The 72089-nt window shown below is 38.6% G+C and overlaps 2 protein-coding genes, 1 non-coding gene and 1 pseudogene across 8 annotated transcripts in view; all 4 read left to right on the top strand.

The window, feature by feature from the left end:
• Positions 1-6870, top strand: part of Znf782 (zinc finger protein 782) — an 8685-nt gene extending 1815 nt beyond the window's left edge. Inside the window, 7 exon segments of the mRNA XM_074052217.1 lie at positions 229-330; positions 5093-5128; positions 5131-5305; positions 5307-5610; positions 5613-6021; positions 6024-6152; positions 6155-6870. Coding sequence (XP_073908318.1) covers positions 229-330; positions 5093-5128; positions 5131-5305; positions 5307-5610; positions 5613-6021; positions 6024-6152; positions 6155-6870 — 1871 coding nt within the window.
• Positions 6871-14799: 7929 nt separating this feature from the next.
• Znf510 (zinc finger protein 510) lies at positions 14800-28362 on the top strand. Of its 6 annotated transcripts, none has more exons than XM_074052529.1 (5): positions 14800-14853; positions 17701-17759; positions 21977-22103; positions 22376-22471; positions 24624-28362. In XM_074052529.1, exons 2-5 carry the CDS (start codon positions 17745-17747, stop codon positions 26321-26323), a joined length of 1938 nt encoding a protein of 645 aa, XP_073908630.1. In that variant the 5' UTR covers positions 14800-14853; positions 17701-17744; the 3' UTR covers positions 26324-28362. The 6 variants fall into 6 exon arrangements, with proteins under 6 accessions (XP_073908630.1, XP_020021552.2, XP_020021553.2 ...); XM_020165964.2 differs by lacking the exon at positions 14800-14853 and adding an exon at positions 14895-15259; XM_074052528.1 differs by lacking the exon at positions 14800-14853 and adding an exon at positions 14895-16769.
• Positions 16181-16287, top strand: LOC141415928 (U6 spliceosomal RNA). Its single transcript, XR_012440878.1, has one exon. It is a non-coding gene; the product is annotated as a U6 spliceosomal RNA (small nuclear RNA).
• A 12394-nt stretch (positions 28363-40756) lies between the features above and the next one.
• On the top strand, positions 40757-46785 carry LOC141415585 (mortality factor 4-like protein 1 pseudogene; annotated as a pseudogene).
• The last annotated feature ends 25304 nt before the right edge of the window (positions 46786-72089 follow it).

The following is a 72089-nucleotide window of genomic DNA, read 5'->3' as shown; positions in this document are numbered from 1 at the left end:
TGCCTAGTAAGTGTGAGGCCCTGAGTTCAAACCCCAGTGCTGCCATAAAATAAGTAAATTGATTAATTAATTTTTTAAAAGTAGGGGTTTTGTTCTTATTATCATTTCCCCCATAAAAGTACATTGAACATCTTCAGTGTGGCACTTCTGAAGTTGTACCTTCCTTCATGTTCAGGAACAATGGAAACTATGTACTAACTCAAGCTCTGAATTATTTCCTGTTTACAGGGTACTGCTTTATAAAACCAGAACTGATATTCACATTGGAACAAGGAGAAGATCCATGGTCATCAGATAAGGAGAAAGAATTCCTAAGCAGGAGTTATCCAGGTAAGTTATTAAATACTGGCAGATTCAGTGATTCAGTAGGAGGAGGTAAAGAACTCAGCATATAGTCACACTCATAGCTAAAATTTTACAGAAAGGACACAAGGCAAAATGAATGAAAAAAGGGCAGAATAGGGACTCAGATACAAGCTTCCAGGAGTTCACACAGGATACACTTGATTCCCTCAGCAATGAAGAGAGATAAACACACAGACTATATTGTCTACTCAGAAAGGACATTAGGGAGTAGGTGCCAAGATTTTTATTGTGGGATGTTCACATAGGCACCCTCCATGCAGCATGTAGTAAAGGTGCAGACTTTGAGATGGAAAGCAGGTGTTCATCATTAATTGTATTGTATGTGCAAAATAGCTTTGGCTCAGTGAGCCCCTCTTAGAAGTTCTGGGAATGCTTTTGAAACCTAGGTTTACCAGATTCCAGCCATGGGCTAACCTTGCAAGCAGACCTTTTTAGAGGTGGTGCCTCAGGCCTGTTGTTCAACTCTTGTCTACACAGGAGCTATGCAAACCACAGAATGATACAGAGTAAGACAGATGTGCTGCATCAAATATGTAAATAAACTTTTTTGTGTGTGTGTGGTACTGGGTTTGAACTTAGGGCCACTCCACCAAACCTTTTCTTGTGATGGGTTTTTTCAAGATGGGTTCTCTGAACTATTTGCCCGGGCTGGCTTTGAACCACCATCCTCTGCCTCCTGAGAATCACAGGCCTGAGCCCCTGGTGCCTGGATATAAATAACTTTTTTTTTCAATACTGGGGATTGACCTTGAGCCTAACACTTGCTAGGCAAGCACTCTACCATTTGAACTACGTCCCTAAGCCTTTTGCTTTTTAGGATTTTTTTCAGGTAGGGTTTTGCCCTTTTACCCAAGCTAGGGTTGGACTGCAATCCTCCTACCTCCACCTTCTGAATACCTGGGATTGATTACAGGCATGAATCACCACACTAAGTTTGTTTTTGACATGGTCTTGCTCACTTTTGCCTGTGCTGGCCTCAAACTGCTATTCTGTCTCCACTCCCATGTAGCTGGGATTACAGGTTTGCACAGCCATGCCCAGCCATAAATTTGCTTTTTAGAAGTAAATAATAGCAGGTTGTCTCAATGACATATACTTAAACAGTAATTTGGTAAGTTCAAAATATAGTTATGAATTGTTAAGGTACTAAACATAAAAATTCAGTATTACTTACCACACATGCTTCAGGTTCAATTCACATCAAAACATAGATAAGAAAAAGGGCATTTTATTAATGCTAAAGACATTTTTTAAAGAAAATATGAAATGTTAAGTATTTGTACACAAAATAAATTATCTCCATTTCATAAAAACTGCAAAAATTATAAGGAGATTATGAAAGTATTAGATAGTGTAGACCTTAACCTATCTCTCTGACTTCATAGCAAAGCCAGAGTTCACCAACTGAAACTCTGAAATAGGACTCTGCAAACTATGGCCCTGAGGTCACTCTGCCTGCTGCCTATCCTGATAAAAAAAATTGTTTATTGGAGCCCAGCCATGTATGTTTGTTCCTGAGCTCATTCTACAAGGCAGAGTTGGTCGTTGCCACAGAAACCACATGGCAAGTACAGCCAGCAGCATTTATTCTGCCCTTTTACTGAAAAGTTTTACTGACCTCTACTCTAGAACTTGTAAGTAACAATTTTACAAAATGAATTTAATGTGTTTTTCAAAACTGCTCTGAAACAAAGAATAAATCTTCTTAAAATGACTGGAGGATACTGATAAAATACAAAAGTATTTCAGGCAAATGTCAATAATTTCCACAAAGTGGATTTATTATTGTTCCCAGTAACTGTAGTTATAAACAGTATGAGAAAATTAGTCTATTGCTATCAATAATGAATTGTATTTTTAAAAACCATATTTAATCAAGGAGTAAATCAACTGTGCAATATCCAGAAGAAGTTAAAAAATGAAAACGTGCATATTAAAACCTTTGTACTGTAGATGAAGCGGCTCTTAAAGGAACATTTTTGGTCTCAAAGACTTATGTTAAAAAGCAAGAGAGTGCCAGGCATAGGGGTACACACCTGTGCCTGTGATACCAGAACCCATGAGGCCTCTGAGGCAGGAGCGTTATAAGTTCCAAGCCAGCATGGCTACATAGTGAGACACTGTCTCAAAAAAAACATTAATAAGGTAAATATATAATGCTATTAAAAAAAACACAAGGTAGTTCTCACAATTTACAAAATGAAAATAACTTCAGCTAGGAAAAGGAAAGGAAGCACTGAAACTCAATTCAGGATTTGACTCAGATCCGTATTTCTGTTGTATAATCTTAGAATATTTTAACCTGTAATTCATCTCTTCCTTTTGTAAACTCTCAGCTCACTTGATGGATGTGTCAAAAGAGTGTGAGATTCTGCCAGAGAGTATAGTTATTGAATGAGCTTCCATCCAGCTGTATTATAGTCCACACACACACACACAAATCCCTTTCTTTCTTCCACATGCTGGCATATGCCATAGGCATTTTTGATAATGTTGTAGATTAACTCTAGAGCCAGTTTGGAGAGGTATTTCATATCGATTTATCCAGAAAACACTCTCCGGTGCAAATGCCATGTCAAATTTCTTGATTTTTATTTGAGTCAAATTTTGACTTTAAAGTTCTTTAAATCTTTAAAATCAAAAAAAAAGTCAAAAGAAATGAAAGTTAAAGATTTTCACTTGTAAGCTTATTGTTTTCTAAATCCTCTCTCTCTGTTTTTTCTCTATTTTTTTAGCATTCTTATTAGCATCTATTGTACAGGGGGATTTCATTGTGACATTTACCTATATGCTTCCAATAAACCTTGATTAGATTCACTCCCACCATAATTCTCCTTCATCCCACCCCCAAAAGACAATTTCAACAGGTTTCATTGTTCTATTTTCATATAAGCATATAAAATACGTCAACCATATTCACCCTCCTTCACCCTCTCCGTCCCCCCTCCCCCTCAAGTATTGGCCTCCTATCAGGACCTGCTTTATATTCCTGTCTTTCAGTTTTTAGTGTAAACTCATTGTTCACAGGGGCTCACCATGGTATTTCACCCATGAAGTTATTATACTTTAATCAGGTTAGCCTCCTCTGTTACACTCCCTTACCTTTTACCCACTATTACTGAAAAGCTTTCAGTACATTTCGCTATGCCATCTTCCTACACAGATACAATGTATTTCATTATTATTCACTCTCTTTCATTCTCTTTTCCTGAAGTTTTCTTTTCTTTTTTTTTTTTTTTTTTTTGGCAGTACTGGGGTTTGAACTCAGGGCCTACACCTTGAGCCATTCCACCAGCCCTTTTTTGTGAAGTGTTTTTTCAAGATAGGGTCTCATGAACTATTTGCCAAGTCTGGCTTCAAACCATGATGCCCCTGATCTCTGCCTCCTGAGTAGCTATGATTACAAGCATGAGTCACTAGCACCCAGCATGAGACTTTTTTCTTTATGGCAGTACTGGTTTTGAACTTAGGGCCCCATTCTTGCTAGACAGGTGCTCTAACACTTGAGCCACACTGCCATCCCTTAGGGGATAGGTATTTTGACAAGTTGAGAGCAAAAAGTACAGTGGAGTAGTAGACTGGAAGCTAGAACACATAATGAACACACAGTTACCATAAAACTATCTGTTCTCGAATCACATCTCTTAGACCTTTTATGTGTGGGTACACAGGACAATACATTTAGTTCTTGGAGCACTTGCAACATAGCCCTGACATTTTTGGATAGAATATGTATAGCAGCAAGATACTTGCTCTCAAATATATATAAGAAATATATGAAAAATAGATGGCATATCTATAAAGTCTTCAGAGCCAGGTTGAAACATATGATCCTTAAGATTCTCACAGTCAATAAAAAATAGGTATGTGTAAAAAAGTAGATTGAAAGCAGAATTAAGGATTGGACAGGGACAAGACTCAGTTGGGGACAGTGAGTGAGAAAACTAAAAAAAAGGAAACTTAAATTTGACGATAAAGAAAGATTCATTATTAAACAACCCTGATACAACAAAGAAGGCACCAAAAGCAGAGCACAACAGTGAATGTAACCTAGGTGGGAAATTCCATCAATTTTACATTTCCAGATACACATTTGTGTTCCTCTAGTAACACTACAGACACAATTAGTTTGGCCTATAGGACTATTTCTTTCAACATGAGGAAATTGATGCCATTATATATTTATTTTGGTTTTGCTTCATAGAAGGGAAAAACAAGACCCCTACAAGATTTAGGCTAATGACAATTCTGTCATTGAATTCTGGCTTCAACTCAGTAAGAATCCAGACTCTGTATGCTAGAGTTTGTTATTATTGTTTTATCTACTTGGTGCTGTTTATCTTTGTTGAATTCATTACCGTTTGATTTTCCTGTTCTCAGGTTCCAACTCTCTTAAATAAACTCCATTCTCAATTGTTCATTTGTCTTTATATCCTTTTCTCTACTCAGTTTTGAAAACTGTATTTTAGGATGCCGTGTGTGTGTGTGTGTGTGTGTGTGTGTGTGTGTGTGTTTATATTCATTTCCTAGTTTCCTCTCATTTTCTACTATAAAAATTAAAAAAAAACAAAACATAAAAGAATGTACAGGGAATATATACACTGGAATTAATGTGTTGTTGGGAAACTAAGCCAGAAACCAAGGAATTAAATACATAATATAGCATATACATGTAAGTCCCCACGCATTAAGTGTCATAAAATATTTTTAACTTTCTCATTTTTAGAAGACTCCCAACCTGATAAACTCTCAGAGAAGAGCCCAGCAACCAAGGCAAACACTTATGGCAAGTTTTATTCACCAACAAATTATTGACTACAGAACAAGAAATTTCAGGAAAACCATGTAATCTGGACATAAATATTTTTCCTGCAAGAATGATACTATCAGGCCTGCTTACCTGAGTCTTGACCTGTTGACCTCAAACTTTTTCCCTTACTCAGGGAAAAAGCTTGTGAGAAATGGCTCTTCAGTATTAAGGATTAAGGAACTAATACTAGAGAGAAATCTTTTGTTCATAGTAAAAATAGGAAAGCCCTGAATCCTAAGGAGGAACTTACTCACCATCAAACAATTCAGAATTTGGGACAAGCTTTTAAATATCATGAAAGTGAAAAGGCTTTTCTTGGAAAGGCTTGCATCATTACATCACAGAGTACCCACCAAAAACTGAAATCTTATAAATTCAATACATCTGGGGAAAACCAGTGTGATAAGTCAACTTTTATTGTGTCTCAGAGCATTCATCAGAAGACAAGAGTCAATATGAGTTTAATGAAAGCAGGAATGGTTTCCATAGGACCACTCAAGAGAACAACACAGGTGGAACATCTTTTAGCCAAGCACCACACATTAGAGAACTGCAGAGAAACTGTATCAAGGTGAAGCTCTTTGAATATGGAAAAAGTTTCAACCCTAACTCAGCCTTCCTGGTACATCAGAGAACTCATGCGACAGATAAACCCTGTGATTCTCCCATGTGTCCTGAGACATTCAGCTTCCAGACAACTTGTAATGTGCATCACAGAACTCACGTAAAGGTGAAACCCCATGAGTGTAGTGAATGCAGAGAATCCCACTCTCTGAACTCATGCATGATTCAGCCTCAGAAAAGTCACACAAGGGAGAAACCTTGTGAATGTCATGAATGTGGGAACCTTTCAGCGAGAGGTGTCGTCTAAGGAAACATCAGAGAACTCCCGTGGGGGAGAAACCATAGAAATATGACAGATGTGAGAAAGCGTTCAGTGCAAAGTCAGGCTGAAGAATCCATCAGAGAGCTCACACAGGGGGAGGAAGCCTTTTGAGTGCAGTGAGTGTGGGAAAGCTTTCAGCCATTTGTCAGGCCTCAGGAATCATGGGAGAACTCACACAGGGGAAAGACCATAGAATCGTGATGAATGTGGGAAAGCATTTAAACTGAAATCAGGCCTAAGAAAACACCATAGAACACATACAGGAGAGAAGCCCTACAAATGTAATCAGTGTGGAAAAGCCTTTGGTCAGAAATCACAGCTTAGAGGACATCATAGAACTCACACAGGGGAGAAACCTTATAAATGTACTCACTGTAGGGAAGCATTCAGTCAGAAATCAAACCTCAGAGTGCATCACAGAACTCATACTAGGGGAAAACCCTATAAATGTGATGAATGTGGAAAATTGTTCAGGCAGAAATCAAATCTCAGAGGTGATCAGAGAACTCACACAGGGGAGAAGCCCTATGAGTGTAATGAGTGTGGAAAGGCTTTCAGTGAGAAGTCAGTCCTAAGAAAACATCAGCGAACTCACACCGGGGAGAAGCCTTATCACTGTAATCAGTGTGGGGAAGCTTTCAGTCAGAAATCCAACCTCAGAGTGCATCAAAGAACTCACGCTGGGGAGAAACCATACAAATGCGGTAAGTGCGGAAAAACTTTCAGTCAGAAATCAAGCCTTAGAGAACACCAGAAAGCTCACACGGGAGACAAATGCATGGATATAATGAGTATGGGAAAACTCTGAGCTGGAACTCAAACCTCACAATACATAAAAGAACACATGGGAAAGAACTCCTGTGAATATTAGTGAACATTAGGATTTCCTTCGCACAACATCAACCTTCACAAAACCTCTGAGAATTTACAACATATTGCCCACAGATAGTCTTTTAGCCAGAATGCAGGTCTCACTGAATATCAGAGAACTCACCCAGCAAAGAAACTGCACAGATAATGAGTACAGAGCATACACTGAACTGAACCCTCAAAAAGTCCTCTTGCAGAAAAGTTCCATAAAAGTGAAAATTTTATGCCGACTAATTCATCATCAGAGAAGTCACAATGACTAGAAAGTGAGAAATGTGCGATAACCTTCAGCCAAAGGTCAACATTCTCAGTGTAGCACAAGATGCACAGAGGACAGAGGCCTCACTGCTTACCTGAACAGATGAGTGACATTAATGGATGGAAAAAAGCCTCATATGTTGTATCACGACCATTAAAATAACCAATAACCATTTCCTTTTCTGTCCCATACAACTACACATAGCCCAAATCTCTCAACCACTCTGTCATCCAGATGCATGACACCCTCTGCTAATAGAATTTTTTTTTGTGGTACTGGGGTTTGAACTCAGGTCCTACACCTTGATCCATTCCACCAGCCCCTCTTTTTAAAATTTTATTCATATGTGCATACAATGTTTTGGTCATTTCTCTCCCCTTGCCCCCGCCCCCTTCCTTAGCCCCTCTAGCACCTCGCTACCATGCAGAAACTATTTTTCCCTTATCTCTAATTTTGTTGAAGAGAGAGTATAACCAGTAATAGGAAGGACCAAGGTTTTTTACTAGTTGAGATAAGGATAGCTATACAGGGAGTTGACTCGCATTGTTTTCCTGTACATATGTGTTACCTTCTAAGTTAATTCTTCTTGAACTAACCTTTTCTCTGGTTCCTGGTCCCCTTCTCCTATTGGCCTCAGTTGCTTTAAAGTATCTGCATTAGTTTCTCTGCATTGAGGGCAACAAATGCTCTCTACTTTTTTGGGTGTCTTACCTATCCTCACACCTCCCTTGTGTGCTCTCACTTTATCATGTGATCAAAGTCCAATCCCCTTGTTGTGTTTGCCCTCGGTCTAATGTCCACATATGAGGGAGAACATATGATTTTTGGTCTTTTGGGCCAGGCTAACCTCACTCAGAATAATGTTCTCCAGTTCCATCCATTTACCTGCAAATGATAACATTTTCTTCTTCTTCATGGCTGCATAAAATTCCATTGTGTATAAATACCACATTTTCTTAATGCATTCATCAGTAGTAGGGCATCTTGGCTGTTTCCCTAACTTGGCTATTATGAATAGTGCTGCAATAAACATGGGTGTGCAGGTGCCTCTGGAGTAACCTGAGTCACATTCTTTTGGGTATATCCCAAGTGTCACCAGCCCTTTCTTGTGATGGGTTTTTTCAAGGTAGGGTCTTGAGGAAGTATTTGCCCAGGGTGGCTTTGAACCATGATCCTCCTTATCTCTGCCTTCTGAGTAGCTAGCATGACAGGTGTGAGCCACTGGCACCTGGCCTGCAAGTAGAATTTGAGGGTCAGTTACAGACAAGTTTCATTAATACATCTCACATTGTCAGTATTTTCTCCTGTTCCTCATTAGACTAGAGTGGAGATTACTTCCAGGGAAACCTTGAAGTCCATTCACTGAGGGTGACAGAGCACAGGTTGGGCTTTTAGTGGCAATAAAATAAACTTGTTCTCTTCTAGCTTCTTTATGGGTAGGTGTACCCAATGTTGACATACACACACCAAACCTTCCTTAACATAATCTATGACTATTGTTCCTGTGGACACCTGAACTCACTGTGTACCAGAAAAGCCACACAACAGGAACTTCTGACAATGTCCTGAATGTACATAGCTTCTGTCCACAACCCTTCCTTCTCAACCAGGTAAATATTGGGGGAAGAAATCCCTTACCCAAAGAATGATATATCATTAAATATATGATAAGTTTGTTTTGAATGTGTGACTATTTTAATAAATCATCAAACTTTATTACCTCTAAGAAATACAAGGGGGGAATCTATCAATTTTAGGAAGGTAAGTAATAACCTGTCTAGAAATTTTATGTCAAAACTGGTTTCATTGTACTATGGAAGTGTAGTGAAATATATAATATTAGTTCATAGACTTTTACTAGAATAAAAAGCTTGAATTTCATAAACTGAACAACACCACTGCTGTTCAGTGAATGTTGTTCAGTTCACAATGTATGTGATCATTTTCTGAGTTGCCTTTTTAGCTGTGTAAGGAAATGTGCATGCCACTTACAGGTATTTATTTAACATATGAATTGTAGCTCAACATTATTATAATAGAATTATGTACCCCTTGCTTAATAACTAATTGACATCTGTTGCAATTTGCCACAAGTATATTGATAACAAATAAACCTTTTACAGGAACTGAGTTCGCAGTCATACCACACTCCCTTTGTCCTCCTGCCTTCTGACATATACCTACATTTAGAAAGAGAGTGGTTACTAAACTGCCTCTTTTCAAAGAAGCCAGTACTTTCTATATACTTTGATTTTATTTTGTGTATTTTGGTTTATAATTATATGTGCAAATGTTTATAACTGTTATATCATCTTGCTGTATTGAATGTCTTGTTAATATATAATGCCCTTTGTCTTAAACACTATTTTGTCTGGTAGTTAATAGCTGTCCCTGCTCTCTTTTGGTTACTTTTTGCATGGAACATCCTTTTCCATCGTGTATGTGTGTGGCTGGTGACCAAACCCAGGGCCTGTGCATGGTAAGCAAATGCTCTGTCACTGAGCTACATCCTCAGTTCCTCTCTGTCTTCCTATTCTCAACCAATTTGTGTCTTTGAATCTAAGTGAGTCTCTTTATAGACAGCAAAGAGTCAGATTATATTTTTTTGCATTATGCCAATCTCTTTTTTAACTGGAAAATTTAATGTGTTTGCATTTAAAGTACTGACAAAAAGGATTTCTGTCATTTTCCCACTTGTTACATCCTTATAGCGCCTTTGTCTTCCACGCTTCCTGCAGTAGTCTTCTTTTCTGCTTACTTAAAAAAATTCTCTTCTCGTTTCTTTTTGTGCATCTTGTATACCCACTTCCTTTGTGGTTACCAAGGGGGTTTCCTTTAACTTCTCAGAGCTCTACCCACTAACTTATACCAGCTTAACTTCAATAACATACTAAAATTCTGCTCCTATACACCTTTCTCCTCATTCCCTTTCAGTTATTGATATCACAAAATACATCCTTAAATATTGTGTCAAAAAATAATTTTTATGCATTAGTCTCATAATCCATGTACAATAGTTATAAGCTAAAGTTATCTTATTTGTGTTTCAAATTGTCCATATATTTCTCTTTATCAGAGATCTTTATTTCTGCAGATGGCTTTCATTACTCTTATGACTTTTCATTTTAGCCTTAAAGACTCTCATCAGCATTTCTGGAAGAGAGGTTAGATGTAATAAATTTTGAAGGCCTGTTCTTCCATGCTGTTTTTAAAAATTGCCTGTGGTGTGATACGTTTTGCAATGCTGGACAGCAGCAGGACTGGCAGTTCCTAGTCAAGCCCATAACCACAACTGGGAGGGTAAATAACCACACTCCACAGGAGCACTGTGTTGCCAGCACTTGTTTGGATAATATGTTATTAAATTTTTATATCCCAGCATGTCTTCAATAAATTAAATGAGATATTTGACATTTTATTGTATTAAATGATAACGTAAGTGTTCTGAGCATGTTTAATGTAGGGCAGGCTAAGCTATGCAATGTGTACTACATGTAATTTTGGGGGTTGGTACTGGGGCTTGAATTCAGGGCCTGGTACTTGCTAGGCAGTTCTCTACCACTTGAGCCACTCCACCAACCCTTGTATTAAACTTACAATTTTTCAGCTTATGATGAGTTTGTCAGGCTATAATCTATTGTCATCCCGGGGGACCCTAACCAGACACCAAATCTCAGGTACCTCCACATGAGGTTGGACTCCTCAGGCATCAGGACTATGAGAAATAAATTTCTGTTCTTTATAAATCACCCATTCTCAGGTATTCTGTTAACAGCAGCACACAGTGGGCTAAGACAGCAATGATCTGTCAGGATTCCTGTTCAACATCACCCTGCAAGTCTTAGCCTTAGAGTAAAGGAAGATATAAAAGTTAGACAGTCATACAAAAAGAAGCAAAGCAGTCTACAGACAAAATGGTTATGTATATGCAAAATTTCCAATCTAGAAGGGAAAAAAAACCTTTCAACTAATAAGTTTGTGTAGCAAATTAGCAGGAGGTCAGCATACAAAAGATAATTCTATATATCAAGAATGAACAATTGGATTTTGGAAGTTTAAAAAAATCTATAATAACAAAAAGGATAAGGGAAGGGAAGAAAAGGAAAAGAAAGGACAAAGAAAAGACCTATGTAGAAATCTTCCAAGATATGGTCAGAATATGTATACTGAAGATTACAAAAGAATGACATTGAAGAGCTACCTGAGTGATACTATTTTCATGATTTGAAATACTAAAATACTGTAAAGATGTCAAATGTCCCAAATTTCAGCCACTGTTTTATTAGATATTGGAATGTTAATTCTCAAGTTTATGGTTTTTTTTTTAATTGTGCTGGGTATGGGTACATTGTAGCATTTACAAAGATTCTTACAATGTATCAAATACATCAAACTTGAATTCCCCCTCTCCACTGCTCTCCCCCTTTCCCCCTCTAGATTATATGTAAAGGCAAAGGAATTAGAATATCAAAACAATTCTGAAAAAAGAGGAATAAAATTGGATTTACACTACCAGATTTCAAGTCTATAAAATTAGAGCAATCCAAACAACACATCTTTTAAAGAACAGACCATATAAAGAACAAATGAATTTTTTTTTGGCAGTACTGGAATTCAAACTCAAAGTCTCACACTTGGTAGGCAGGTGCTCTGTCACTCTGCCATCCCTTTTTTATGTTGGGTATTTTCAACATAGGGTCTCTAGAACTGTTTGCCAGGGCTGGCTTTGAACCTCGATCCTCCTGATCTCTGCCACCAGTGTAGCTAGGATTATAGTGTGAAGTCTTGTTTTTTTGAGACAGGGTCTCTCTGTAGCCCAGGCTGACTTTCAACTTGTGTTCAAGGATTCTGGGATTACAGGTGTGCACCACCAGACCCAGCTAAATTGATTTTTCAAGTGAATTGGACTTTTATTTTCACACGAACTCCCATATGTGAGTGTTACAACGCAGTGGCTTTCTTATAATTGTCAAAAATTGGAAGCCATACGCTATCCTTCAGTAGGATGAGCAAGCATTACTGTAACAAGTGGGTGACACTGGAAGAGAAACAGGGCTTTTTTATAGCCTGAAAATACCTTCCTGCAAGCATGTATTATTTAGCCTGGTGGTGCTGCACCTACACTGACAGCCCTTTACTGTCAGTAAGGGAGAGGGGACTTTGTGAGTGATGGACCAGGTTCATGGTGAGAGGAACATTTGATTGGACAAGAGGGGTTTTATCATTTAAAAATATTTACCTAAAGAGCTTAAGAAATTTATAAATTTAAAATTTTCACTATAAAGTATTTTAATTTCTTACAGCTTAAATTCCTGTGAAAATTATTTATGTAATGTTAGTGCCATGAGTTTGTCCTTACTTTATTTCAGTACTTTCCTGTTACTTTAAGGAAGTTAGGATCAGCTCTGATACATTCTGTTTCCTCATTTTTTTTTTGTTTTCTAGACTTGAGCTTTTGCTGTGACAGGATCAATATTTAAATACTCAGCAACAGCCTGGCGCTGGTGGGTCACACCTGTAATCTTGCTACTCTGGAGGCAGATATCAGGAGGATCATGGTTTGAAGTCAGCTCTGGGCAATTAGTTCAGTGAGGCCCTTCCTTGAAAAAACCCATCACAATAAAGTGCTGGCAAGATGGCTGGAGCAATAAGAGCAACTGCATAGCAAGCGTGAGACTTTGAGTTCAACCCCAGTACCTCAAATGAATACTCAACAGCAAATATAGATTCGTCTTCAATTCTATTCTACAAATTTTTATTCATTTGAAAGTTGGAATAGTTCCTTTAGATTAAGAAACAAAAGATAAGTCATAAAAGAAAAACAGCCAGGTGTCGGTGGCCCATGCCTGCAATCTTAGCTACTCAGGAGGAAGATCAGGAGGATTGAGGTTTGAAATTAGCCTCAGCAAATAGTTTGCAAGATGCTATCTCAACAAACCCAACACAGAAAAGGACTGGTGGAGTGACTCAACCTGTAGGGCCTGAGTTCAAACCCCAGTATCGCCTATATATACATATATATATGCATAGATACGTATGTATAAAGTATTCTCTCTATATATAAATTTTAAAATGCTGATTGGATTTTGTTATAGTCCTTTCATCTGATATTAGTATCAACCCTAAAATTGTATACCTTGATTTACATAAATTGCAAAAATAGTATAATCACCTTTTTTCTTACTAATCAAAACTATGGTTTTTGTCATTGCCTGTCATAAATTATGAACCAAGAAAAGTCTACATGTATATGCATGTGTATTAGTAAAAAGAATGTCATAAAATATGCGCAGAGGTTTCTAATATGGTTCTTAATTTCAGCAAGTTTATCTCTGAATATGTGTAATTTGCATAACTATTGCTTTCTTATTTGGAGTCGTGTACTTTCAGGTATGTTGTGACACTGAGCAGCTTAATTTTTTTTTCCGGAGATACACACTGACGAACACAGATACTTAGGTATTAGATAATCGACTATCTAATATTAGATATTCTAATATGGAAGTAATGGGCTCAGTTTTCTAGAACTTGTATTTTACAGCTTTATTCACAATAGCTGTTTACATATATCTTTTTTCCTCTTGGCAGTTGTGAGTTCAAAATCACACTTGTGAAATGACAGTTAAGATATTCCTTATATAGACTTTATATATTACTATTATTATTATTATTTTGCAGTACTGGGGTTTGAACTCAGGGCCTACACCCCGAGCCACTCCACCAGCCCTGTTTTGTGAAGGGTTTTTTGAGATAGGGTCTTCCGAACTATTTGCCTGGGCTGGCTTTGAAACGCGATCCTCCTGATCTCTGTCTCCTGAGCTGCTAGGATTAGAGGAATGAGCCACTGACACCCGGCCAATTTCGTATTAATTTCTTTCACACACGTAAAGTTGAGAAAATGAGCATACCCATATTGTGGACGGGTGTGTGTGCTTCCAAGATGGAGTCCAGGGCCTGACAGGCCTGCGAAGCATGCGCTGGGCCACGGACCTGCATCCCCAGAGTTAGAGGTAGAAATTTATATCTTAGCTTCTTTGCCTTTCCTAATCGTTATGTCAAAGGAAATCGTGAACGTGTAATTTGCGACATTTTAATATGCATCTCTAAACAACTGCCTTCAAAATCCCAACGTAATAAAATTTATTGAAGTCACGGTAACTTTCCTCAGCATTTTTAGTGTCCGTTCTATACACAAATTTCTCCACTTGATCCCAAATACATTCTGCAGCTCTTCTGTAACTAGGATCCTAAGGAGGAAAACCCATCGCGTGTGCTCTTACGTCACAAATTCCCACTAATAACCTGGGGGCTCTGCAAGAACTTGAGTTTCAGGTCTCAGGACAGATTATGTACAGCACTAACCGCTCCCTAAACTTTCCAAAAGAATAGAATCCTTGAGTTGGGGGGTGAGGGGATGGGGGAAGAAAACAGGCGAAGTGCATTCTGGGAGATGTGGCCTCGACGGTGTTGGACGATGGCCTGCGCCGTACATTCAGGGAGCTGTGTAGACAGGCTCAGCCGGTGGCGTGCGCTGTGCATTCTGGGATGTGTGTCTTGCGGGTGTTGGATGTGGCGCGGCCTTCACGGGCCGAGTGCCACGCCTCCTCTGCGCATGTGCAGAGCCACTTTCTGCTTCCTCCCTCCCTGGCGTCAGCGACTGCGGTGAGAGCGTGGCGGTTCGGGGCGCTGGGGGCGGGGGCGCGGACGGGGACGGGAGCTGGGTGGAGCCCACAGGGCCGGGCGGCCCCAGGGAAGGGCCGGGCGGCCCGCGCTCCTGGCCGGCAGATGTCAGCCTTCTCGGGTGGGGAGGCAGAGCGCGGGGTGCGGCGCGCGCCGTCGCGGGGCACACAGGCCTGGGAGCAAAAAGCTAGGTGAATTCTGCCTGGTCGCCTGCACCCCAGTCGGGTCTCTGCTCCGAAATGAGGCCGTTGGTAAACACGGGCGCGCGGCGCGGTTCCGAGAGGGGAGGGCCCTGCGAGGCGTGAAGATGAGGTCCTCCATTGGAGGGAAGACACCTTGCTGTCGTCAAGTGATGGCGCCTCGGCTTGTCGCCCCGCCCTATTCGTGGGTATGACTGTGTCCTACAAATAGAGCTGAGCCATAAATGATAGGCCCAGGGTCACAGAGTGAGGAGCCTCACCCCAAAATCAAGCATGTCCTGCAGTCCGCCCCACCTGCTAGCAGAGTGACTTGTCCCCAAGTCCCCAGGACTATGATGGTGGAGTCACTGTGTGGCAAGCGTGTTTTCTCTGGGTCACACTGGCTCCTAGCACCCTAAGCACCGTCCAAGCCGACTGTCTTCAGAAGGCAAGGCCTGGCCAGTGCAGTGGTTCACCCTGTAATCCCAGCTCCCTCGGGAGGATGAAAGTTTGAGGCCAGCTTGGGCAAAAAGTTAGCAAGACCTCATCTCAACAAAACAAGCTGGGTGTGGTGGCTCACGACTAATCCCAGCTATGCAAGAAGTATAGGAGGATCATGGTAGAGGCCAGCCCAAGCAAAAAGCATGAGACCCTACCTGAAAAATAACTAAAGCAAAAAGGGCTGGGGGCTCAGGTTTTAGAGCCAATGGTTATGCCCTGAGTCCCAATCCCAATGCCACAAAAAATTTAAAAGGCACAGTCTGATATTCTAGGCAATGCTATCCCATAGACAGTGTTTCACATAGGTAATTTTAAGTGTAGTAGCTACATGAAACTAAAAAGAAACACTAATTTTGAGAACATCCTGTGTTTTCTCAGTCTCTCCAAAATGTTATTTCAAGTGTGGCAGGAGCCACATCTCCAGTGCTTAGTGGTTGGATATGATTAGTGGCCACAGTGATGAGCAATAGTTCAAATACTGAATTCCAAGAGAGTCAGTTTGAACCACATCAGTGGTTCTCAATTAGGGTGACTTAGCTCCAAAAGGACTTTGAAAATGTGTAGACATGTTTTTGGTTTACACATCCATGAGCAAGGGAGCACAAGCATCTTGCTTAGAAATGATCCTAGTGCTTGTTTTGGCAGCACATATACTAAAATCAGAACAGTACTGAGAAAATAAGCATGGCCCCTGTGCAAGGATGACATGCAAATGTGTGAAGTGTTCCAGAAAGAAAAGAAGGAGGGAGGGAGGGAGGGAGAGAGAGAGAAAGAAAGGAAGGAAAAGAAAGGGAGGGAGGGAAGGAAAGAAAGAAAAATGATCCTAAATATCCCACAATGCACAGGAGAGTTACCCATGACAAGGAATTGTCCATTCCAAAACATTACTGCTAAGTGGAGAACACACTGTTGTCCATGAAAGTTTAAACTAAAAAAAATTTTTCCCAGGCCTGAATGCCAGCTTCTCTATAGCAGTGTAGCTGTTTGGGTAGCATAAGGAAGGAAAGAGCCCCAGAGGCAAGAGTCCCACCTAGTAAAAAAATCCTGACAGACACCTGTTCACCGAAGCATCAGAAAGGATGCAGAAGAACTCAAAAAGGAGCAGAGAAACCCAAAGAGGAGCAGTTCCTGACTTTTCCAACTAGAAGCAGTTCATAATCCCTTGCTTCAAGACAGGCAGACTTTGGTGATGCCATCATATCCAGAAGTGGTCACAAAGTATGTGACAGTGAAACTTGAGGACCAACTTGTGGGAGGAGGTGACCTGGGGTTGAGAGAGATGGATGACTGTCAGGATGCACAGGAAAAGCCACTTTCCTAGAGGCCTTTTTTCCATTTTCTCCAGGGAAGATATAACCAGCTACAGCTACAGATTGAAGGGAGTTCCCCCAGTCCTCCATATGTAAACCTGTTTTTTCATTCTTCCCTCACACTTTGTGAGCCACTCTCACACCACATTCATCACTTGTAACATCCAGACATGGGCCAGATCTGTACTGAACTACAGAACCACAAAATAATGAGGGAGAAAGTGTCTGTTTCTAACTCTCTGAAAACCGAAACAGAAGTTCAGCACAATGTTTTGTCTCAGTAGCCTAGGACGGAGCTAGGACGGAGCACGTTCACACTCACGGGGAAATCATCACACGCGTCTTCTCAAGGGTATTTTCGAGAAACTATGATATTACAACAAAGAAAGTTTAAATATTCTACCGTTAAACAGCGCATCTTGTTCATTTCCTAGTCATTTTCTGTTGATGAAAATAATACTATAAAATATTAATAAGAATTTTCTCTTAATTTTTAAATATGTAGTAAAATAAGATAAACACTTTGTTGGACTTTTTTCTGGTGGGACTGAAATTTGAACTCAGCACTTTGTGCTAAAAAGACAAATGTTTTAAATAAATGAACAAGAAAATAATTTACAGTCATCCATCAGAACCCAGTAAGGTTATATCCACATGATCATATTAGAGACACTCGTATGCAGGAGGTGCTGTCTCTCTCTGGTGCCTTCTGCCCCTTCTCCAGTTTCACAGAACATATTGTCTGCAGCTGGCCTTTTCCCCAGCACATATGGTGAGATGCTTAGGCAGGTTAATGCAAAGACTGACCAGATGCCTCACAACTCTTTCCTTACCTACAGTATATCCTTCCCAGTGCTCCACTCTCTTCCAAGAGCAGCAGAAAATGAACATATCTCAGGTAAGTTATTAATATGTTTTTTGTAAATCATGGGTTTTTCAAGTGTTTAAAGGTCTATCTATTGTATGGAAAAGTAGAAATAGGAGTGGATGAAAATCATTCAGGGAAGATCTAGAAATGTGGGTGAAGGCAGAGATGGGAAGATCGTGGTTCCAGGCCAGGGAACAGTGTGAGACCCTATCTGAAAAATGAAACCAAAGCCAAAAGAGCTGAGGGAGAGAGGGAGAAAGAAAGAACAGAAGAGTTAGCATGTGGAAAGATTCCACTTCTCTGATACATATTTTCCAAAATTCAGCTGCCATTTATTTTCATTCTGACTTTTCTGAGATCTGTGCAGAGTTAGATCAACAATATTTGTTTTAAAGATTTGCCCTGGAGAAGGTTAAGCCAAACTGATTCCTTGTGGAATCTGAAGTAAGGAAAAATGTCTGTTGCTCTTCATGTAAGTGACAATCCAGATCTTTACAATAACAGCTGGAAAGTAAATGCACTGTGTTGCTCCTCCTTTTTTCTCAGTATTATTAGTAGAGGGCACAGTGCCAAAATGGGGCTTTTAATACAGTTTTTCAGGTAATTTAAAAAGAGCTTAAGGAAGACAATTTGTCAAAAAAAATAAAAGGGCAGATTGATGGTGTAGGCTCAGCTGACCAAATGTAAAGAGTTGAAAAGGATTGTGAAGAATGGTCCAATTTTAGTTGTTACAGAGTATAGGCTGTTACTGCATTTTAAGAGTTGATCTAATACCAGGTGCTGGTGGCTCATGCCTGTAATCCTAGCTGAGATCTGAAGGATTTCAGTTCAAGGCCAACATGGGCAGATAGTTCTCGAGACCTCCATCTCCAAAATAACCAGAGCAAAATGGACAGAGGTGTGGCTCAGGTGTTGAGTGCCTGCTTTGCAAGCCCCACCAAAAAAAAAAGAGTGAATTTAAGAAGGTATGTGTCAGGCTGGTAGAGTAGTTTAAGCAGTAGAGCGCCTGTCTAGCAAGCATGAGGCCCTGAGTTCAAACCCCAGTACTGCACCCTCCCCCCAAATAATAATAAGAAGGTATGTGTCTTAGTCTGTTTTCTGCTGCTATAACAGAATACCTGAAATTGAGTACTTTATAATGAAAGATTTATTTTGGCTCACAGTTCTGTAAGGCTAAGATCATGGCACCAGAATCCATTTAGCTTCTGTTGAGGGCATTCTACCAATGTTCTGTTGGTAGAAGTATAGTAGGCATGTGCAAAAGAGAGGAATGTGTCTGAGAGAGAGAAGTGCCAGACCCCCTTTTAATAACTCACTCTTGCAGGGCCTACATTAATTCCTTCGAGAATTTGGTGACCAAGTTTTAACATGAGTTTTGCAGGACAAACCACATCCAAACAATACCAGCATCCAAGAACCAGTAAGAGTCTTGACCAATTACAATTTGGCCTTCCTCCTAAGGAATAATAATATAATTTTATTATTTTATTCTGCTAAATGGGTGAATTACATTGATGAACTTATGAATGTTACACCAGCTTTGCATCCTGTGTGATTCTACCTGGTTATGCAACTTGTTAATATTTTCACTGGTGTTTTGTGACTACATTAATGGAGAGGTATTGGCCTATCCTTGTCCTTTAATGAAATACCTTACAATGTTGTACTCTTATAAAATAAGTTGAGAAATGATTGTTAATTTTACTGTTATCTAAAAGAGATGAAGACTGCTGTTATTTCTTCCTTAAAAATATACCCATGCAGCAATCTGGCCTTGGAATTGTTTTTGCTAGTTTTTACTTATGAATTCCTATATTCAATAGGATATAGGAAATCTAAAGAATCCTATTTCTTTTGGTTGACCTTTTTTTTGGTAATAAGTGTTTAGAGATATCAATCACATATCACACAATTAAATTCATTTTAAGTGTATATTTCAATGTTTTTAATATATTCAGAGTTCTGTAGTTGTTACCATAAATTTTGTTGGTGGTGGTGCTGGGAATCAAATCCAGGGCCTTGTGTGTGCAAGCAAGGACTCTTGTCACCAACATCACTTTTAAAACGTTCTCATCATTTAAAAAAGAATCTGTATCCTTACCTCTCACCACCCGCCCCCCCAATCTGGACTTGCCTGACCCCAGCACTTAACTGCACTCTGTCTTCATACATACACCTATTCTGGAAATTTCTAACAGGTGAAATAATACGTGGTTTTGTGGCTGCTTTTTTCACTTAGCATAGTTTTCAGTGTTCATTCGTGTCATAGTATATATTGGTATATCATTTCATTTTATGAGAGAACGATATTCCTTCACATGGATATATGAATAAACATTTTGTTTATTCATTCATCAGGTGATGAATATTTGGGTCGTTTCTACCATTTGGCTATTGCAAATAGTGGTATTAACATCCATGTACAATATTTTGCGTGAATACCTGTTTCATTTCTGCTGGGAACAAACCTGGTAATGGAGCTTCTGAGTCAGATGGCACCTCTGTTTTTCAATAACTGCCAAACTTTTCCACAGTGTCTGCACCATTTTACATCCCTCCACCAGCAATATATTAGTGCTTCATTTCCTCCATATCATCACCATGACTTGTTATTTTCCTTTTAAAAGATTTTTGTCCTATCTTAATGGGTACAAAATGGTATCTTATTTGACATTTGATTTGCATTTATCTGATGATCAATGATATTTCATGTACTAATTGGATACGTGTTTATCATCTTTGGAAAAGTATCTATCTGTGTCATTGCCCATTTTTAGTTAGATTGTGTTTTTCTCATTTAGTATGAGAGTTCTTTACAAATCCTCTCTACTAGACCTTTAATAAATATAGTGTGGGTGAATATTCCCTCCATTCTGTGAGTTGTCCTTGTACTGCCTTAATAGCATTCTCTCATGAGCAAAAGTTTTTACTTTTGAAGAGACCAATATATTTTTTCTTTGATTTCTTGTGTTTTTGATGACCTGCCTCAGAAATAATTGTCAAATCCAAGATTGTGAGGTATACCTCTGATTTCTTCTAAGAATTACATAGTTTAAGCTTATATTTAGGTCTTTGACCCATTATGAGATAATTTTTTTAATATGACATGAGGTAGGAGTCCAACTTCAATCTTCGGCATGTGGTTATCTAATTATCCCAGCAACATTTGTTAAAAAGACTGTTTTTTCCCTGTTAATTGATGTATGGATTTATTTATTGATTCTCAATTATCTTCCATGGATCTATGTATCTGTATTTATGCTAGTAACACACTTTCTTGATTTACTAGTGATTTGTAGTAAGTTTTGAAATCAGAAAGAGGTAGTCCTGAAACTTTCTTCTTTTTCAAGACTTTTTTTTTTGTCAGTACTGGGGTTTGAACTCTGAGCCTCATGCTTCCTAGGCATGTGAACCACTCTACCAGCCCTTCAAGATGGTTTTTAATGATTCAGGATCCCTTATAATTTCATATGAATTATAGGATTAATATTTTTACAAAAAGGCCATTGGTGTTTGAATACAGATTTTATTGACTCTGTGATTCACTTTTGGGAGTATTTTCATCTTAATATTAAATCTTCCAATAATGAACATAGACTATCCTTTTATTTATTTAGGTCTTTATATTTCTTTCAGAAATATTTTCTAATGTTCATACACAAGTCATGCATCTTCTTGGTTAAATAATTCCTAAGCATTTATTATTTTTTTAAAAAATTTATTTATTAGCATATTATAGTTGTATCAGGGGTACATTGTGACATTTACAAAGGCATTTACAATATATTTTCATTAGATGCAGCTGTTCCACTAAGCATTTATTGTAAATGGAATTGTTTCCTTAATTTTTTTCAGTTGTTCATTGCTAGTATATAGAGATGCAAATGATTTTTGTGTGGTCATCTTGTATCTTACAACTTTGTGGAATTCATTAAGCAGTTTTAATAGTTTTTGTGGATTCTTCAGTGTTGTCTGTATTTTAAGTCATGTTATCAATGACAACAAAGATGTCACCAATATCTCCATTAATCGTTAATGTATCTAATTCTTAAATATATACAAATTGTTATAAGCATCTTACTAATTGATTACCTTCAAAGTATAAGATGTTGTTAGACCCAAAATAGGCATTTTTCATATTTATTTTAAACTCTTTATAGTAAACAAAATAAGAATTGTTTTATGAGCTTTTTAAATCTCTACTTCTAATTCTGGATGCTTCAGATTAAACAAATGTGCTGTTACAGGCATCAGTGTCACTCAAGGATGTGACTGTGGAACTCACGCAGGAGGAGTGGCAACACATGGACCCTTTTCAGAGGACCCTGTACAGAGACGTGATGCTGGAGAACTACAGCCACCTTGTCTCTGTGGGTGAGCAGTTAAGCCTACCTTTCCTTTTGTAGCGCCATAAAGAAGGTACTCCTTGGTATATGTCAACATGTGTAAACACAAAGTTTTGTGTTACTTGGGCTTTTCATTCAGGAGTATAAAGTAACTAAACCCTTATGAGGACTACAAAGAATCTGTTGTAAGCTCCCAAATGAGCATCTTCAGGATGCTGCTCCTGAAGCTATACCTCCTTCCACTTTGGGAGACCAAAAAGCTCATGTATCTAGCCTGAGCCTTCAGTTCTCTCTTAACAGGATACTGCATTTTCAAACCAGAGGTGATCTCCAAGTTGCAGCAAGGAGAAGCACCTTGGTTCTCAGAGGAGGAAATCTCAACCCAGAGTCATCCAGGTGAGTTGCTAAGCACTAGCAGACAACTCTGCAGGGTATTAGACCCCAGATGGGCAGTATAGGGGTGAACACCTTTGTATTGCAGATTCTTCTATAAATCCCAAAGGCACAAAAATATTAGTCAAAGGAAGATGATTAATAAAGTTGACTCCATTAAAATTTTAATTTTGTACAATAATTATAAACATTAAGCTAAAAAACATAAACATACTTGCATAAACATAAACATACTTGCATGGTTACACTTATATAAAGGTCAGAAACAGGCAAAACTCAGCTACATGTTTAGGAATTTATATATTAGTAAATATACTAATGTAGAGTTAAGTAAAACAAAAGGAATCAAGGAAGCGCTTGATTAGTATTAGGATTAATTAATTAATTAATTATCTTAATTAGTATTAGGATAGTAGTAAACACTAAGCCTGAAGCTGTAAGAATAAGTAAGGATTTGTGTACAGTCATTTGCTTTGCATTTCTTGATATGGTTTCTGGTTTGTTGTGTTATAAGTATAATCTTTTTTGCTTTTTTTTAAAATTAGGATATTTGTTGTGCAGGGGGGATTTTTTGTGGCTATTTTGAATAACCTTACATTGTGCATTGGGTTAGATCGGCCCCACCATCTCCCGCCCTCACCACAACCCCTGCAATTCTCTCCCTGCCTCACTGAAAGCACTTGCAAGAGGTTTCATTGTTCTGTTTCATATAGATATGAAGTTCATCGGCCATATTCCCTCAACTTGTTTTCTTTCATTCACCCTCCTCCTTTGCGTAAGTAGCCCTACCCCACTGTACCTATTTTATAGTCCTGTTCTTTTGTTGTTGTTTTGCAGAACTGAGGCTTGAACTCAAGGCCTACACCTTGAGCCACTCCACCAGCCCTTTTGTTGTGAAGAGTTTTTTTGAGATAGGGTCTCATAGAACTGTTTGCCTGGGCTGGCTTCGAACCGTGATCCTCCTGATCTCTGCCTCCTAAGTAGCTAGGATTATAAATGTGAGCCACTGGCACCTGGCTTACAGTCCTGTTTTTTGTTACTAGTTCCAAAGTCAATTTTCAGAGGGGCTTCTTGATGTATTCCCACTGCAAGTATACTTTACTTTGGTTAGTTCAACTCCTTCCATTACTCTCCCTTATTCTTCCCTCCCACATCACATTATTCAACACCTTTGAGTACAAGTCATTGATTCTTCGCCTGCAAAGATGTAATGCATTTCAATATTGCTGACTGTCGATGTCATTCCCTTTTCTGTTGATGAGTGTTCACTCAACACTGTATCATGCATGTGTATATTGTTTCATGCTTTAGTGTTAAGAGCTGAAAAAGATGTAGCTGGTTATGTTTTACAATACAATCTATCGTGGATGGGCATTTGGACTACAAAGAGAATTTGAACATTTCTTAAATGTCATATTTTCATTAAAGCCTCCCATAATACCCCATTTAAAATTCCACCCACCTATCCACATTGAAATGGGGAAACCTAGGATAGGATACAGTCAAGTTCACTTTCGGACCAACTAAATCAAAGATGATAGCCAGATTCAAATCTAACTTAGTTCCAAGAATAGATTTTCTTCTTATCAGTTTTCATTTCGGCATATTACAGCTGTAAGACAGCATAGAGGTCGAGCTATAAAGTTCTTCATAGAAACAGGGAAATTGGTGCTGTTACACATTTGCTATTTAAGAGTTGATGGAAATGAAGGGTACCAAATTGGAATTATGGAGCCAATTGAGTCTTCTACCTGTAAAGTCTAGATAATATCTAGACCTAGATTGTAGTTCACTTATTATTGTGCCCATTTTGTGAATACTATTACATGCCAGTTTTTCTTGTTATTCTACTTACATTTTTATTCATCCTATTGTTCACATTTTTTGCTGCCTGAAGTAGACACACCTCCAAGATTCTAATTTCTATTTCCTTTTCTCTCTTATCCACCTACTTAGGAATATCTCATATGTATTCATTACCAGTTTTCTCTCCCATTTATTTGAGGAAATTTGGGTGCATACATAGTCACACACACATATATTTGAATTACTTGTTTTTGAGAAATCAAAGAATGCAGTGCAATATAAGCTATATGTTTATAAGCCCTGCTCATAAGAGAGCTTATAAACATGTTTTTAATTTTTTTTGTTTTAGAAGATTACAAAGGTGATGACCAAATCAAGAGGAAAAAGAAAATCAAAGCCGAACACTTGCGGCAGGTCATATTCATCAAAGATAAAATATTGACTAGAGAGGAAGAGAAAGTTTGCAGAAAACCATTTAATCTTCACCCATCTCCGATTTGTTCAACAAAAATTTCCTGCAGATGTGACTCAGGAGGAGTGAACTTGCAAAGTATTTCTGAATTTGTCATTAACAATAGAAACTATTCAACAAAGAAAGCAGGTTGTCATGATGAATATGAAAATTGGCCTTTCAAAATTAAATTTCATAGAACTCAAACTGGGGAGAACTTTTATGACTGTAACATAAGCATGAAAGCCGTCAGTTATAGAGTAAATCTTTCCGAGCATCAAAGGTTTCAAACATTGCAGCAAGATTTTGAAGATATTGAAATTACAAAATCCTTCAATGGTAAGGCTGACTATGTTACACATAAGAGTTTTCACACAGAAGAAAAATCGTATAAAAGCCATGAATGTAGGAAAAACCATGATAAAACAGCTCCCTTTGACCACAGAAAAATTAACACAGGAGAGAAACACCCACATCTTCACCAGTGTGGAAAATCCTCCTTTGAGAAGGCACCTGTGGAGGGTTATAGTAAATTTACCCCAGCTGTAAAACACTATGACCATAATGCACATAGAAATTGTTTCAGCAGTCAGTCTCATTTCCCACAACCTCAGAGGACTGTCACAGGAGAGAATCCATTCACATGCAATGAGAGAACACAAAGTGGGGATAAATCCTTTGAATGTCATGAAAATAAGAACTCGTGTCAGCCATCAACCCACAAAGTACGCCAGAGAACTCACTGTGAGATGAAGCCCTACAAATGTAATCAATGTGGGAAATACTTCTGTCAGAAAGGTCATCTTATTCAGCATCAGAGAACTCACACAGGAGAGAAACCATTTGCATGTAGGGAATGTGGAAAGACTTTCTCCCAAAAGTCACACCTCAGCACACATCAAAGAATTCACACAGCAGAGAAACCCTACAAGTGCAATGAATGTGGCAAAACATTTATCCAGAAGTCAACCCTTAGGGGACATCAGAGAATCCACACAGGAGAGAAACCTTACAAATGCAGTGAGTGTGGGAAAACTTTTGTTCAGAAGTCAACCCTCAGAGATCATCACAGAATTCACACAGGGGAAAAATCCTTTGAATGTAATGAATGTGGTAAAACTTTTGGCCAGAAATCAAATCTCAGAATACATCAAAAAATTCATAGTGGGGAGAAAACCTACCAATGTAATGAATGTGAAAAATCCTTCTGGCGAAAAGACCATCTCATTCAACATCAGAAAACTCACACAGGAGAGAAACCATTTAAATGTAGTGAATGTGGGAAAACTTTTGCCCGAACATCAACCCTCAGAGTGCACCAGAGAATTCACACTGGGGAGAAACCATTTAAATGTAATGAATGTGGAAAAAACTTTGTTCGGAAGGCGATCCTTAGTGATCATCAGAGAATTCATACAGGGGAGAAACCCTTTCAGTGTAATAAATGTGGGAAAATGTTTGGCCAGAAACCAAACCTCAGAATACATCAGAGAACTCACAATGTGGAGAAATCTTACGAATGCAATAAATATGGGAAATTACACAAATCAAATCTCAGTGTTTGCCAGAGAACTCAAGGAAGGAGGAAGCCCTGTTGACATAATAACTGGAAAAGCTGACAGAAGTTCTATCCCCTTTGGCATTGGTATACTCACAGGAAAAAAAAAAAACAGCTGAATATATATATATATATATTTATGTGTGTGTGTGTGTGTGTGTTTGTAAGAAAACAGTCCCAGAAGTCAACTCTTAAGAACCACAGAGAACTAATGCAGGAGAAACCATATGAACATGAGTGTAGGAAGAGTTTTGTCCAAAAGGTAGTTTAACCTCAGGATATATTGAAGAATTCACGCAAGCTTCTGTTTCTTTAAAAGGACTATATAGATGCCTTCTGAATGAAGCCATGCCCTGCCCAGTAACTCTCACACATCACACAATCTGAAAAATCTGTTTAGCAGCAACAATTCCTTTTTCCTCTAGACATATAGCTAGTCTTAAGTTTCCCAATGTCCCTCTCCTGTAAGTGGGGCTACTGGAATATGGATGACCAGGATGTCTGCCACAGCCAGGTCTGATGAATAAAAGATATCCCTTAGAAATTACCAGGGTCCTGTCAGAATAACACAAATGTGATTTCGAGGTCAGCCCTGAGTGCTGTGCTTTAATGAGGCATAGCACAAGATAAAAGAATTTAGGTGCTTGAATAAATATGTGGTACAGAATTCTCTTAGCATCTTTAGCAGTCGAACATTTGTGAGCAAAAATCAGTCCTTTATTTTGTTGAGCTCTTGCATGTTTTTGATCTGTTTGTTTCTACAGATAATTTAGCTTTCATTCTGCTAGGAAGGTGAAAACTATGTAAGCCAAGTTTAAGTCAGACAAAGTGCATAAACCTTATCAGAAGGTTACTGGGTCCAGGAGTCCCTCAAAGATCATCGTAAAACTCACATGAAAACATCCTTCAATGTAATGAATAGATGCTGCCACCTGATGCAGTGCTTGGGATTTACGTAACATGTTAGAAATGACTTTTGCCTGGTGATTGATTGCTTTTAGTTGAACAAGAGCAGCTACCATATAGCTCAAGCTAACTGTGGCATAAAGCCACTTCCTTCACAACCTTCTGGCACCTCCATACACCCAAACCAGAACTTCTTCAAAGAGAACATTTTTCCTGTCTCCAAAGGAGATCGAAGGCTTTTATCACTCACCGGAGTATTCTGTGGTATCTGCTGGGAGAGGAGGAACACAAGTGGATCTGCTAGTTCTACTGGATGCAAGTGTCCAAGTCACTCACAGTTCCTGTGGAGGGAGGGGCACCTAAACTTAGCTAATGGGATATGCGTAGGTTTATAGTAGAGAAGGTAAAAACTAATGTAACCTAATGGATGGGACTCTTGGGGCCGGTGCAATGTACTGTGGCGATCTCTACATCTGAAAATATAGTAAGGATTAATATGATGTGGCATAACTACCATCTGTTATAGAGGGAATTCTCCCAGTCAGGATGAGCTGCATATGAAGCGGATACCTTTGAGGTCTCACCACCCTGATGACTGTTTTGTGATTCAGGTCTCTGTGACTGGTAATTTTATTGATTGAAACTTTTGGCAGAAAGATGCCACCTTTGCGGGATGGGGAGGGTGGTAGTGGAGTGGAGAGGTTTGCCTTGACACCCTGAAAAGGGTATAAGGGTCATCCCTTTTGAAAAGCAGCTTTGAGCTTACTCTTGGATTGTTTTACACATTGAAATGAAGGCCTCTGTACTAACGTTCCAGTCCTGGTATATGCCATCTTATACTCAACAATTAACCAAATGAGAATGGCCATCAAGCCTCAACTTATGAAATGATGGTATGCTCAAGAATGCAGCCGCCTGGGCCCACAGTATCTAAAATGTACATGAAACAGTACCAGTTGTCCCTCTGTCCAAACTCTCCCATTATTTAAATCAAAAAATGAAAGGGGTCCTTTCAGGGAACAGAGCCCCAGGATGTCGTCAGCTCTGGCCAATACCTATATAAATCTTGTTATGTTCTTATTGACCCATGGACTGTTGCTGTAACCTAGCTATTTGACACTGTAACTGGAAAACTATATAGACATTAAAAGCACCGTTCTTTGCTTCTCTAAACTGTGAGTGAAAATCAGCTGCTGAGCACCCCATCAGGGTCTGCCTGGTCCTTCCCCTCCAAAGTTGAAAACATCTGGGAAAACTATACCAGCACTGAGGGACTTTCATTAACCAAAATGGTTGATTGAGAAAATCTTCAGAGGAAACTCTTCAGAGACCATTCGGAGACAAGAGGGGAAAAGCTGTCACAATCCAGATGGAGTAACCTATGCCAGACCTCACGAAAGTTACTAAAGCAACAGGTTTTAAAGAAGTGATCTTAATCATGGCTACTAGACATCCAAGTCCTTGCAGGTACCTCTGACAGAAGGCAAACTTATATTTTTGGCCAAGGCCTTCTATGGAGGTAAAGACAAAAATGATTATTTTTTGCTGATTCCAAACATACCTTTTTAGTGATCTATCTTCATGGAGTTATTTTAAATGGATTCCTCTACAAAGTCTATTTAACTGGATGTCTTCTGACCTTTACTCACTCTGTATTGTTTTATAATAATGTTTATACTTTTAGACTTAAACAACAAGTACTTTTTTGACTTAGCTGTTAGCTATCTATCCCCTTCCCCTGTACTAATTTATCACTGGCCAAAAAACCCTAATTCCCTCAAAATTAAAAATGTTCAAACATAAAAATTTATAAGTAGTACTTAAAATACTTTTGCTGGGGAACACCTGTTCCTTACTTGGGTCCACAAATTAGTTAGGGATGAAAAAAGGCATGACATCTCCCCATTTTGTAACTGTCTTTGTTCTGAGCCATTCTCTCTGTAGTCACCTTGCGGCCCCCTTGGAGTCAAGGAAGGACAGTGATGACCTGCATCTTCATGGCAGGGGACTGAAACTACCCCAGATGGTGGACCTTCCTTAGGATGGACTACCCTCCATAACAACAACTCCAAAACCTCTCCCAAAACAAGAACTGGGATGGTGGTCAACCACAACACACCTGATAATCTGTGACTGGGACTGTTTGACCGTGCATGCCTTTGCAGGTGGCTTACTGGAAACTTCCCACCTGACCCCAAAGACTGACAAAGGGACAGTTGCCAACTTTTATCTCTGGGTGGGTGCCAAGGACATTTGAGCAGACAGTGACCTAACCACAACTTATCTTCCTTAGATAACAGTATTCCTTAGTGACCCTTTTTTGTTGTTATTCCTTAAACTTTTAATTTTTATATAATTATAGATTTGCATGCAGCTGTGAAGTGATACAGAGAAATCACACTACCTCTTCAGTAATTTTCCCTAGTGGAAACACCTTGCATAACCGTAACACAATATCACAACCACAAAATTGACACATACAATCTGCTAGCCTTATGTAGATTTCACAGGTTCTACATACTGTCCTGTGTGTGTGTTTCTGTGTAATTACATCACGTGTAAATTCATAAGAACAGCATCACAGCCAAGATAGAAAACAGTTTTATGACAAGGCTCATTCATGCTAACCTTTCATAGCAACAGTTACCTTCCTTCCTCCCCATTCCTTTTTATTTTTCCTTATTGCTTTTTTCTTTCTCTCTTCTTTTCAGTTTTCTGTTTCCCTTTCTTTTCTCTTCCTTATTTTTTGCAGAACTGGGGGATGGAACCCAGAGCTTGCACATGTTAAATAAGTGCTCTATCATTGTGCTGTACCCCTAACCTTTCCCCCGTTCCTAATTCCTGATGACTACTAAACTAATCTTCATCTCTATAATTTTAGTATTTCAAGAATGTTATATAAATGAAGTTGCATAGTTTGTAGCCTTTCAAACTTGCCTTTTTCACTTGGCATAATTCCCTTGGATCTATCCAACTTATGTATATGGGTAGTTTGTTCCTTTTTATTGCTGAGTAACATTCACCCATTGAAGGACAGCTGGGAGTTTTTCCCTACAGTATCTGACTTTAAGGAATAAAATTTCTATTTAACATTTGTGTATAATTTGTGTTAGTATGTTTTTGGTTTGTCTGCAATAAATGCCACAGAGTGCAATTGCTGGGCCAAATGACAAGCACCTATTTAGTTCTGGAAAAAACTTCCACACTGTTTTCCAGAATAACTTACCATTTACATCCCCACAAGCAACTTAGGAGCAATCTGCCTCTGCACCATCATTTGGTGTTATGCTTTCCCATTCTGACAGATGTGCAGTGACGTCGCACCGTGGTTTTAGTTCATATTCTCACAGTGGCTAATGATGTTGGCATATTTTATGTGCTTATTTGCCATATGTATCTCCTCTTTAGTGATATGTCCATCTTTTTAAAATTGGACTCTGATTTTATTTCTTTACTTATGCATTGAGATCTCATTGTATGTTCTAGATACAAGTCTTTTGTTAGATTTTTTTTCAGTACTGTGGACTGAACTTGGCAGGGTCTTGTGCATTCTAGGCAAGTGCTTTACCATGCCCCTAGCCCTTTAGTTCACATTTTGTTTTTGAGATAGTGTCTCACTAACTTTGTCTGGGCTGGCATAGAACTAGTGATCCTCCTGCCTCTGCCTCCTGAGCAGCTGGGGTTACAGACAAGCACCACCATGCCCCATTCTTTCTATCCTTTTTTTGCAGTCTTTTACAAAGCAAAATTTTACATTTTGTTTGGGTCCAATTTACTGATTTTCCCTTTTTGGAATCATGCTTTTGGGAGCAAGCTGAAGAATGCTATGCCTAATCCTAAATCCTGAAAGCAATTAAAAAAAATATATATATATATAGGACATTTACATCTGTAATCCATTTTTAGTTAATTTTTGTATAAGATCTGGTTCATTTTTTGCCTGTGGGTGTCTAGTTGCCCCACGAATACTCAAAAACAGGCTTTCTTTCATTGCATTGGTTTTGTGCCTTTATCAAAAGTCAGACATATTTGGAATCTATTTGTGAGTTTTTTTCTTCTCCATTGATCTGTGTGTTTATCATTCTGCCAAACCACACTTTTCTTGGTCCCTTTATTCTTCTTTGTAATTGTTTCAGCTCTTCTACATTCTATACTTTCCCACTAAATTTTAGAAGAAGCTCTTCTATGTCTATTAAAGCCTTGCTGAGATGTTGATAGGAATTGTATTAAGCTTATAGATCAATTTGTTTGTAATTGATGTCTTTACTATGGTGAGTATCTCAGTCCACAGTCATGGTATCTCAGTACCGTATTTATTGTCATACTTTTATAAGGACTTAGCCTTACAACTTGTACTTTTTATGAAGTTGTTTTATATGTATTATTTTTTATTATTGTTTACTGGGGGTACATTGTGACATCTACCAAAGTTCTTATCACTTTTGATGGAGGAATTCACCCCTCCATCACTTTCCTTTATCCCCCTTCCCCATTCCTGAAATAGTTTCAACAGGTCTCATTTTTCCATTTTCATACATAAGTACATAACATTTTTACCACATTCACCCTCCTGCACCCTTTCCTTATATCCTCCCCCTTCCCACTGGATCAACCCCCCCAGGTAGGAACTGTTTTGCCTTCCTATCCTCTGTTTTTGAAAAAAAAATGACATTTCTCTTTGTTTAAGATACATTTCCATGTACATATGTAGTATAATCTGAATTGGTTCATCCTCTCTATTTTCCTCCTTTCTCCCTTAGTCCCCTTCTTATGGTGATTTCAACAGTTTTAAAAATTCTGTTTTCATTCTTGCATATAAAGTACATCAACCATGTTCACCTTCTTAACTTCCTTCTTTTACCCTCCCTTTCCTGTTAGTGCTCTCCTCTTAGCCTGTTTTTCATAATATTGCTTGTATTTATTGGGTCTATATTCCACAAAAGAGAGAAAACATGCGACCTTTGGTTTTCTGAGCCTGGCTAACTTCACTTAAGATGATGTTCTCCAGTTCCATCCATTCACCTGCAAACATCAAAATTTCATTCTTCTTTATAGCTGCATAAAATTCCATACAAAGTTGTTTTGACCTTTCTAGGCTTTTGCATTTCTGGATGAATTTTAAAATCTGCTTTTCCTTTCCCTCCCTCCCTCCATTCTTCCTTCCTTCTGTTGGAGTTAATAACCCTCCGGTGCCGAAAACAGACACACAAGAGACAGAAAATCTTGACAGGGCAATTTTGTCTTGATGAAGAGGGTGCAAGCATGTGCTCACTCCCGCTAAGCAACACGCAAGGACAAGATGGCTGACAGTGGCTCCTCCTTATATCCCTGACGCAGTCGTACCTGCCCCTCACCTGGGATTTGTCCAGGTCAAAGGTTCACAGTATTTCCCGATTGGCTAAAAGGCTTGGGGGATGGGTTAGGGCATGCAGTTGGCAGGCAATGGAGTCAAACAGGAATCCAGAAGAAGAAGCAAGGACCCTTTAAACATGCAAGTCACCTAAGATGGCGACCTGAGGAATTTTTAAGTCATCTAAAAGAGGATAACAAATAGTTTGATAGAAAAGATTACTTTTCTCACAACTTCCCCCCTCTTAACTTAAATTCTTTTCTTCAAAGTCATTTAGGAGTCACTGGCTCTCATGTTCCTGTGTTTCTAATAGAACCAAGTTATTTTCGTAGGGCGGGGGTAATTGTTTGGAGAGGGCTGTCTCAATTAACCACTGTGTTAGTCCTCGGACATAAGGAATTATGCAGCATCCTACGAAAATTAAAACCCCGGACACTACGATCAAGGAGATTAAGACTGAGGTCATCCAGCCCTTCCATCTTCCAAACCAATTTTCAATAAAGTCAGTGAAGGGATCATTTATACCTGAATTTTAAGCTAGCTCGTTAGATAGGGTAGTTCATCCCTGTAGGGTTTTAGCAACAGATTGTTCAGGGGCTGTGTTATTCAGTATGAGTGCAACATGAGACTCCAATCATTACGCAAACTCCTCCCTTTTTGGTCAACATCATGTCTATCTCTTTTTTTCTAGACGTTGTAGCACAGGCTGGGGATCCAAATGCTAGGGTAAAGGGATTGCCACCTGCACCAGAGCACAGGTGCCTGCCCAGTTACCTGGGAGAGTCTCAAGTGAAGGTCCTCAGTAGTACCACCAGACATCGGCTCTGCCCACCGAGAGTGTGGACTGGTTTGTGAGGCTGTTGAAGGACCGGCTTTTACTGCATGCCATCAGGCTTCCCACATTTGTCAATCGTCCCTCCTGTCTGGTGAGACATGGGGTATAATTGACGTCTAGGACGGGTGGCCTAATAGTCCTCGGGGGCTGACCCATAGGACCTCTGACCTCTGGGAAGAGTAGTGATAGCATCCGGCAGGGTTCATTGCCCCAATCCATGGCATCCTGAAACAGCCAACATGCAATACATCCCATCTGGGTCGGAGGACCATCCTGGTGAAAAGGGGACCACCTGAGACTCTGGTCTCCCAGTAGTATAAACATAGCAATCACTGTCATTTAATGTGTGGACAGAATATTTTATCCATTTCATCCAAGCATTCCATATCCCTGTACCCGATTCCAATAGTCACAGTTTGTCCTAGGTCCTTGACTTCTACTACAGTCACCTGAGTTCAATTGTCATACAAACATGGAAGTAATGTCGGAGTGGAGGTAGAACTGGGTGTCACCTGGGAGGGATTGGGAGTTAGATGGAGCTCAAAGGCACCTAAGCAGTCTGTCCCTGAGACATCTGCTCCCAACCCCTATGTATGAAATATTGATGGTTCTCGTGTCATATTCTAAGAGTTTTCTAATTGGGTTACATTGTTTATATTTACAAGTAGGAGATGGGTGTGTCCAAAACAGCTGTAATTTCAATTGTAGTCTGTTAAAAGACTGTCGATTATTTTGTATGGTGGAAATCAGAGTCTTTCCAAGGCTCTGGGGTCTAGTCCAGCCCTTAGGATTTTCATAAAAAAGGGGAAGTGTATCCTTTATATCCAGTGTTCCACCCCACATCCGTCTACTCTGGACAGGTACCAGGCTTCCCTGTGGGTCCCAGGATGGGACATATATAAAAGAGTTGAAGTTGTGACATAATTTCTCCGCAAGGAAGGACCTGACATGCATCAAATTCAACAATTAAGGGAAAGGTACTGTGAGTTACATTAATAATAAGCATACCATTTCCCAAATGAAAGAGAATGTTTCCATTACAGGCTTTTTAAAGTCACTTTGTTGTTGCCTGGATGTGAGAGCACAGCCCATTGTTCCTTCTGGTCAGGTGGGGGGCACCTTCTTTACCCGTGTGTGATGAGTCCATCCCTGCTTTGTGATCTGAACAGCTGTCTCTGTGGTCAGCAGGACCAGGAAAGGTCCGTACCAATCTGGTTCAAGCTTATTTTCTTTCCAGGTCCTGACCAGTACTTAACTGCCAGGCTGGTGTGGGTGAACAGGAAAGTCAAGTGAAGGAGCTTGTGCTAACAATCCTTTTTTCCTAGACAAAGTAAGGTAGAGGATAACCCAAGTATATAATTTTTGGAGAAATAGTCTTTCGTTTCAAAGGAAGGTACATCAGTAACAGACCTAAGGTAAGGAAGCCATAAAGCATTTCATAGGGGGAGAGGCCAATTTCCTTCCGAGGGGCTGTCCTAATTCTGAGTAGTGCTATGGGAGGATATTTAGTCCAAGGTAATCTAGTCTCTTAAACTAATTTAGTGAGTTGAATTTTAAGAGTCTGATTCATTCTTTTAACTCTCCCTGAGGAAGGTGGATGCCAGGGAGTATGATGTTCCATGGATCTCTAGAGCCTTCAAAAGTCCCTTAAGGATGTGTGGTGAAATGACTCCCATTGTCTTTCCATAGCCCCAAACCTTGGGATTATGTTTTCTAGTAATACCCTGGGAGAAGGTATGGCCTCCACCCAGTGAGTGAGATGGTCTACAATAACCAAGAGGAATTTAAGATGAGCTATTTTGGACATCTCAGAGTAATCTACCTGAATGCTTTGGAAGGGTTGCAACCTGGAGTTTCTACCCCCAGCTGGTCTCTGTCTCAGAGCTTGCTTTTTAATCTTTCAACAAGTAAGACATCCTACTGATACGTGTTTGGCTAGTGTATACATCCCTATACACCCATAGGCTCACAAAACTGCATCACACGTGGCTTGGGGTCCCCAGTGGCTCCCCTGCTGGAGATAGGCAAGGAGTTCTCTCATTAGAGGCTTTAAGATCATTTCCCTCCCATCACAGAAAACCCATTTTCCTGTTCAGTCCTGACTGCTCCAAGTTTTTTTTTTTTTTATTTTAGTTGTTCTTCTTCAGAGGGGGTAAAAATAGGAGTGACGTGAAGAGCAGGGAGGTGTGGAATGAGACAAAAGACTGGGGTCTTGGAGGTGAGAGCAGCCTGTTTTGCTGTCTCATCTGCAAAAGAATTCCCCCAAGTCTCAAAGTTTACCCCCTTTTGGTGACCTGGCACATGGACTATAGCTATTTCTTCAGGTAGTTTTAGGCTCTCTAATATTTGTTGAATTAATTCCCCATGAACCAAGTCTTGGCCATTGCCATTGATTAAGTCTCGTTCCATCCAGATTTTTCCAAAGGTGTGGACCACACCAAATGAATATTTTGAATCTGTGTATATGGTCCCTCCTTTGTCTTTTAAGTGTTTTAAGGCCTGATTTAGGGCAAACAATTCACAAGTCTGTGCCGACCAATTGTTAGGGATTCAGCCGGATTCTATTACAGTCATGGCCTCCCAGTCTACTACAGAATATCCATTATGTCTTTTTCCCTCAATTACCCGAGAGGATCCATCCACAAAGATATGGAACCTGGTCTGGAAAGGAGTTTCCCCGAGGTCTGGCCTCACCTTTTTTTCATATTCAGTAATATCTAACCATTTATATTTGGGGATTCCTCCCTCCTGCCTTCCTGCCAAGAAAGTGTCTGGATCTAGGGCCTCATCAGTAGTTAAAGTTGAGTCATCCTTTTCTAGCAAGATAGCCTCATACTTCAGGATCCTGGAATCCATCAGCCATCTACCCACCTTCTGGTTTAAGACTGTCCTAACTTGATGGGGAGTGCTAATAATTAGATTTCCCCCAAAGGTGATTTTTCTACTTTCTTCTGTTAGAAGGGCTGTAGCTGCTACTGCCTGGATGCACTCAGGCCAACCTTGGGTGACAGGATCCAGGAACCTACATAAGAGGGTCACAGGTTGACGTTGGCCCCCATGTTTTTGGGTTAACACCCCAAGGGCAACTCCCATGTTTGCATTTACAAAGAGGCGAAATGCTGTTCAAGAGAGGGCAAGGCTCTCTCTAACTTCTTGTTAGATATGTAGCATCTTAGAGTTCTCTGTCTTCCATCTGGCCCCAGACTTCAGCAGGCACTGTACACTCATACCTCAGCAGGTTCTCTCTCAGTATAACACCAGAATTCCTGTAGGGTTTCTCTCAGATTTCCTTTTTTTGTCTCCATTTTATTTTTAGCAGTCCCTGGATGTTTGTGCCTCAGAAAGAGTCTCTTTCAGCTCTGTTGCTCTGCCCCAACCTTTCTTGGAAACACTCAGTAAAAACCAGTAAAGTAGTTGTCTGGTGGCTGTGGGTTCCCATTATGTTTGGGACATCTGAGACTCTAGTCTCTAACCATTCCACATTCAGTCTTCAAACATTCTTGTTATCTAAGTCTATGACATAGTCAGTGGTAAAATAAATAGAGTAACTTTTCTTTTAAGAACAATCTATCACTTCTTGTATTTCAACTTTGTAGGTTTCTTGGTGATCTCAGGTTTCTAATATGCTAAAACTTTCATTTTAAAAACGATGGTATTGTTGGTTATCTGGATTTTGTTTAGTTATTGCTAAAGTAGGAAAAATATTTTCTGGTTACTTTCTACCTCCTAAGCAGGAAAAGAAGGCCCCCCATGTCTTTTGAGTACTAGTCCCAGTTGTCCCTGAGGTCTGCCAGTCCTATTCCCACTGATGTTCCATCAAACCTTCCTGCTTGCTTAAGTGTGTGGGTAGAGTCTGGCTTACCTCATTGCAATCCCAAGTGTCCAGAGAGGAAAGTGTTGGGAAAATATGACACAGGAGGTAGCTCTTCTTTTTACCAGAAGTGCCGTAGCTTTTTTACTTGCAAAATGGAATCAGATTCCCTGCCCTTGCTGTCTCACAGATCTTGAGGGCTTCTTCTGGAATAATAGATGTGAATGGGTTCTGTAACATGTATGTTGACATGTCATTACTGATGACAAAGTTCTGTTCTTTCTCCCATCCCAGCATTTCTGGAACTCATCTCTTCCCTCCTTTGGTACTTCCACTTTCTGATTTGGGCCCATCTTTTCTCACCTGCAGCTCACAATGTACAGCATGCCCTAACTGGGCACTGTAGATCTCTCTGCTATCCTTGTCACAAATTTGGCTTGTGAATGCCTGACTCCAGTTCTTCAGAGCTATGTGAGGTTGGGCAAGTAATGTAATATTCCTAAGCCTTAGTTTCTTTATTTGTAAACTGGACATAAAATAACATATACCTTTATAAGGTTGTTAGAGAATTAAGTGCCATATTTATGATGTCTGTCTGGCATGCTGGAACAGGCTTGCCCAAGGTTAGAGTCCAAGTGTATCAAGCCAAAAGCATTGTTCAGAATCACTGAATCCTGTGGTCTCTCTGAATAGCTTTCCTGGGCTTTCTGCCTCACCTTGGGTAAGTACTCCAAATCACAGTACTTTTAAGGTCTCTCCTTTGCCCCAAACCCTTTGTTTGCTCCTCAGTGCCATGGGGTCTCCACTGTTCCAGATTAACTATCCTGGCATTCAAGGTTCCAGCAGTCCTGAACAAAACTTGGCTGTCAAACATACCTCGTTGTTTTGTTCAACCCATATATGCCCTAGCTATGATGAATGATGTGTGAGAGAAGGACATGCAAAAGCAGAGAGGACTATTGATAGATACTGTGTGGGAGGGTCTTTCCAGGGGGAAACAATGGGAAGGAATACCAGGGATGCATGGTGGACTGTATGGGAAAGAAGGAGATACCATATGGAAGTACCTGTCTGTTTGGCAGGCTGTTGGGTATATGAAAGATGGGAGTTGAAGGTGAAGTTGGAATATTTTCTCCAGTGGGACTGGAGTGACTACAGGTCTAAGATGTGGAGTTCTTGTTTAGTGGGTGATGAGGAATGCCTGAATGTGGTTTCAGAGGTGAAGACTTGGCATCTTGCCTGTTTTCACTCATTCTGCCTCAGAGATCAGACAGTCTCATCCCATCCCACACCATTCCAGCCCCACTCACTATTAAGGTTCTGTGTGCAGCTGTGCACCACTGAGATGCAGACCTGAGAAAAGTACAGGAAGCCCTGGCATACAACGCAACTGCAGGACCTTCGCTTCTCCTGTTTGTCCACATGGAAATGTTTCTATGCTTCAGTTTCCTCAACTCTAAATGGTGTGCTTCTGCCCTGGACTTCTAGCTCATTCCAAGACAGTGTGGTCTGTGGATCCAAACCACCTCTTCCTCACTTGACCAGTCTTGTCCACTGAATGGCCTAAGAAATAGTCACTCAGTTTATGTCTTCAAGATAACACAGACAGGACTGGAGACATGAGTCAAGTGGTGTAGAGCACTGCTTAGCAAGTGCAAGGCCCTGAGTTCAAGCCCCACTACTGCCAAAAAATAAAAAGACAACCCAGACAATTCATGGTCACAGAATAGGTGATGGATGATTCAGATTTCTCACAGAGGTGGAGGCATGTGGGAAAATATTAAAAAGTACAAAGAAAGCAGGTGGAAATAAATATGTTTTAATTACTCAATGTATATAAAATATTAGATTCAGCACATAATCAATATCAAGACGTTATTAATGAGATATCTTATGTTGTTTTTTCATACTAACTCTCCAAATGCCATGTGTGTTTTACATGGAAAATACTCTTCAGTAGAGTTAACCACATTTCAAGTGCTCAGTAGCTATTTAGGTAACTGATGACTTCCTTATTGGACAGATCTACTGTCTTGACTGAGCCTCCTAGAAACAGAGCAATGCTGCCATCTGGTGCATTTTAAAGTTTTATTTAAATTAGTTACATAGCAGCCCAGGCACCCACTGTGGGCCTGGCCCTGAGTGGTAAAGAAGACAGAACTTAACATCCTTCCTACTCTTGGGAACCTCAACTTAGCGTTTAGAGCGAAGGGTGCAAAGTCCCAGAAGCAAAGGCTGTCTACAGTGCCCTGAGACCTGGAAGTGAGAAGACTCTAGGAATGAGGAGGGATTTCATAGGTGTGGAGATGAGAGGGAAAATGACCTGCTTGGGGTCATGGGATAAATAAAAAACTGCCCTGAAGGGAGGATGCCCTCAGCCAGGCCACCAGCATATCTAGACCACAACAATCACTTAAAAATAGTTGTTGTTTTTATTAATGAATACATTCATGTGATTCAAAATCCAACAGTAAAAGGCAAAGAGTCTTCTCTCATGCCCAGATCCCAGCTACCCAGCTCCCCTTAATTGAGGCATCACAAGCAATGCTGTGATGAGTGAATACATTATTTTTACATGTGCAAGTCTATCTGTAGAGTAGTTTCTTGAAATGGAACAGTTGGACTAAGGATATGTGCATCTGTAATTTTTAAATTAAAAAATCAGCTTATTTTAGATCTAAATACAATAAATTTGCTATTTAAGTGTGAAATTTGATGAATTTTTGAGAAGTGTATACAGTGATATAACCACCACCAGACTCATGATAACATTCCCACCACTCTAGGAAATTCCAGTGAGGCCCTTAGCATGTAATTCCTTATCCCACCCCTGCCTCTGGCAACAATTAACCTGTTTTCTGCATTTACAATGTGGCCTTTTCCAGAATGTCACATAAATGCAACAGTATAGAATGTAATCATTTTTGCCTGAATTCTGTCACGTATGGATCACGGGACTCACCCGTTACTGTTGCATGCACTGTATGTCACAGTGACATCCTCTGCCCTGTTAAGTAGTGTTCTATTCTATGCACACATCAATTTATCCACTCACCACTTTATAGACAACTGAGTTGTTTCCATTTTTCCAGTTTTGGACCACTAAGAATAATGCTTCTATGAATATTCAAATGTTGTCTTCAAGCTTTAATTTCTCCTAAGTATATTCCTTGGAGTGGAATTGCTGGGCCACATGGTAAATATTTAACTTTAGAAGAAGCCGCCATACTATTTTCTAAAGTAGTATTACCGTTTTGCATTGCTGCTAGCAATTAGAATAGCAGTTGCTTCGCATCTTTAGGGAATCTTGGTATATCAGTCTTTAGCTCTTCTAGTGTGTGTGTAGAGGTATTTCCTGTGGTTCATAGTTACATTCTACTGTTGACTAATGATGCCTACTTGCTACTTGTATACATGCTTTGGTGAAATGCCTGTTCAAACCTTGTGTGCGTGCGTGTGTGTGTGTGTGTGTGTGTGTGTGTGTGTGTGTGTGTGGTGCTGGGCATTGAACCCAGTGCAGCCTGGCAAGCGCTTTTCCATTGAGCTATACTCCTAGCCTGTGTTCATTTTCTAAACAGACTGCTTGCCTTAGGTGTAAGAAAAATGATCTTTTCTGTCAAAGTAGTTGTTACCCTCTTAGATTACTTAAAATTTCCTCAGGTCACCATCTGAGGTGACTTGCCTGTTTAAAAGGTCCTTGCTTCTTCTTCCAGTTTCCTGTACGATTCCATTACCCGCCAAACTGTATACCCTAACCCATCCCCCAAGCCTTTTAGCAATTGAGGGAGATTGTGAACCTCTGACCTGGGCAAATCCTGGGTTAGGGGCAGGTACAACTGTGTCAGGTATGTAAGGAGGAGCCACAGTCAGCCATTCTGTGTTTGTGTGTTTGCTTAGCTGGAGTTGCTTTTGATCAACCAAATTGCCTTGTCAATATTTTCTCTGACTCTTGTGTGTCTGTTTTTGGCACCAGAGGGTTACTAATTCCAACATTAGGCAAAAGAAATCTTTATATATTCTATATGCAAGGCTTTTGTCAAGATACATGCTTTGCAAGTATTCTTTGTGGCTTGCCTATTTATTATCTTATCAATGTCTCTTTTCTTTTGAGACAGGGTGTAACTATGTAGTATTTGTAGTCCAGGCTGACCTCAAACTCAGGATCCTCCTACTTCAGCCTCCTGAGTGCTGAGATTGCAGGTCTGTGCCATCATGCCTGACTTTATCAATGCCTTTTGATGAACAAATGTTTGTGATTTTGATAGAATACCTCCCCAGTTTCCCCATCTATTGCCAGGGCTGCTCCTGTTCCTAACTTCACCACCATGGGCAAGAAAGTCTTCCTTCTGTTTCCTTCCTGCATGGGTCTGGGCTGTGGCTCTTGCTTAGGGCTATGTCTCTTATTAATTGCTCTTGTCCTCTTGTTTTAAGAAATTTTCTGTTTATTGAGATAGTATTGTTTTTATTTTCAGGTGTAAATTTATAATTTAAAAATGGATAAAGCCATTGCCGACAGATATCAGCAATATCCCTGTAGCCAAAGAGATTTATTTATTCCTTGCTGCAGTAAAAGGTACAAATAACCAAAGGGAACTGTGTGGGGTGTCTCAAGACAGTGGGGGGAGGGTTGTTAAAGTCTAGGAGCTGGAGTTGGTCACAGGATGCTATTGACAGGGATTATTACTCAGTATTTATAAATTAGAAACGTAACAAATTGTGGTCTTGTTTTTAGACTACTTGAGTTTGTTTTTGTTATACTTTGATCAGTTTATCTGTGGCCTTATCTCAGAACTGTTAAATTAAACTTAACGAGTGCATGAAGTGGACTGAGCTCTCACACTGGGCTCCAACAGTCCAAACCAAAATGGAGTCACTCCTGCTAAAGTTCCAGTTCACCAATCCAAAACTGTTATTGATTTGAAATCAGGAGAAGCATCGTAGCAAAATCTCAAAACAGGGTTTTTTTGTTTGTTTGTTTTGTTTTTTAAATCAGGCCTAACAATTACAACAATTACAATTACAAGGAAAGTAACCTGACATTAGCCAATCACCTTTTGTATTATGCTATTTCCTTGTTTATACCCAAGTTATCACTTCTCTATTTTTGGATGAGATACTCCGATTCATACTTTGCAAATAAAGGCTAATTATATCATTTAATTAAAATTAAAGAAATTCTGTCTTTTAATAGAACCTATGGCATGTCTGAACAAACTGGTGTTAAAAGACCAGGGGTTTTGATTTAGAGAATCTATAATGACATCATAGTTTTGGGTTGGTGCAGTTTATCTGTTTTGTAAATCAGGGTGTGTTTTGTAAGTTGGTTTCCTTTTGTTTTTATCTTTTATGTCACTCCTGTGAATTTGTAGGAGTAGAAAATACAGTCTATGGTTATAGATGAAGATATGACAAATAAGTGGGAATGACTATATAGGGACTTAGAGGTGACTGCTTTTGCTGAAAGCACTGACTCTTCACTTGGGCCTACTGAGAGCTAACTAAAAACAGGGTAAAAGTTTGTCTTCATTTTATGTCTTCCTCCACCTTAAATTCTGAGTGAGATTACTGCTCAACTCTGCCTGCAGGCATGTTAAATCATTTAAGGAGTGTTCATCTACAGCTGACAGTTCCCCCCTTCAAGCATGAAGACACCAAGAGTAAGATATTTTCAGCAACTTGTCAACTACTGGCTTTTACAATATCCTGTTCCAAATGCCTAGAGTGGCATCTAGAAGTCTTCAGTCGTTGTCCTGCAGCTTCCAGAAGCAGCAGAGTTTGCAGGCAGAGGACCCATGATGAGGCTCCCTCTAAGCAGAAACAATCACCTCATTGCTCCTGAGCAACTGCCTTCCACTTCTAAGATCACAGGTCTGATAAACACCCTGAGAAGCATACAGAGTTTGCCGTATTGAGCAGTCGCAATTTCTTTCACATAAGACTGTGTGTCCAGTACTGAGATAATGATCAACCAGGCCACAATTTGGCCAACTCTGCAACTGTGCATACTTATTGACCCCTTGCCTATTATAATCTTGGTGCTCATATCAATACCTCTGAAGACAGACTTAGGGTGCGTGATTTCCTTTGTCTTCCCAATGGACCTATATTGATTAAATTCCTTTCCTGCCTTTCATCATTACTTTTTTCATTTGATGTCTAGACAAGTAGTGGACCTGATTTGTTGGGAATTCCCATCCCCCGCTCTACCCCCAAGTCACACCTCTGACCTAGGACTCCAGTAACAGTCCAAGAGCTCACTAAAGGCGGTTGGGATAGGTGGAGACCTATTTAGGAACAGTAAGTTTACACTTCTACCACCTATATTTTTGGTTCTACCATCTAAGATGTTATAATAAAAGTATCTAAATATATTGGAAGAAATTTTGGGAGAATATTTGCATAATGTCAATGTGTTAAACATATTTACAAGAAAGATACAAATACTCAGACATACAAAAACACTTATTTGATGAGTAATGATGTGCAGATTCTGTACTGTGAGGTGTGCGGTTATTGGAATGTAGACCTGTTGGTGCCTCGAAGTGTCTGCTGTGAAGTTGGTGGGGCAGAGAGAAGGCAGTGATGGGAGAAGGAAGAGGGAATAAATTACTTATGCCACTCAAACAGGGCGCAAAGGTAAATTCCAGGAACATGACTGCTGTGCTTTCATGGGCCCCTCCTTTATGAAACAAAGTATATAAAGGTTTCCCTAAAGGACAAACTAAATACTTTATATATTGCAGTGGCTGGAATAAAAATTGGGCTGGGTGGGTTCCAAAGAGCAGAGTACTCAAATATGTGGACACCAATCTGCAGAAACAATGAACTTCACAAATCCAACCAGGAGCAATACGCACAGGGGAAGATGAGAGTTGCGGCTTTGGGAAAGAAGTCTTCTGGTCTGCAACAGAAAATTATTGAAGGGAGAACGAGTTAACCAACAGAAACCAGCTGGAAATGGAGATGGTGGTGGTATAAGTGAGAAACCTAGGTCTTCTTGGAAGAAAAGTCCCCAGTAAATCCTAGTGTTGCAAATGAGGTCATATTCATGAACAGAGTCGAAGTGAAAGTAAAACTTCCTGAGCAACTACAACCATCACTTGTTGACGGAAACCGAATCACCACACAAAGCCAGCTCTTTTATCGACTTGCCAAGAAGGATGCAGATTTTATGCTAGAGGATTTTGTAAGTTACACTAAATCTCAGGGAAACACAGAAGATATGCTGTTAGTGCAGTTGTGGCAGGGATAAAAGAAGAGCTGAATGTAATATTGGACACTCAACTGCTCCACAAATGTGTGGGAGGCTGCAATGTGTCGAAATCCTTGCATATCACCTGGATGCAACCATGTCCCGGGTGTGTGGAGTACCACATCTACTGAGATTTTCTGTACCACTTGGAGCAGTGTTGGTCTCTACACTGTGGAGGAAAAGAATTTGCTTTATTTCCGAATTACCTTTATGTTTCCTAATGTATCGGACAAAACCTCCAACTGCCAGGGATTTTGAAGTGTGTCCTCCAGACTACTATTGGGAGGCTGTGTGAGAGGCGATCCCCTGACTTGTTTGGATCTCTGTAAACACAGTTTTTGTTCTTTGTCCTTCTTTGTACCAATAATCTACTTTGAAGATGTTCAGGAATAATAGAACTGAATCTGTTTTCTGTTTGATCTTCAAGAACAAAGGGGTTACAGTTCCTTATTTTCTCTTCTTTTTCATTTCAAAGTTGTTTATAGTGCAGTCAGTGATGGACAACAGAGACTCAGGCTGTAGGGGCTTTTATTGCCTAATTGACAAAGCCGTTTTTGAGTGCTGATGGTTCCATTCCTCTGCGCTATGTGCTTTTATAATATGTTAATACTGTATGACAAAATTCTCTAATTTCTAATGCCAAAGTTTCAGTTCAGTGTACATGACTGCATACTTCCATCTATACATGCTCCTTTAAAAAAGATGATGCTTAACGAGGAAGCCCATCTTTTGCAATTCAACCATGTACCCTTGGCATTTTATCTTTGCTCAAAATTTGAAGAATGGTGGCATGTTGAATGGTTTTCATATCTATGCTAATGCATTGTGTAACCACAGATTCTGGGAAAGTCAGTCTTTTAGGAATTGCTTTTTAGATATTCCTTAATATTTTTTTTAAAAAGGAACACATTTGAGCCAGACATCAGTGGCTGATGCCTAGCTACTCAAGAGGCAGAGATCAGGAGGACTGTGGTTCGAAGCCAACTCAGGCAAATAGTTCCCAAGACCCTATCTTGAAAAAAACCATCACAAAAAAGGGCTGGTAGAGTGTCTCAAGCTGTCGGCCCTGAGTTCAAGCCCCAGAACCTCAAGAAAAGAAAAGGAAAGCATTTATACGACAAAGGGTAAGCAGGAGCCACCCTCAGAGCACCCTCTCTGAAGCCCCTGAATTGGGAGCTTCCTTACACCAGAGGTGTTCTGCCTGTGCTGGTATGATGTGGTGTGTGGGAAATTCCCAAGTACCAGCTACTGAGTTTATTAATTAACTGTACAGTAGTCCCCTTATCCATGATAACACTTTGCAAGGTTTCAGTTGCACATTATTTATTTATTTATTATTTATTTTGGCAGTACTTTGGCAGTACTGGGTCTCGTGCTTGCTAGGCATGCTATCACTTGAGCCACTCCACCAGCCATTTATCCTTTAAATCATGTTGAAAATAAAAAGTGAATTTACAAACCAAAATTACAATTATCTTACTTTTTATAATTACTCATACTTTCATTTGCTGAAGTTCTTTATTTCTTCATATAGCTTTTGATGTTGATCTAACACACTTTTATTTCACCCTGAAGGACTCCCTTTATTGTTTCTTACAAGGTAGGTCTAGAGCTAATGAAGAATCTCTACTTTTATTTATACAAAAAAATCCTTCAAAAAGAGAACTGGATATAGAATTTTCGTTTGACTGTTTTTTGTTATTTTTCAACCCACAGCCTTTGGACTCCAAGGTTACTGGTGAGAAATTGGTGCTAATCTTACTGAGTATCACTTGTAGGTGGTAAGTCATTCCTTTACTGATCTCAAGATGCCTTTTTGTCTTTATCTTTTGACAATTTGATTGTAATGTGTTCTTCACTCTTTGACATTTTTCATTATAATTAGTATCTCAGTGTGAAAGTCTTTGAATTTATTCTACATGTTCACTGAGCTGCTTTAATTTGTAGATTCATATCTTTTGAAAAATAGGTAAGTTTTCACTTATTATTTCTTCAAATTCTCTCTTGCCCACCCTTCTTTAAAATACTTACAATGCCTATATTGCCCCATTTGATGATGTCACACAAGTTCCTTGTGTTCTGTTTACTTTTCTTCAATGTCTTTTCTTTCTGTCTTCAGACTTTCTAGTTTTGATTACCTTATAAACGATCTGGCTGATTTTTGTGTCTGTTCAAATCGTTTGTACCTCTCTAGTGACAGAAAAGATCATTTTTCTTACACCTAAGGCAAGCAGTCTGTTTAGAAAATGAACACAGGCTAGGAGTATAGCTCAATGGAAAAGCGCTTGCCAGGCTGCACTGGGTTCAATGCCCAGCACCACACACACACACACACACACACACACACACACACACACACACGCACGCACACATTTGAACAGGCATTTCACCAAAGCATGTATACAAGTAGCAAGTAGGCATCATTAGTCAACAGTAGAATGTAACTATGAACCACAGGAAATACCTCTACACACACACTAGAAGAGCTAAAGACTGATATACCAAGATTCCCTAAAGATGCGAAGCAACTGCTATTCTAATTGCTAGCAGCAATGCAAAACGGTAATACTACTTTAGAAAATAGTATGGCGGCTTCTTCTAAAGTTAAATATTTACCATGTGGCCCAGCAATTCCACTCCAAGGAATATACTTAGGAGAAATTAAAGCTTGAAGACAACATTTGAATATTCATAGAAGCATTATTCTTAGTGGTCCAAAACTGGAAAAATGGAAACAACTCAGTTGTCTATAAAGTGGTGAGTGGATAAATTGATGTGTGCATAGAATAGAACACTACTTAACAGGGCAGAGGATGTCACTGTGACATACAGTGCATGCAACAGTAACGGGTGAGTCCCGTGATCCATACGTGACAGAATTCAGGCAAAAATGATTACATTCTATACTGTTGCATTTATGTGACATTCTGGAAAAGGCCACATTGTAAATGCAGAAAACAGGTTAATTGTTGCCAGAGGCAGGGGTGGGATAAGGAATTACATGCTAAGGGCCTCACTGGAATTTCCTAGAGTGGTGGGAATGTTATCATGAGTCTGGTGGTGGTTATATCACTGTATACACTTCTCAAAAATTCATCAAATTTCACACTTAAATAGCAAATTTATTGTATTTAGATCTAAAATAAGCTGATTTTTTAATTTAAAAATTACAGATGCACATATCCTTAGTCCAACTGTTCCATTTCAAGAAACTACTCTACAGATAGACTTGCACATGTAAAAATAATGTATTCACTCATCACAGCATTGCTTGTGATGCCTCAATTAAGGGGAGCTGGGTAGCTGGGATCTGGGCATGAGAGAAGACTCTTTGCCTTTTACTGTTGGATTTTGAATCACATGAATGTATTCATTAATAAAAACAACAACTATTTTTAAGTGATTGTTGTGGTCTAGATATGCTGGTGGCCTGGCTGAGGGCATCCTCCCTTCAGGGCAGTTTTTTATTTATCCCATGACCCCAAGCAGGTCATTTTCCCTCTCATCTCCACACCTATGAAATCCCTCCTCGTTCCTAGAGTCTTCTCACTTCCAGGTCTCAGGGCACTGTAGACAGCCTTTGCTTCTGGGACTTTGCACCCTTCGCTCTAAACGCTAAGTTGAGGTTCCCAAGAGTAGGAAGGATGTTAAGTTCTGTCTTCTTTACCACTCAGGGCCAGGCCCACAGTGGGTGCCTGGGCTGCTATGTAACTAATTTAAATAAAACTTTAAAATGCACCAGATGGCAGCATTGCTCTGTTTCTAGGAGGCTCAGTCAAGACAGTAGATCTGTCCAATAAGGAAGTCATCAGTTACCTAAATAGCTACTGAGCACTTGAAATGTGGTTAACTCTACTGAAGAGTATTTTCCATGTAAAACACACATGGCATTTGGAGAGTTAGTATGAAAAAACAACATAAGATATCTCATTAATAACGTCTTGATATTGATTATGTGCTGAATCTAATATTTTATATACATTGAGTAATTAAAACATATTTATTTCCACCTGCTTTCTTTGTACTTTTTAATATTTTCCCACATGCCTCCACCTCTGTGAGAAATCTGAATCATCCATCACCTATTCTGTGACCATGAATTGTCTGGGTTGTCTTTTTATTTTTTGGCAGTAGTGGGGCTTGAACTCAGGGCCTTGCACTTGCTAAGCAGTGCTCTACACCACTTGACTCATGTCTCCAGTCCTGTCTGTGTTATCTTGAAGACATAAACTGAGTGACTATTTCTTAGGCCATTCAGTGGACAAGACTGGTCAAGTGAGGAAGAGGTGGTTTGGATCCACAGACCACACTGTCTTGGAATGAGCTAGAAGTCCAGGGCAGAAGCACACCATTTAGAGTTGAGGAAACTGAAGCATAGAAACATTTCCATGTGGACAAACAGGAGAAGCGAAGGTCCTGCAGTTGCGTTGTATGCCAGGGCTTCCTGTACTTTTCTCAGGTCTGCATCTCAGTGGTGCACAGCTGCACACAGAACCTTAATAGTGAGTGGGGCTGGAATGGTGTGGGATGGGATGAGACTGTCTGATCTCTGAGGCAGAATGAGTGAAAACAGGCAAGATGCCAAGTCTTCACCTCTGAAACCACATTCAGGCATTCCTCATCACCCACTAAACAAGAACTCCACATCTTAGACCTGTAGTCACTCCAGTCCCACTGGAGAAAATATTCCAACTTCACCTTCAACTCCCATCTTTCATATACCCAACAGCCTGCCAAACAGACAGGTACTTCCATATGGTATCTCCTTCTTTCCCATACAGTCCACCATGCATCCCTGGTATTCCTTCCCATTGTTTCCCCCTGGAAAGACCCTCCCACACAGTATCTATCAATAGTCCTCTCTGCTTTTGCATGTCCTTCTCTCACACATCATTCATCATAGCTAGGGCATATATGGGTTGAACAAAACAACGAGGTATGTTTGACAGCCAAGTTTTGTTCAGGACTGCTGGAACCTTGAATGCCAGGATAGTTAATCTGGAACAGTGGAGACCCCATGGCACTGAGGAGCAAACAAAGGGTTTGGGGCAAAGGAGAGACCTTAAAAGTACTGTGATTTGGAGTACTTACCCAAGGTGAGGCAGAAAGCCCAGGAAAGCTATTCAGAGAGACCACAGGATTCAGTGATTCTGAACAATGCTTTTGGCTTGATACACTTGGACTCTAACCTTGGGCAAGCCTGTTCCAGCATGCCAGACAGACATCATAAATATGGCACTTAATTCTCTAACAACCTTATAAAGGTATATGTTATTTTATGTCCAGTTTACAAATAAAGAAACTAAGGCTTAGGAATATTACATTACTTGCCCAACCTCACATAGCTCTGAAGAACTGGAGTCAGGCATTCACAAGCCAAATTTGTGACAAGGATAGCAGAGAGATCTACAGTGCCCAGTTAGGGCATGCTGTACATTGTGAGCTGCAGGTGAGAAAAGATGGGCCCAAATCAGAAAGTGGAAGTACCAAAGGAGGGAAGAGATGAGTTCCAGAAATGCTGGGATGGGAGAAAGAACAGAACTTTGTCATCAGTAATGACATGTCAACATACATGTTACAGAACCCATTCACATCTATTATTCCAGAAGAAGCCCTCAAGATCTGTGAGACAGCAAGGGCAGGGAATCTGATTCCATTTTGCAAGTAAAAAAGCTACGGCACTTCTGGTAAAAAGAAGAGCTACCTCCTGTGTCATATTTTCCCAACACTTTCCTCTCTGGACACTTGGGATTGCAATGAGGTAAGCCAGACTCTACCCACACACTTAAGCAAGCAGGAAGGTTTGATGGAACATCAGTGGGAATAGGACTGGCAGACCTCAGGGACAACTGGGACTAGTACTCAAAAGACATGGGGGGGCCTTCTCTTTCTGCTTAGGAGATAGAAAGTAACCAGAAAATGTTTTTCCTACTCTAACAATAACCAAACAAAATCCAGATAACCAACAATACCATTGTTTTTAAAATTAAAGTTTTAGCATATTAGAAACCTGAGATCACCAAGAAACCTACAAAGTTGAAATACAAGAAGTGATAGATTGTTCTTAAAAGAAAAGTTACTCTACTTATTTTATCACTGACTATGTCATAGACACAGAGAAGAAGAATGTTTGAATACTGAATGTGGGATGGTTAGAGACTAGAGTCTCAGATGTCCCAAACATAATGGGAACCCACAGCCACCAGACAACTACTTCTACACGTTTTTACTGAGTGTTTCCAGGAAAGACTGGGGCAGAGCAATAGAGCTGAAAGAGACTCTTTCTGAGGCACAAACATCCAGGGACTGCTAAAATAAAATGGAGATAAAAAAGGGAAATCTGAAAGAAACCCTACAGGAATTCTGGTGTTATACTGAGAGAGAACCTGCCAAGGTGTGAGTATACAGTGCCTGCTGAAGTCTGGGGCCAGATGGAAGACAGAGAACTCTAAGAGGCTGTATATCTAACAAGAAGTATGAGGCTATGGAAGCCAACAGCAGTCATTATCAAAAAAGGAAAAACTATTGACCCAGAGATGGCCTAGATACTGGAATCACCAGATAGAAACTTTGAAAAAAGTTACAAAGAATATTTTACAGAATCTAGTGAAAAGGAAGGCAATGCAAAAATTGGCAAATTTAAGCATACAGATGAAAACTTTCCCCAAAAAGATCCCAATGGAAATGCTAGAAAAGTACATCAGAGAAGAATTCTTTCAGTGCACTTACTAGCAAGGCACAGTACAGAAAATATTCAATAAACTTAACATAGGTCAGAAGAAAACATCACGCTGAAGCACAAGAACAAAAGAGCAAACAATGTTGGGATTAAACAAGTAAACAAACAAAAAAGGATAATGCATCACCATCAATTAGTCCTTAGCCCAGGAATACAAGGTTCATTTCACATTTGATAATCAAGTCAATGTAACACCATAAAATCAGAAATAACACAAGGTTACCCACTCACACCACTTCTATCCAACACCATTTATATTCAATACTGAATTGGAGTACAAAATTAATCAATTAAATGTATCCAGAATGGGAATAAAGGAGTAAAACTGTCTTTATTCACAAATGGCATTATTATCTATGTAGAAGATACAATGGTTAGGTCTAATGAAACTAATTAAATTTAACAAGGTTATAAGGAAATAAGGTTGATATACAAAACTCAATTATCTCCTTTATAAAGAACTTTTTTGTAAAACAAGGATCAGAATTCAAACACTAAACAAGAACTTTCAAAATCATCAACACGATGGACTTGTAAGGAATATTATAAAAGATTTATAAGACCTGATACTATAAAACATTGCTGAGATGTATTTTTAAAGACCTTATAAAAAAAGACATTATTCATGCATAGGAAAGCTAAATTTTGCTCAGAAGATATTTTCCCCCTCAACTGATGTGCAGATTCAATAAAGCTGCAGTCAAAATACAAGAATAAAGAGTTTTTAGAGAACAAATAGTTTTAGAATAAAGATTTTTATAAAATAAAGATTTTCAGAGATTGGGCATGTTGGTTCATGCCTGTAATCCCAGCACTTGGGAGGCTAAAGCAGGATGATCAAAAGTTTGAGGCCAGCCAGGTCTATGCAGTGAGTTCCAGGACAGCCAGCATACATAACAAGGCCCTGTCTCTACAAAACAAAACAAACACAAGCATTCTCGGAGCTTATTTTTTTAAGAAAAAAAAGTTTTATAAAAATTGAAAATTTGGGACTTGGGATTTGGTTTAAGATGTACAGCACCTCCTTAACATGTGTGAGACCCTGGGTTCAACACCAGTACTGAAAGGAAGAAAGGAAGTGTGAGAAAAATGATCTTTTCTATCAAAGTATTTGTTACCCTCTTAGATGACTTTCAGGTCGCCATCTTAGGTGACTTGCATGTTTAAAGGGTCCTTGCTTCTTCTTCTGGATTCCTGTTTGACTCCATTGCCTGCCAACTGCATGCCCTAACCCATCCCCCAAGCCTTTTAGCCAATCGGGAAATACTGTGAACCTTTGACCTGGACAAATCCCAGGTGAGGGGCAGGTACGACTGCGTCAGGGATATAAGGAGGAGCCACTGTCAGCCATCTTGTCCTTGCGTGTTGCTTAGCGGGAGTGAGCACATGCTTGCACCCTCTTCATCAAGACAAAATTGCCCTGTCAAGATTTTCTGTCTCTTGTGTGTCTGTTTTCGGCACCGGAGGGTTATTAACTCCAACAGAAGGAAGGAAGAATGGAGGGAGGGAGGGAAAGGAAAAGCAGATTTTAAAATTCATCCAGAAATGCAAAAGCCTAGAAAGGTCAAAACAACTTTGTATGGAATTTTATGCAGCTATAAAGAAGAATGAAATTTTGTTGTTTGCAGGTGAATGGATGGAACTGGAGAACATCATCTTAAGTGAAGTTAGCCAGGCTCAGAAAACCAAAGGTCGCATGTTTTCTCTCTTTTGTGGAATATAGACCCAATAAATACAAGCAATATTATGAAAAACAGGCTAAGAGGAGAGCACTAACAGGAAAGGGAGGGTAAAAGAAGGAAGTTAAGAAGGTGAACATGGTTGATGTACTTTATATGCAAGAATGAAAATAGAATTTTTAAAACTGTTGAAATCACCATAAGAAGGGGACTAAGGGAGAAAGGAGGAAAATAGAGAGGATGAACCAATTCAGATTATACTACATATGTACATGGAAACGTATCTTAAACAAAGAGAAATGTCATTTTTTTTTCAAAAACAGAGACTAGGAAGGCAAAACAGGTCCTACCTGGGGGGTTTGATCCAGTGGGAGAAGGGAGGATATAAGGAAAGGGTGCAAGAGGGTGAATGTGGTAAAAATATTATGTGCTTATGTATGAAAATGGAAAAATGAGACCTGTTGAAACTATTTCAGGAATGGGGAAGGGGGATAAAGGAAAGTGATGGAGGGGTGAATTCCTCCATCAAAAGTGATAAGAACTTTGGTAGATGTCACAATGTACCCCCAGTAAACAATAATAAAAAATAATACATATAAAACAACTTCATAAAAAGTACAAGTTGTAAGGCTAAGTCCTTATAAAAGTATGACAATAAATACGGTACTGAGATACCATGACTGTGGACTGAGATACTCACCATAGTAAAGACATCAATTACAAACAAATTGATCTATAAGCTTAATACAATTCCTATCAACATCTCAGCAAGGCTTTAATAGACATAGAAGAGCTTCTTCTAAAATTTAAGTGGGAAGGTATAGAATGTAGAAGAGCTGAAACAATTACAAAGAAGAATAAAGGGACCAAGAAAAGTGTGGTTTGGCAGAATGATAAACACACAGATCAATGGAGGAGAAGAAAAAAACTCACAAATAGATTCCAAATATGTCTGACTTTTGATAAAGGCACAAAACCAATGCAATGAAAGAAAGCCTGTTTTTGAGTATTCGTGGGGCAACTAGATACCCACAGGCAAAAAATGAACCAGATCTTATACAAAAATTAACTAAAAATGGATTACAGATGTAAATGTCCTATATATATATATTTTTTTTTTAATTGCTTTCAGGATTTAGGATTAGGCATAGCATTCTTCAGCTTGCTCCCAAAAGCATGATTCCAAAAAGGGAAAATCAGTAAATTGGACCCAAACAAAATGTAAAATTTTGCTTTGTAAAAGACTGCAAAAAAAGGATAGAAAGAATGGGGCATGGTGGTGCTTGTCTGTAACCCCAGCTGCTCAGGAGGCAGAGGCAGGAGGATCACTAGTTCTATGCCAGCCCAGACAAAGTTAGTGAGACACTATCTCAAAAACAAAATGTGAACTAAAGGGCTAGGGGCATGGTAAAGCACTTGCCTAGAATGCACAAGACCCTGCCAAGTTCAGTCCACAGTACTGAAAAAAAATCTAACAAAAGACTTGTATCTAGAACATACAATGAGATCTCAATGCATAAGTAAAGAAATAAAATCAGAGTCCAATTTTAAAAAGATGGACATATCACTAAAGAGGAGATACATATGGCAAATAAGCACATAAAATATGCCAACATCATTAGCCACTGTGAGAATATGAACTAAAACCACGGTGCGACGTCACTGCACATCTGTCAGAATGGGAAAGCATAACACCAAATGATGGTGCAGAGGCAGATTGCTCCTAAGTTGCTTGTGGGGATGTAAATGGTAAGTTATTCTGGAAAACAGTGTGGAAGTTTTTTCCAGAACTAAATAGGTGCTTGTCATTTGGCCCAGCAATTGCACTCTGTGGCATTTATTGCAGACAAACCAAAAACATACTAACACAAATTATACACAAATGTTAAATAGAAATTTTATTCCTTAAAGTCAGATACTGTAGGGAAAAACTCCCAGCTGTCCTTCAATGGGTGAATGTTACTCAGCAATAAAAAGGAACAAACTACCCATATACATAAGTTGGATAGATCCAAGGGAATTATGCCAAGTGAAAAAGGCAAGTTTGAAAGGCTACAAACTATGCAACTTCATTTATATAACATTCTTGAAATACTAAAATTATAGAGATGAAGATTAGTTTAGTAGTCATCAGGAATTAGGAACGGGGGAACGGTTAGGGGTACAGCACAATGATAGAGCACTTATCTAACATGTGCAAGCTCTGGGCTCCATCCCCCAGTTCTGCAAAAAATAAGGAAGAGAAAAGAAAGGGAAACAGAAAACTGAAAAGAAGAGAGAAAGAAAAAAGCAATAAGGAAAAATAAAAAGGAATGGGGAGGAAGGAAGGTAACTGTTGCTATGAAAGGTTAGCATGAATGAGCCTTGTCATAAAACTGTTTTCTATCATGGCTGTGATGCTGTTCTATGAATTTACACGTGATGTAATTACACAGAAACACACACACAGGACAGTATGTAGAACCTGTGAAATCTACATAAGGCTAGCAGATTGTATGTGTCAATTTTGTGGTTGTGATATTGTGTTATGGTTATGCAAGGTGTTTCCACTAGGGAAAATTACTGAAGAGGTAGTGTGATTTCTCTGTATCACTTCACAGCTGCATGCAAATCTATAATTATATAAAAATTAAAAGTTTAAGGAATAACAACAAAAACCCTATAGGATAAAACTTTACATTAGGCAAAGAAAATCTTTATAACATTAGATTAAGCAAAGATTTCTTAGATACAACATAACACACAAAAGAAGTAACCAATTAATTGGTCTTTCTGAAACTTCTAACCTTCAACAAACACTGTTAGGAGAATGAAGAAGGCAAATCACTACCTGATAAAAATATTTGCAGAGGAATATCTGATAAAGGACTTGTATCTAAAAGACAGAAAAAACTCTTAAAACTCAATAATAATAACACTAACAACTCATTTTAAAAATGAGCAAAAGAACTGAACAGAAATTTTACCAAAGATGACAAGTGGATAGAAAATAAGTACATATATAGAAGCTCAACATAATTGGTCATTAGGAAAAATGCAAATGAAAATTACAATAGTATCCCACTATAAACCTACTGGGATAGCTAAAATGAGAGTAACTATATCTTGTGTTGTCAAGGATACAGGGAATTATGATTCGTATTTTCTGTCGGTGAGACTGTAAAATGACACAACCACTTTGCGAAATGATAAGGCAGTTTCTTAAAAAGTTAAACATAATTACAAAATGGTACAGTCATTTCATTCCTAGGTATTTATCCAAAAGAAAAGAAAATATATCTCCATACAAACCCTTGTACATAAATGTTGATAGCAGCTTGTAAATGCCAAATACTGAAAACAATCCATATGTCTGTCTATAAGTACATGAGTAGATTGTGAAATACCCATATAATAAAATACTATTCAGCAGTAAAAATAATAATATTGATACATGCAACAACATAAATATATTTCAACATAATTATGCTGAATAAAAGAAGTCAGACTCCTTGAAAAGTATAAATTTTATTATTCCATTTATAGAAACATCTAAACAATGCCAAACAATCAATAATTATAGCAAAAAGAGAAGTACTTGGAAGTAGTGGGGCAGGAGAGTGTACCAAGGGACATGATAGATGTGTTTATTATCTTGACTCTTGTCATGGTTCTATATATGTACATATGTCAAAATGTACTGAACTGTACATTTCAATATGTATGGTTTATTATATGTCAATTATGCGTCAATGAAGTTGGATTTTTTTAAAATGGAAGTCTCTGAGATCTAATCACAAGACCGAATGTTCTAACTTCTATTCTACAAGAAGCACAAGAATAAACAGATGAAACATTTGAAGACTTGATGGTGAAGATTTACCAAAAGCAGTAAAATACACCTACTCATAAGCACAAGATCCCAGTGAACCCCAAGTGGGTAACTGCAAAGAAATCCACACATAGGCACATTAGAACCAAATTGCTAAAAACAAAAGACAATGATAAAATCTTAAAGAAGCCAGTGAAAAAAAGACATAATGCATATAGAGGAATAATATAAGAATAACAACTGACATCTCATCAGAAGTTTGAAGAGGCCAGAAAAGATGATGGAAGTATAACTTTCAAGCAGCAAAAGACAAAACTTGTCAGCTTACAATTCTCTATTCAGTGAAAATAGTCTTCCAAAACAAAGACAAAATAAATATACTGTCAGACAGACAAAAGCTGAAAGATCTTATCTCTAGCAAGTTGGTACTACCCAGAATAATAGAAGAAATCTTTTAGGCTGAAGGGATACAATAACAGACAGAAACTCAATGCGGCAAGAAGAAATTTTAAAATATCAGATAGTCTTTTTGAAAGACAGTTGGGTCCCCTAGGAAGAAGATAATAAGATAAAGGCTGTGAGAGGTTTATTGAGGGTAATGTCTGTGAAAGTTAAAAAGAGGGCCAAAGTTAAGCAGAGGAAGCCTCCAGACCATCCTATAAACTGAAGTATCTTGTGAAAAGAATGGAGAAGGAAGCCAGATCTGGCAGAGGGAGCTAACAAAATTTTAGCCAGTCCAATAGGGAGCCCAGTAACAAAGAAAGCCCAGTAGAGGAGGCCAACACTGTGCTGAAACTGTCAAGCCCCAGTTAGCCTGCCATGCTCACTCATTGCTTGGGCACTGCCTGAGAAATCATGGCCTTGGTTCCAAAACTGCAGCAGATTCTGCAGGCAACCGCAGCCAGAGACTCTCAAGCAACTAGTTGTATTTCTCATGGGTGAATAACAATACTTTCTTAAAGGCAATTCTGAACATTTTCACGGGTGTCTCAGCTGTTCATAGTGAGAGTAACAGTAGTGTAACATATGGGTTTTAGTACATAGAAAAATCTATGACAACAAGGAGTATCAAGTATGGAAAGGCAGCATTTAGGATTACACTGCTAGAAAGTTCTTACATTACCCACAAAGTAGTATAATACATTTTAAAGGCAGACAATGATAAGCTAAAGATATTGAAATCTCCTGAGGAGTGGTCTCCAAACATTTTGATCTCAGGACTCTATTACATACTTAAAAATTAATGAGGACACACAAAAAACTTCCGTTTAGGAGGATTAAATCTATCGATATTTGCAATACTAAAAATTAAAACAGAAACAACTTAAATACTTTAAAATAATAAAAAACTATTAAGAGAACATTTTATGAAAATAAATATATTATTCAAAATAAATAGAGAAAAAGAATGGCTTTTGGTTTATGCCATTTTTAAGCAACCACAAAAAAAAAAATCTGACAACACTAAAATTTAAAACTGTTGTATATCAAAGGATATTGCCCAGAAAATGAATGACAACATACAGAATGGAAATAAATATTTGCAAATTATATAGCTGATAAAGCTCTAAGTTTTTGGTTTTTTTTATAGTACTGCAGTTTGAACTCTGGGCCTTGTTAGGCAGGTGCTCTACCACTTGAGCCACACCCCCAGCCCAAGCTCTAAGTATTTAAAGAACTCTAACAACAAAAGAACAAAAAGACAAACAACTGAAATTTTTAAATGGTAAAGAACTTACATAGGCAGTCCCATAAAGAACATAAGCTAGAATGCAACAAGCACATAAAGAGATGCTTGATATTATTTGTTAGGAAAATGGATATAAAAACCACAATAAAGTGACTGCTTCACTCTCTCTAAGATGGCTGTACAAAAAAAATTGTGTATAGCAAGTTTTGTTGAAGATTTGGAGACTGGAGCACATGCACATTGTGGGTTGGAATATAGATGGTTCAGTCACTGTGGAAAAATGTTTCATAGTTACTCAAAAAAGCAAATATGTAGCTAAAAAGTGGTATGTGTCTCAACTAAATATTAGTAGAGTCAGTGTTTAAACCTGGCAGCCTGGTCACAATGACATTGATGCTTATGTCTTTGTTCATTCAATAATCCAGACATATGTATTTGAAACTTGTTTATTTAGTAAATTTAATTGTGATGATTTCCTTTTGTAGACTAGTGTCATGAGTAAGTGAAAATCTTATTAAAACATAGATGCATTTAATAATTTCCTATGGCAGGCTATGGAAAAAATAAATTTACAGAATAGAGATTAATATTAGGTTAGCAATAGAAATAATTATATCAATTTCTTCCAGTGGTGCCAACTACAGAAATTATGTATAATATTGGATTTTGTTCTAACTAGCATGTGTGAAGTGTAAGTAACTGATAAAATATTTTATTGTAGAAACTAAATAATTAGAGATGATATATCCATGTTTATTATTATTTTTAAAAATTTACAATAATGTAATTTGGAAATGATATTAAAATACAAGTATGCAAAATGGAAAGCCGTTAAATATAGTATTAACATATGACCTAGGAATTCTACTCCTAGGCATATACACAAAAGAACTGAAAGCAGGTACTCAGACATACATATTTATGGGCATATTCATAGCAACAGTATCAATAATAGCTAAAAGTTCAAAATGTCAAACTCAGGAGGTGGGGCAAGATGGTGGATTAGAAACTTCCTGTTTGACTCTAGGAGAGAGTAACATAATAGAGACTACATTCTGAACACAGAGAGTAAGACTATTGGGAATCATGAAAGATATGGCAGGATTTGGTTTGACAGTGACTGCTCCTATGTGACAGGAAAGCTTTGGAGAAAAAAACACATTTTTTGGCTTTCCATATTTCAGAGACCTGTAGTAAGCCATCATCTTCAGAAGAGGTTTATTGCTTTTGAGACTGAGATACTCTGGAAATTTGAAAATAAGGAACAATTGTGGCTCAGGGAGTCTGGGGACACCCTCCTCACACAGTGTCTGTGTTGGAGATGATATAAGACATAGCTATGGACACAGAGAGGGTCTGATATGGGTACACTGAGAAGTTTAAGCAGAGGCCAGTAAATAGCACAGTGGTCATTTGCCCCACCCTCCATGGTGAGATGCGAGTCCCATCACCTGAGATCACTGTGAAAACAGAGCACCAAGCCTGCAGCTGGGCAAGTACTCAGACTCTGGGAGTGCCTCCTGGTTACGTGTGCTTCCTGCCACGCAATCATGTGAGGAAATCACATGATTTCCTCAGCCTCCTCCCTCCCACTGGGTGGTGAACTGCTGCAAGGGATCTAAAAGCACCCAAACTGGTCTCCTAGAGCTGTCACCTGCCAACGTGTGTTTGCTCTCTCACGCGAGACTGAGAGCAGTGACCCCAGGTCCTGTGAATCATGTAACTTCCCCAGCCCCTCCCTCCCACAGGGTGGTGAACTGCTGGACAGGATCTGAAAGCACTGAGACCAGCAGACAGAAAAGTTTGAGTCCTTTAGTTCTCACATACCCATGCAGAACTCAGTGTTTTGTTTGCTTCTCTCACTATTCTATGCATTTAGGGGAAACTACCTTAAGCTTAGATGCTTGTTGTTCCTGCAGGCACAAACTGGGGGATCTTGTGGAGCACGTGTGAGCCTGCCAAGACCACAGACTGCAAAGTTCCTTGCAGCCAGCAGTGGCTCCCAGTACACAAAGAAGGGAAGCCTCTAAAGTAAAAACAGCCCAGAAGCAGACAAATAGTGCTTGACTGGCCCTCAGCGCAACCTGTACACTAGGAACTACAAGAGATTCCAACTTCTTTTCTCTTTCCAAGTGGTGATGGAGGTTGGGCCCAGTGCCCTTCCCATATAGTGGAATGTTTTGTTACTGAGCTATGTTCCCAGTCCAGTTGTAAGAAACTGCACCTCAACCCTACTACTACACAGTACTGCCTGGACACTTAGAAGACAACAGAAAGACTACAAGTGATTAAAACTCATTAACTAATGTCAGGGCCAATTCAAATTCAGAAACACAAGAAATATGAAAAATCAAGGCAACGTGACTCCTCCAAAAGAAAACAATGCCACAATAACAGACTTCAATAGTAGTGAAGTGGAGAAATCCCAAACCAATTCAACAGAAAGATTATAAGAATTATCAGTGAGGGCTGGAGGGATGGCTTAATAGGTAAAGCACTTGCCTAGCATGCACAAGGCCCTGGGTTCAATCCCACTAACACACACAAGAATGCCCAATGGAATTAAAGAGGACACATATAAACAACTGAGTGAATTCAAAGGGAATGTGAATAAACAGAAAATAAGGAAAAAAATGCAGGATGGGAAAGAGGAATTCAATAAAGATATACAAATCCTGAAAAAATCAAATTGAAATTCTGGAAATGAAAAGCACAATAAGTCACATAAAACATTCAGATGAAAGCCTCACTAATAGACTGCATAAAGTTGAAGACAGAATATCATGGGTTGAAGACAAGGTAGATAAACTAGAACATTCACATAAAGATAAGGAAAAAAATTAAAAGTACAAATAGAACATGCAAGACCTGTGGGACCCCATTAAAAGACTAAATCTATGAATCATTGGTATATAGGAAGAAGAAGTGCAAGTTAAAGATCCAAAAAAATATATTCAGTGAAATAACAGCAGAAAATTATCCAAATCTTAAGAAAGAGATTGTCATCCAAGTATAGGAGATTTTTGGAAACCAAATAGACAAGACCAGAAAAGAACCTCTATATTATATTATAATTGAAACATTAAGTATACACAACAAGGAAAAACTATTGAAAGCTTCAAGAGAAGTGCCAGCTCACATATAAAAGCAAACTCATCAGAATAACAGCAGATTGCTCAACAAAAAACTAAAAGAAAGGGGGGCATGGAATTACGGGTTTCAAGTCCTGAAAGAAAATAACTGTCAACCTAGACTGTTGTATCCAGCAAAACTATTTTTATAATTGAAGGAGAAATAAAAATTTTCCATGATAAACAACAACTAAGATAATTCTTGGCCACAAAGAAGATACAAGAATTCTACACACAGAAGAGGAAGATATACACAATCATGAGAATATAGGAAAGAATAAATCTTACCAGATGAGCAGATAAGCAAATGAGCAATAGGAAAGAACCAAACAATACAAAACAACAAAAATGACAGGAATTAGTACATACCTTTCAATAAAACTGTGAATGTTAATTGTCTCAATTCTCCAATGAAAAGACACAAACTTGTTTTTAAAACAAAAGACCCATTTGTTGCCTAGAATAAACAGCTTGCTGGCAAATAGAAACACAGGTGTAAAGTGAAAGGATGGAAAAAGATATTCCAAGCAAACAGAGCCAGAAAGCAAGAAGCTTCTGACAAAGTAGACTTCATATCTGACAAAGTAGACTTCAAACAGAATCAGAAGAGACAAAGAAAGTTACTTCATATTGATAAAGGTAACAATCCATCAAGAGGATATGACAATTGTAAACATAAATGCTCCAAATATCAGCTCACCCAATTTCATAAAGCAAACACTACTGGACATAAAAGCACAGACACACCTAACACAATAATAGTAGGGAACATCAATACCCTACTCTCACAAACAGATAGGTCATCCAGACCAAAAAAATCACCAAAAAACATCAGAATTAAATGGCAGTATTGACCAAATGAACTTAATATACATCTACAGAATATTCTACTCAGCAGTTGCTGAATACACATTCTTTAATAGCCCATGAAACATTTTCCAAAGTAGAGCTATTTTAAGCAAATCTTAACAAATCCAAGAAAACTGAAATAACTGCCTGTCTTTTATCAGTTCACAATGGAATAAAATGGAAATCAACAGCAAAAGAAACTATAGAAAATATTGAAGCACATGGAGACTGAATAATGTACTTTTGAATGATAAGATCATCAAATAAATAATGGAAAAAATTTTTTAATTCCTAGAAAATGAGAGCACAACTAATCAGAACCTTTGTGATACAGCAAAGGCAGTGCTATAAGGAAAATTGATAGCTACGAGTGACCACATTAAAAAATCAGAGAGATCTCAAATAACATAATGATGCACTTCATGCTCTTAGATAAAGAAGAACAAGCCAAATACAAAATCAGAAGAGGGAAAAAAATAATGAGGATCAGGGCAGAAATGAGTGAAAAGAGGACTAAAAAATCAATTCCAAATAAAAAAAAAAATCAATGAAACAAAGAGATGGCTCTTTGAAAAGACAAAAAGATTGACAAGTCCTGAACCAAAATAAAGAGGCAGAAGACCCCAATTAATAAAATTGGACACGAAATTGGGGATATCACAACAAATACATGACCATAATATATGAAATTCAGAGGATCATTAGGGAATACTTCAAAAACTTATGCTGTAATAAACTGGAAACTTTAGAAGAAATGGATAAATCTCTAGAGACATATGACTTACCAAAACTGAAACAAGAGGATATAAACCATTTTAAGAGATCTATAATAAGCAATGAGATTGAAGCAGTCATAGTCTCCTAACAAAGAAAATCTCCAGACAAGATGGATTCAACACTGAATTCTACCATAACTTTAAATAATTAACACCAATACTCCTCAAATTATTCTGTAAAATAGGAAGGGAAGAAGCACTAGTATCTCACCCTATGAAGCCAGTAGTACTCTGATACCCAAACAGAATAATGACAGAACTAAAAAACAAAACTATAGACCAAGTTCCTTGATGAACACAGGCACAAAATCTCTCTATAAAATACTTGCAAACCAAATTCAACAACACATTTAAAAAGATCATACACCATGATCAAGTTGGTTCCATTCCAGGAATGCAAGGATGATTTAGTGTATACAACTCCATAGATTTAATATAGCACATAAACAGAATAAAGGACAAAAACACATTATCATCTCAATAAATGCAGAAAAAGCCTTTGACAAAATTCAACACTCTTCATAATAAAAGCACCAAAGAAATTAGGAATAGAAGGAGCACACTTTGATATAATAAAAGCTACATATGACAAACCTAGAGCCTATACCATACTAAATGGGGGAAACCTGAAAGTATTCTTCTAAAATCAGAACAAGACAAGGGTGTCTACTCTCTCCACCATTTATTCAATATAGTGCTTGAACTCTTAGAGAAATAAAGCAAGAGAAAGAAGTAAAAGGGATACAAGAAGGAAAGGAAAATGTCAAATTATCCTTACTGGCAGATATGTTTCTATATAAGCAATGCTGGAAGTATCACAATATCTGTCTTCAAATTATATTATAGATGTATGGTACCTATAAAGTGCTCAAAAAATTAAATGCCAAAAGAAAAAAAATCCAATCAATAAATGGGCAAATGAATTGAACAGAGTACTCAAAAAGAAAAGTACAAATGGCAAATAATTACATGAATAAATGTTCAACATCCTTATTCATAAAGGAAATGTAAATCAAGTCAACATTGTGATTCTAAGTCACCCTAGTCAAAATGGTTGTCATCAAAAAAACCAGAACAACAAATGCTGTTATACATTATTACTGTGAATACAAATTAGTGCAGCTACTATAGAAATCATTTCAGAGGTTCCTCAAACAAATTAAAATAGAACTACCATATGATCCTGCTATCCACTACTAGTCATATATCTGAAGGAATGCAAGTCCATACAATAGAGTTACCAGCACACCTATGTTAATTGCAGCACTATTCACAATAGTCAAGTAATGGAATCAGCCTAGGTGCCCATCAACCAACACATGGATAAAGAAAACTTGGTGGATATATACACAATGGAATATTTCAGCCATAAAGAAGAATGAAATTATGTCATCTGCTGGAAAATGGATAGAACTGGAGATCATCATGGTAAGTGAAATAAGCCAGAGTAAAAAAGATGAATATTGCATGTTTTGCAGAATCTAGACCTAACACCTAGAAAAAAAGGCATGAATGTAAAAGGGAGATTGATTTTGGAGGGAGCCAGTGAGAGAGGGTAGGGCATAAGGAACAAGAGGATGGAGGGGTGAATATGATCAAAATACTTTATATGCAAGTATGAAAATATAATAACTAAACTTTAAATTATTTTTTAAAGTGGAGAGGAAGGATAAGAAAGTAATAGAGGGGGTCAATTTGATTCTAGTACATTATATGAATGTATGGAAAATCACAATGAAATGCCTTTGTACAATTAATATACACTTTAAAAAGTTCCATGCTGTAGACCCCTGGACAGACCGACCCCCACCCAGGGAAAAAAAAGAAACTGAATAATAAGCAATAACAAAAAAAAAAAAAAAACACATAGCAAAGAGGGTGGGGCGCCCTGAGCGCGGAAGAGGAGGGGAGGGGCAATCCCTCACGGAACTGTAAATAAACAAGCTGGGCTGGAGAAGGCAGGAGCAGCAGCACACGCCCAGCAACCAGAAGTTGGAAAGCTTGTAAAAGTGGTGGTGGGAGGAAAACTCCACAGGAGAGGGGAGAAGACCCACCTTCCATGTGAGCTGTAAATAAACACACTGGCCTGAGAAAGCAGGTGCAGTGTCACCTCCCCCAGTGTGCTTTGAAAGGGGAAAGCTTGTAACAGCGGCTTGTGCACAGGAGAACTCAGAGTAAACAAAGCCTGCAGGGCCAGGTGAGTGCTAAGCTCACCCCTGAGATCTGCATAAATAAAGCCTCCAGCAACAGCAGGCTGACAGCAGCGGGCAGGAGAGCCACAGCCACAGATAGCCATTCACAGAACTGTCTCTAGACTCTTTTTTTTTCCCTCACCCTACCTTTGATGAGACAACAACAAACTACACCTGTGTACTGAAACTGTATTGCACCTGAACTTGGGATACTGTGGGGGTTTTTGTTGTTGTTTTGTGCGGTTTTGTTTTATTTTGTTTTTCCCAGTTTTTTTCCCCTTTCATGAGACAACCACAGAACTACTTCTGAGGCACCATCTCCAGCATTGGAGGCTGAGGGATGAACACCAAAATTATTAAGACTGAAATTTTATTGCATTTGAACTTGGAGATTTTTTTATATTTATTTATTTATCTTTCTTTTTTCATTTATTTATTTATTTTTTTATTGTCAATCCTCTCTCTGTCTCTCTAATGCCTGCTCAGCTTACAGTTGATTAGTACACTATCTCTCCCTGTTTATATCTTTGAGACTTTTTTTGTTTCTTTGTTTTGTTTTTTCTACTTGTTTATTTGTTTTTACCTTTTCCTTTAACTTCCTTGCTTTCCATCTCTTCTCACCCTTCCATTTTAAATATCACCAGTGCTATTATTACAAGCTAGAAAATACTTAATTGCACAGAGTACAGGGACAGTAACAACACCAAGGGCAATGATGGGAAGACAGAAAAAACAGGGAAACCAGTTTCCCCACAGCAAAAAATTAGTACAGGAATCAGAGGGAAATGAAGAAAACAGATACTCAGATCCAGACTCCAACAAAATGAAGATAAACTATGCCAAAGAACCCAATGAAGCCCACAAGAATAATTTTAAAAAAGACATACTACAGGTAATCAATGAGAATTTTATAGAGATGATACTGGATATGGTCAAACAAAATGTACAGGAGACACTCAACTCAAGAAATTCCAAGATAACAGAGATAGAGAATTTGAAAAAGCAAAAGAAGAAATAAAGGAAACCATAGAAGCCCAGTATAAACACCAAAGTGAAACAAAGAACATGATTAATAAAGGGATAAATGAACTCAGGACAAAAACAGACAACATTAAAGAGGAAATGACCCAGGATATGGAAAACCTCAGAAAAAAAGAATGAAACAGAATTGCAAAACAAAATGGAAGGCCAATCCATGACATATCATCATTAAAACAACATGTTCAGACTAGGGAAAAGAATATTGAAGGCTGTAAGAGAGAAAAAACAAATAACATACAAAGGTAAACCCATCAAAATCACAGCAGACTTCTCAACAGAAACATTAAAAGGAAGAACAGCATGGGGTAAGATCTTCCGGGCAATGAATGAAAAAAACTTCAACCCCAGGATACTCTACCCAGCAAAACTATCATTCAAAATAGATGGAGCAATAAAAGTCTTCCATGATAAGCAGAAACTAAAACAATATGTGACCACAAAGCCACCATTACAAAAGATTCTTCAACAGATTCTGCACACAGAAAGTGAAACCCAACATAACCATGAAAGGGCAGGCAGTACCAAACTACAGGAAAAGAAAAGGCAAGAAAGTAGACAGTAACCTAAACTTAGGTACACACAATCAAACCTTCAAACAACTAAGACAACTAAATGACAGGAATCACCACATACCTATCAGTACTAATGCTTAATATTAACAGACTTAATTCACCCATCAAAAGGCACCATTTGAAGAAATGGATTAAAAAGGAAGATCTAACAATTTGTTGCTTACAGGAGACCCATCTCACCAACAGAAATAAGCATAGGCTTAGGATGAAAGGCTGGAAGAAGATTTACCAAGCCAATGGCCCCCAAAAACAGGCAGGAGTAGCAATACTTATCTCTGACAAAGTAGACTTCAAACCTACATTGATCAAATGAGATAAAGAAGGACATTCCATACTAATAAAAGGGGAAATAAACCAAAAGGAAATAATAATTATCAATCTGTATGCACCCAATGTCAATGCACCCAATTTCATCAAACATACCCTGAAAAACCTAAAAATATATATTAACTCCAACACAGTGATTGTGGGAGACTTTAACACCACATTATCATCATAGATAGGTCATCCAAACAAAAAAATCAATAAAGAAATCCTAGATCTAAAATATACAATAGATCAAATGGACCTAGTTGATGTCTACAGAACACTTCATCCAACTTCTACAAGATATGCATTCTTCTCAGCAGCCCATGGAACCTTCTCCAAAATAGATCATATCCTAAGGCACAAAACAAGCCTTAGCAACTATAAGAAAATAGAAATTATACCATGCATACTATCTGATCACAATGCAATAAAACTAGAATTCAACAACAAAAGTAAAGACAAAAAACATGCAAACAGCTGGAAACTGAATAACTCATTGCTTAATGAACAAGGGGTCATTGATGAAATAAAAGAGGAAATTAAAAAGTTCCCGGAAGTCAATGAAAATGAAAACACAACCTACCGGAACCTATGGGACACAGTAAAAGCAGTCCTGAGAGGAAAGTTTATAGCCATGGACGCATATATTAAAAAGACTGAAAGATCTCAAATCAATGATCTAATGATACATCTCAAACTCCTAGAAAAACAAGAACAAGCAAATCCCAAAACAAACAGAAGGAGAGAAATAATAAAAATAAGAGCTGAAATCAATGAAATAGAAACCAAAAAACCCATACAACGAATTAATGAAACAAAAAGTTGGTTCTTTGAAAAAATAAACAAAATCGACAGACTCCTTGCAAACCTGACTAAAATGAGGAGAGAAAAAACCCAAATTAGTAGAATCAGGAATGCAAAAGGGGAGATACCAACAAATACCATCGAAGTCCAGGAAATCATCAGAGACTACTTTGAGAACCTATATTCATGAAAATCTTAAAGAAATGGACAGATTTCTAGATACATATGATCATCCAAAACTGAACCAAGAGGATATTAATCACCTGAATAGATCTATAACACAAAATGAAATTGAAGCAGCAATCAAGAGTCTCCCCAAAAAGAAAAGTCCAGGACCTGATGGATTCTCTGCTGAATTCTATCAGACCTTTAAAGAAGAACTAGGGGCTAGGGCATGGCTCAAGTGGTAGAGCACCTGCCTAGCACGTGCAAGGCCCTGAGTTCAAATCCCAGCACCACCAAAAGAAAAACAATTGACTATTAAAATCCAAGTTGGCATTCTTGATGGATGACTTTGTTGTAATTAAAAAATTGTTGAGTATAATAAATAAAAAAGATATTTATGTTTTAAAAAAAAAAATAAAAATAAAGAAGAACTAACACCAACCCTCCTTAAAGTGTTCCATGAAATAGAAAGCGAAGGAAAACTGCCTAACACATTTTATGAAGCCAGTATTACACTTATCCCAAAACCAGGCAAAGACACCTCCAAAAAGGAGAACTATAGGCCAATCTCCTTAATGAATATTGTTGCAAAAATCCTCAACAAAATAATGACAAATCGAATTCTGCAACACATCAAAAAGATTATTCACCACGAGCAAGTAGGCTTCATCCCAGGGATGCAGGGGTGGTTCAACATACGAAAATCAATAAATGTAATAAACCACATTAACAGAAGCAAAGACAAAAACCACTTGATCATCTCAATAGATGCAGAAAAAGCCTTTGAAAAGATCCAACACCATTTCATGATAAAAGCTCTAAGAAAACAAGAAATAGAAGGAAAGTACCTCAACATTATAAAAGCTATATATGACAAACCTACAGCCAGCATTATACTTAATGGAGAAAAACTGAAACCATTGCCTCTAAAATCAGGAACCAGACAAGGATGCCCACTATCTCCACTCCTATTCAACATAGTACTGGAATTCCTAGCCAGAGCAATTAGGCAAGAAGAAGGAATAAAAGGAATACAAATAGGTAAAGAAACTGTCAAAATATCCCTATTGGCAGACGACATGACCCTATACCTTAAAGACCCAAAAAACTCTACTCAGAAGCTCGTAGACACCATCAATAGCTACAGCAAGGTAGCAGGATATAAAATCAACATAGAAAAATCATTAGCATTTCTATACACTGATAATGAACAAACTAAAAAAGAATATATGAAAACAATTCCATTTACAATAGCCTCAAAAAAAATCAAATACTTAGGTGTAAACCCAACAAAGGATGTGAAAGACCTCTACAAGGAAAACTGTAAACTTCTGAAGAAAGAGATTGAGGAAGACTATAGAAAGTGGAGAGATCTCCCATGCTCATGGATTGGTAGAATCAACATAGTAAAAATGTCGATACTCCCAAAAGTAATCTACATGTTTAATGCAATTCCCACCAAAACTCCAATGACATTCATAAAAGAGATTGAAAAATCTACCGTTAAATTTATATGGAAACACAAGAGGCCACGAATAGCCAAGGCAATACTCAGTCCAAAGAACAATGCTGGAGCTATCACGATACCTGACTTCAAACTATATAACAAAGCAATAACAATAAAAACAGCATGGTACTGGCACAAAAACAGACATGAAGACCAGTGGAACAGAATAGAGGACCCAGATATGAAGCCACACAACTATAACCAACTTGTCTTTGACAAAGGCACTAAAAATATACGATGGAGAAAAAACAGCCCCTTCAACAAAAACTGCTGGGAAAACTGGTTAGCAGTCTGCAAAAAACTGAAACTAGATCCATGTATATCACCCTATACCAAGATTAACTCAAAATGGATCAAGGATCTTAATATCAGACCACAAACTCTAAAGTTGATACAGGAAAGAGTAGGAAATACTCTGGAGTTAGTAGGTATAGGTAAGAACTTTCTCAATGAAACCCCAGCAGCACAGCAACTAAGAGATAGCATAGATAAATGGGACTTCATAAAACTAAAATGCTTCTGCTCAACAAAAGAAATGGTCTCTAAACTGAAGAGAACACCCACAGAGTGGGAGAAAATATTTGCCAGCTACACATCAGACAAAGGACTGATAACCAGAATATATAGGGAACTTAAAAAACTAAATTCTCCCAAAACTAATGAACCAATAAAGAAATGGGAAAGTGAACGAAACAGAACTTTCTCAAAAGAAGAAATTCAAATGGCCAGAAAACACATGAAAAAATGCTCACCATCTCTAGCAATAAAGGAAATGCAAATTAAAACCACACTAAGATTCCACCTCACTCCTGTTAGAATAGCCATCACTAGCAACACCACCAACAACAGGTGTTGGCGAGGATGCGGGGAAAAAGGAACCCTCTTACACTGTTGGTGGGAATGTAGACTAGTACAACCACTCTAGAAAAAAATTTGGAGGCTACTTAAAAAGCTGGACATCGATCTACCATTTGATCCAGCAATACCACTCTTGGGGATATACCCAAAAGACTGTTACTCCAGAGGCACCTGCACATCCATGTTTATTGCGGCACTATTCACAATAGCCAAGTTATGGAAACAGCCAAGATGCCCCAGCACTGACGAATGGATTAAGAAAATGTGGTATCTATACACAATGGAATTTTACGCAGCCATGAAGAAGAACGAAATGTTATCATTCGCTGGTAAATGGATGGAATTGGAGAACATCATTCTGAGTGAGGTTAGCCTGGCTCAAAAGACCAAAAATTGTATGTTCTCCCTCATATGTGGACATTAGATCAAGGGCAAACACAACAAGGGGATTGGACTTTGAGCACATGATAAAAGCGAGAGCACACAAGGGAGGGGTGAGGATAGGTAAGACACCTAAAAAACTAGCTAGCATTTGTTGCCCTTAATGCAGAGAAACTAAAGCAGATACCTTAAAAGCAACTGAGGCCAATAGGAAAAGGGGACCAGGAACTAGAGGAAAGGTTAGATCAAAAAGAATTAACCTAGAAGGTAACACACACGCACAGGAAATCAATGTGAGTCAATGCCCTGTATAGCTATCCTTATCTCAACCAGCAAAAACCCTTGTTCCTTCCTATTATTGCTTATACTCTCTCTACAACAAAATTAGAGATAAGGGCAAAATAGTTTCTGCTGGGTATTGAGGGGGGGAGAGGGAGGGGGTGGAGTGGGTGGTAAGGGAGGGGGTGGGGGGAGGGTGGAGAAATGACCCAAACATTGTATGCACATAATAATAAATAAATAAACTGAATTGAAAGTGAAAAAAAAATAAAAATAAAAAGTTCCATGCTGGATACTGGTGGCTCATGCCTTAATCCTAGATATTTGGGAGGCTGAGATATGGAGGATTGCAGTTCGAGGCCAACACAGGCAAATAGTTCACAATATCCTATCTCCAAAATTACCAGAGCAAAATAGACTGGAGATGTGGCTCAAGTAGTAGAAGGCCTGTTTTGCAAGAGCAAAGCCCTGAGTTCAAATCCCAGTCCCACCCAAAAAATGTTCTGAATGTCCATTAATTGAATGAATGGATGAACAAATCTAGTGTACATGTAAAATTGAATATTATAATAAAGTAGTAATGCAAGCTACAATGCGACTAAGCCTTGAAAAGATCTGCCAAATGAAAGAAGTCATAAAATGTCACATATGACTCCATGTATATGAAATATCTAAAGAAGAAAATCCATACAGGTAGAAGGATGACTGCTGGTTTGCAGAGATTTAATTGGTAATGATTGCTTAATGAGTACAGGTTTCTTTTGGGTGTAAGGAAAATGTCTTGAAACTAGATAGACATGTACTAAATCCAAAGAAATATTTACTTTAAAATAGCTAATCTTACACTATGTTAATTTCATTTCATTGTT

Source organism: Castor canadensis, chromosome 13 (assembly GCF_047511655.1).
Source record: "Castor canadensis chromosome 13, mCasCan1.hap1v2, whole genome shotgun sequence".
In the NCBI taxonomy this organism is placed as follows: Eukaryota; Metazoa; Chordata; class Mammalia; order Rodentia; family Castoridae; genus Castor; species Castor canadensis.
The sequence above is the reverse complement of the archived record's forward strand: the minus strand, read 5'-3'. Positions and strand labels throughout refer to the sequence as shown.

Coding starts and splice junctions, on each gene's coding strand:
- Znf510 (XM_020165962.2), top strand. CDS start 17,631: ATGGTGAGATGCTTAGGCAGGTTAATGCAAAGACTGACCAGATGCCTC. Junction 17,760..21,976: donor AGAAAATGAACATATCTCAG/GTAAGTTATTAA, acceptor GTGCTGTTACAG/GCATCAGTGTCACTCAAGGA. Junction 22,472..24,623: donor CTCAACCCAGAGTCATCCAG/GTGAGTTGCTAA, acceptor TTTTTGTTTTAG/AAGATTACAAAGGTGATGAC.